Source organism: Bolinopsis microptera, chromosome 2 (genome assembly GCF_026151205.1).
Source record: "Bolinopsis microptera isolate Bmic1 chromosome 2, MBARI_Bmic_1.0, whole genome shotgun sequence".
Lineage (NCBI taxonomy): Eukaryota > Metazoa > Ctenophora > Tentaculata > Lobata > Bolinopsidae > Bolinopsis > Bolinopsis microptera.
In genome coordinates this window covers 2,614,296-2,677,194 of record NC_087073.1, presented here as the reverse complement: position 1 = coordinate 2,677,194, position 62,899 = coordinate 2,614,296, and the positions used below count along the sequence as shown (strand labels likewise).

The following is a 62,899-nucleotide window of genomic DNA, read 5'->3' as shown; positions in this document are numbered from 1 at the left end:
GTGATGATGTGATGTCATAAATTTTACTTTACTTTACTTTACTAGTTGGTTGGACAGGTAGGAGTGCAGGTTCTATCCTTACATCCTTACACTTTGCTTCTTGAAGGAAGAAAGCTGCAGTGTCTCTAATGGCATTGTGGCGCATGCAAACGTATCCACCTAATTTACAATCAAGGGAGTGGTAGACACTGTTTGCATGTCCGCAAGCACATTTAGAGGGCACTCCTTGGATCTTCCATCCATAGCGTAGGCGTATGCTGTCTTGGAACTCTTGCTTGTTTAGAACATAGTTGAGGTCCTTTAGAGGTAATGCTGAAAGCCATGTTGATGCTCCCTTCTCTCTTGCTTGGTTTAAGTGGTTCTTAAGAAGATGATCTGACCCATTATAAAGCAACTTGAACCTTTGTGATAGAAACTCATCTTTCTGTTTTCTCAGTTCTTCTTTCTTTTCTTTCATCTTGCCCATATCCAGCTTGGTAATATCCTGGTCTTGTTGGTTGATCAAACTCACAAGATCTTTAGTGAGTTCCACTGAGAATGCTATCCTGACAGGATTGATGATACCTAGGCCTCCACATCGAACAGGGAGTTCAAGGATATCTCTTTCATGCTGGTTGACAGGGCGACCGAGGAGGGCTGGAATGAGCACATGCATGATCTTGCTCTCTAGTGGGACAAAGTGCTCTCCAATGTCTGGTATAGTACGCATGTAGTATCTCCATCTGTGGCATATTCCTTTAGTAAAGGCCGAATAAGCCAGTTGTGGTTCTTCCGTCGCTACATCTGCTAGTTGATCAATATCAACTATCCATTTTTCAACTTTTTCTTTGATGTACTCTTCCCTGAATTCTTTTGAGCCTACAACAGCACCAAGATGGCGTTCTCCGGATGTCGTGATCTACAGCTCTCACATAATCATGTATTGATACACGATCTTTGTTGTAATAAACTAATTATTCATGATATAATAGTGACGCGGCCCCTTTTAATTTAGATATTCAATGGATAACGAAAAACACACATGGATAACGAAAACCACACAGATAACTACTTACCAAGCTAGTCTATTGGCGTGCCAGGTAACCCCTCCCCTCGGCTGATTACGTAATATGTGAACAACCTTATTGGTTGTGACAGGTAAAATAACATTGTTTGGTGCTCGGCGTGGCGCACTAGTGCATTATACTGCTACAATTGTGTAACAATTCACCCCCCGCTGCAATTGATAAATTTTTTTCAAATTTTGCATGAGGAAACCTGAATTAAAACTAAAATTTTATTACGGGATGCACTACATAACCCAGCCGCGCCGAACATAAAATTAAAATAACTGGGTTGCACTGCGTGCGCAAAAACATAAATGATAAACTTTATCATTTATGTAAATTTATGTGATCTATCCAGAGCCCTTGCGCTTGCAGTGGCGCTCGCTCGCCTCTCGCGCCACAGGAGGAGCAAAGTGCTAAGAAACTTCCACAAACTGCTACTAACTGCTACAAACTGGAACTAACTGCCACAAACTGGCACTAACTGCTACAAACGGGCACTGACTGCTACAAACGGGCACTGACTGCTAAAAACGGGCACTAACTTCTGCAATCGCGCCCACGCATTCGCGCGCAATTTGCAGCAGTCAGTGCCCGTTTGTAGCAGTCAGTGCCCGTTTGTAGCAGTCAGTGCCCGTTTGTAGCGGTCGCGCGCGGCGTGCGTTGCGCAGTTTAGACACGCGCGCAACTGCTACAAACTGCTACATACCATGGCACTTGTAGGTTTACAACCTACCAGGACGTGCGCCGAGTTGGACTCGTCGACGGTCCAATATATGGTCCAATATATGGAACAGATATTTTACGAGTATCACCGTACCCGTTAAACTGGCACTAACTGCTACAAACTGGCAATGACTGCTACAAACGGGCACTGACTGCTGCGAATGCGTGGGCGCGATTGCAGCAGTTAGTATTGTAGCGCGATGCACTACTGGGTCGCGCGCGCGCATTCAATAATAATTCTTGCAACCACAGATCGGCGAGATGCGAAGGATTGACATCGTGAATCAACAGTTAGTGCCCCTTTTGTAGCAGTCAGTGCCCGTTTGTAGCAGTTAGTGCCAGTTTGTGGCAGTTAGTGCCAGTTTGTAGCAGTTAGTGGCAGTTTCTTTGCTCTTTGCTCCTCCTGTGGCGCTTGTAAAATAAACGCGTCGCATATTGCGTGGCGCGAAAACACATGGTTCTAGATGAATAAATTTGTAGTAATAATGGGTATTATATACGGTGATACGATGATACTAAAAATTTGTGTTTATATATTTAGTTGACGGATGTTACTGGTCTAAATTTCTTCGAAGTAGCGCGCGCCGCTTTCTTCTCGAAATGTTGGCCCGATGGCAAGTGCTACGAAGTAGCGCGCGCCGGGCCAGACCATTATCAATGGTCAATATATTTAGACAATCGAAGAGTCTGCAATTCGGCGCGCGTTTTGGTATGCTTTATAGTATAGGTTACAATTTTTTGTAGGTTTTTTACAACCTACCAGGACGCGCGCCGAGTTGGACTCGTCGACGGTCCAACTTTGCATTTGATTCACGATGTCAATCCTTCGCAGCTCGGTGAGGCACAGTGGTGCATTTCGCCGATCTACCGAGGTTGCGAGAAGCATTATTTGATGCGCGCGCGACCCAGTAGTGCATCGCGCTACAACGCGGCGGGCTGTGTATTGAGTATATAGCTGAATTTAGATTTATATTTATTTATAAATGTATAATAATATTAAATATGTATTGATTGTTTTGTGGTAAATAAAAATTTTGTTTTACTAAAAAAATTTTTGTTTTACTACGATACAGAATTCTTATTATGTTTTGGGTGCTTGGTGCTACCTACACAGACTTGGCTCCCGATATTATAAGTAATTCGTTATATTGTTGTATAAATTTTAATGTTATGTTGAACATGATTGCAAAGAGATTGAATCATTTTACGAAATTAAATGGATGGTAGATTTTACCATGAGTCACATTGTATTACTTACCACAGATTTGATTAGGCGACATTTGTCCGACAGTCGAATTAGCGGTTTCGGACAAGAGCCGCTGTCAGATAGGAGTCGTTTTTGGCGACATCTGTCCAATCTCACGGGTAATCTTGTGACGTTGCTCCCACAGTTCTAATATAACGCTGATTTGGTCCATTGAGATCTGATCCATCGATACGTGATTGACTATTTGAGGACAGGATCAAGCTAGCCGTACACTAACAAGCTGTAACAAGCTGCCAGTCATATCACAGCCTACATCACATACATGGAGAGTATATATATGGAGATCAGTTATTTATATTTAAACATTTAAACTATTGTCCAATTTTTCGACATCAAATGAAAATAAACTATGGTAGAGTTCAGCTCAGGTCATATCTCAAATTGGAAATATTACGTATACAAAGTAGCTAGTAACAGTTCAGATCATGTCTCTAATTAGTATGCATGTTTGGTGGGATTAAGTTCCACAATCGAGGTCCAATTACTGCAAACGAATTGTCATAGAGCGTTTGGTTGCGCTGACTGCTACATTTATTCAAAGTTAAAATAACTGCCTTTTGGCCAATCATTTGGAAACCCCCGGCCCTCTGGCTCTACTCAGCTGATTACGTTATACGTGAACAACCCCTTTACTTAGGAGTAGGCGTCCGCCAAAATCGCAGATTTTCAGACCACCCCCTCCGATCATCCCCCCGTACTCCGGGTGTGTCCGCATTTTCAAAACCACCCCCTCCCCCGGACATCGGACATCCAGATTTCCAGCTACTTTTAAGAGTACAAATATAACCAACTCAGATTCATTGTTAATAAAATGTGTAGTTACTTAAAATAAACAATAATACATTTAGTGTCGAGCATGTTTATTTAGGCTTATATAGTACTTTTAGACGTACCGCGACAATTGACCCCCCGACAATTGACCCCCCGACAATTTACCCCCCGACAATTGACCCCTATGTAATTACACTGGGGTCAATTGTCGCGAAATCTAGGGTTTAGTACGACAATTGACCCCCCGAAAATTGACCCCCATGTAATTACACTGGGGTCAATTGATCGGGTTAGGGTCAGGATCCTGGGTCAGGGTTAAGGTTAGGGTCCTGGGTCAGGGTAAGGGTCAGGGTCAGGGTCAGGGTCAGGGTCAGGGTCAGGGTCAGGGTCAGGGTCAGGGTCAGGGTCAGGGTCAGGGTCAGGGTCAGGGTCAGGGTCAGGGTCAGGGTCAATTGTATTAAATTATATTGTCGGGGGGTCAATTGTCGGGGGGTCAATTGTCGGGGGGTCAATTGTCGCCCACCCCTTTTAGAAACCATTGATGATCAGTGATACCATAAGTTTATCATTTTACCGGAAACATAGATTTTTGTCACCATTCTCTATTCTGGTGCTTAGTAAAAAATACTATCTTTGTATTCATTATTTAATAATAAACAGACAAGACAAATGATATAAAATTTGATAAAACGAACTTACCTAACACTATTGCAACAACTTTGTACAATATAAATTAAACTAGACACAAATAAAAATTTAAGCCCGAACACTCTGTAAGAGGTCTACACAGCTCTGACTGCTTAAAATATTAGACTTTTCATTTTGCAACTAACTCTGTAAGTGAAATGATTTTCATATTAAAATCGACCACAAGTATAGTTGTGTCATAGAAGAAGAGAAAAAGGTTTTGCGTCTTTCAGTAATCTCGGTTAATTCATTAAACAGTACTTTTCCGACTTTACTTGGCGACTTAAATAGTAAGTGTGTGGTCTCTAAGAATGTATATTAGGAGGTAAGAATATTCTGGAAACGAGATAAGTTATTCTGCTCTATCGGGCTGAGAACAACGCTGTCTGGGCCACGCTTAATTTTAGAGCCCTGCTTGATAACTACCCCGGGAGAAGCTGTTACTGCGTCCACCTGTAAATATTGGTCATGTTTATTGTTCATTAGACCGGGAATAAATTAATATCAGATAAAATGGGGATCAAACGAAAATGGTGTTAATTAATAGGGTTAAGAAGCAAGGAGGTACGAGGTCATGGTCCCCTACTTACGAAGCTCGGGGGTACGGGAGTGTGATCCTGGGTTTCGTACAGAAAACTCGTACTCCCACCTCGTTTAATCTGAAGAGTGTTGTTTTTAGAAACACTTTTTAGAAATTTTTTTCCATCCATTGCTTTAAGAGTATAAAAATGGTTGAAAGAAAAAGAACGAAAAAGTATTAAAACTGTTTTAATACTTTCAACACTACTATATTATAAAAAATAATTTGAGATAATGAATACGATGTTGTAACATTGAAACGTTGAGTAAATTCCTTTCCTGATAAGAGCATTTTTCTTAATTCCTTGTCACATCAAACGGGATCAATACAAATTTACACAAGAATACATTGCAACTATGCGACTCATAAACAACACTCCAATCCGGATTTAACAAAAACGTGAAACATAACAAAACTGTGTGATGTCAAAATAGGGTTTGATAACGAAGAAATTAACGAAGAACTCCTGTTGATCAATATACATATTTGCAACCTCGCAGCGGATGAAACAAACGATAACTCTACTCAAATATATCATATTCTTACCGATGGTGCACCTTTCAAAGGCTTTAATTTGTTCTTCTTACTGGTCAACGTTGACGAGTCGAGTATCTCGTAAGTAGTTTTTACCCTGAGAAGAAAAATATTATTCGATTCAAATGAAATGCCATTTTGGTAGCAATTAAACAACTAGTTTGACCTTGAAATCAAAATACGCTTTTCTAGGGAAAATCTAGTGTACCTGTTTGTCGGTAATTTCTTAATCTTCAGAACAGAGACAACATTCCCCTTATCGTCATACTGCACTTCTTTCTTGCCAGGGGGTCTCCCTTGCTGTGCCTGATAGAAGTTCTTATAAAAACAAGTAAACTTAGTTTCAATTTTCTAAATCAGTGATAATAATAACAGTACAATCTGGCTGATATGGTGCTATAAGGCAAAAGCGAAGCATTTAATGCGCGCGCAACATAATATACACAGAGCGCGCGTTTTTAACGATGACAATATAAACTTTAAATGTAAATTAGCGTTTGTTACCATGACAACGGCGAACAAAACTAGCAATACCAGTAGACTCTATCGTTAGGTTTAAATGTGAAGTTATTAAATTTAAAATTAGGGTCGCACTGTTTATACTGAAACATATGATGGCAATGACAACATATCAATAATAGTGAACGATGGAGTTACACAAAGTAAAGATTATATTACTTTAACGATAGCCGCTGATTGGTGGGGCATCATGTTATTCATTGAGCCAGAGCCTAATTCGGAAATCTGACTCATCTCTTCTTCTTCCTGAAAGATAAGTATCGTTATACAATGAAAAAAGTATTCATACCCCAATAAAATTTCGGAGCGGCTCCATTATACATGAATCATCCAATGATGGAACTATAACACCAGTTATTTAAATGCTAAGTACAATATTTCTGAGACAACTATCAGTTAATGTAATCAACATAAGATATTGCAAACTTTATTTTAAGATAACGGATATTATAACAGCGAGAATGGTTGACTTTTTCATGTCCCACATTACCGGTTCATGTTCGATCACTTTAATCCTTCTTCTGACTTTCCTCTGTTTTGGTTTCTCGGGAGGTCGAACAATTATTGACCCACTGCCGTATATCTGCGATTATTTGATTTAAGCAACCACACAAGAAAGTCAACAGGATTTGTAAATCAGTAATCTGAGGACAATAATAATTAAAGCATCAACAGATACAGGTAGAAGATAAGAATAGAAATGGTTGTAATGACAAGACAACTGTTAATGTTAAAGTATTCACGCTTTAAAATTTGAAGCGTAGATACTATTGTAAATATCACTAGATTGTAAGAATTTTAATGGTTTTACCTGATCTTCACACCACTGGTAGAGAAAACTACACCCCACGTTGACACACTTCAATTCAGCGGTGGTATGAGTCATGAACTCTTTCTTAAACTTTGCAATAAACTTCTGACTAAGTTTCGTACAGTCGAATGAGTCCAAATGGTCCAGCAATTTGGATTGGTCTGCGAACCCCTTCTGTGCTTGTGTGTAGTCCTTTCTGAAACAAGTTCACAATTATCGATGAAATCCACATTTTCATGATGTTTTGGTAATCAACTACGCGAATGTGAGTTTATTGCAATCCGAATTCCGTGGAACCGTTTCTTCATAAAAAGGTTGAGCAATGAAATCTGCTATCTTTACTAGATAAAACTCACATGAACTTGCCATGAAGAAGTGTAATAACTGCACACATGACATCTTTCACATAAACAGGTGGCTTAGAAAGACTCTTTAGTTCTATTATACTGCTCTTAAGAATCCTGACAAGTGTAATTATTGTAATTAGCAATGTTAGAAATGGTGAGTACGAAATAATTTATCTGAATCGGAGATTAAAAGTATGAAAATTACAAAAATATCACTGTTGCAATTTGCCTAATTTACAATCTCAGATCGTCAAGCAATTCTTACAGAAAACTTGTGGGAATGCAGCAATAAAACTAACGTTAACGACAGATAATAAGAAAATGTAAATAATGTCCGGTAACCTGAAGTCAATACTAGTTTCCACGTTGAGAACGTTACAAAGAGTCTGATAAGTGTAGGCAGTGTGCAACCAAGTAGATAAACCACGAGTTGCTGGACTCGCTAACTGAGTCACGTGATCAGGGTGTAGGATTATGTTATCCATGTACCTGGGGGACATCTTTATAACAAACTGAGGGACATCTTTATAACAAGCTGGGGACATCTTTATAACAAACTGGGGGACATCTTTATAACAAACTGGGGGACATCTTTATAACAAACTGGGGGACATCTTTATAACAAGCTGGGGACATCTTAATAACAAGCTGGGGACATCTTTATAACAAGCTGGGGGACATTTTTACAACAATCTGGGGGACATCAATATAACAAGCTGGGACATCTTTATAACAAACTAGGGGACATCTTTATAACAAGCTGGGGGACATCTTTATAACAAACTGGGGGACATCTTTATAACAAGCTGGGGGACATCTTTATAACAAGCTGGGAAAAATCTCATAACAAACTGGGGACATCTTTATAACAAGCTGGGGGACATCAATATAACAAGCTGGGGGACATTTTTATAACAAACTGGGGAAAATCTGTATAACAAACTGGGGAAAATATTATAACAAAATAGGAGAGAATTATAGGGTTTTTGTAAGAAGTTCCAAGCTATGCTCAGAAAAGGACATTACCAACAGATACAACAAGGCTAACGTGGCATTCTATACCTACAAGAACCTCTGACTTGACAGCAGTGTTAAGATCAGTGAGTATAGAAAGCTCAGACTATACGAAGCCTTGGTAACATCCGTCCTATTATATAACTGTAGCTGTTGCGCGGCCCCTAAGAAAGATCTAGACTCCTTCAGAGAAAACATCTTAGACAGACCCTGAAGATCTTCTGGCCCAATGTCATCGGTAACGAGAACTTTTATAAACGGTGTAAAGTGAGACCGCTGACAGAGAGGATTGCGGAGGCTAGATGGAAAATGTTAGGGCACGTACTAAGGAGTGGGGAAAGCACCCCTGCCTACCTATCATTCAGATTTGCCTGTTTAACGTGTAAGGACTATAAAGGAAGAGTAGGAGCTCATCGTACCAATTTGTATGATCTGTTAATAAAGGACCTTTCAAAGAAAAATAGTAATAAAATTTTAAGATTGACTGATTTTGACAATCTGGTTCACATGGCACATAACAGAGTAGTATGGATTAGTATGAAGAATGCGTGACTACTAGACCACTTGATGTATTTCTCGTGTTTGCTGTATTTAGTTATTTAGTTTTATAATAATAATAATGATGATGAACTCACGGTTTAAGTAGAGCCATAGTAGATTCTGATAAGGGGCGTGGTCCGAACGTCTCGATGAACTTCTTGGTTTTTTCTAGATTAGCTACCGCCACACTGTACTCATAGTCTTTATCAGGCTGGTCCTGGATAACTCCCAGTACTTGATAAAGAAGATGAAGTGTATCTGAGGGCTTGTCTATCTTTTCCAGGGTTGCGATGTCATCTAGACTTATCTTGTAGTACTTCAACTGTTCACGTAGCTAAAAAAGAGAGTGACCATGTTAAAATAAGTAATAAACATGCACCAGTCCTCCCAAGTAAAAATGATTTCAGATCACGTACAAGCAAGTTCGTTCAATATATTGATATATATATACTGGAACTGTGACTAAAGTTTCACAGGATGCAGGCTTACTTGGTTGAGCTTGTGAAGATCGGGGTTCCTCTTGATACTCTCTAGGTCCTCACGGTCTGAAGTTTCCTCTCCACTACTCCTGCTTATGAAATAATTATTAGAAAATGTATCATGTTACTTTAAGGAGCTCACATAACAAAATAAAATAAACAGATAATCAAAATAAAGGTCCGTATTAAGAGTTGGTAACATACTCATGCTGCAGAGAGTCAGTGTCCATCTGTTTAACCAGTTCTACCGTTGAGGTGTTGTCTTGCTCTTCAATTATCTCCTCGATTATTCTACTCGGAACACAACCTCGACCCCACGAGTCTAGTGGTACACGTGCTGCTTCTGTTAATATTCTGCTTTTAAATTTAGAATAAAAACAAAAATACTAATAATTTTAATCAAGGAATTTATGTTTTGAGAAACTTGAAAGAATGCTGACTTAAGACGACAGAGGTAAGTACAGACTACAGAAGTAAGTACAGACTACAGAGGTAAGTAATGACTACAGAGGTAAGTACAGACTACAGAGGTAAGTACAGACTACAGAGGTATGTACAGACTACAGAGGTAAGTACAGACTACAGAGGTAAGTACAGACTACAGAGGTATGTACAGAACACAGAGGTAAGTACAGACTACAGAGGTAAGTACAGACTACAGAGGTATGTACAGACTACAGAGGTAAGTAAAGACTACAGAGGTAAGTACAGACTACAGAGGTAAGTACAGATTACAGAGGTAAGTACAGACTACAGAGGTAAGTACAGACTACAGAGGTAAGTACAGACTACAGAGGTAAGTACAGACTACAGAGGTAAGTACAGACTACAGAGGTAAGTACAGATTACAGAGGTAAGTACAGATTACAGAGGTAAGTACAGACTACAGAGGTAAGTACAGACTACAGAGGTAAGTACAGACTACAGAGGTAAGTACAGATTACAGAGGTAAGTACAGACTACAGAGGTAAGTACCTTGGTCCGGTAGCCAGTTATTAGCTTCACTCTTACTCTCCCCGGAGTCGTGTGTAAGGAACTGCCAGTCAATTAGTTTTTCCTGAACAAATGCAATGTTTCATAAGTACATAGTATTTTGGAGTGCATCATCTCTACTAAACTAAATTTTAAATAATTATTTGGGTAAATAGTTTTAGTCACTAAAAATGTGTAATATTTACCATGATATGTGTAAAATGTGTAATGTTTACCATGATATTTTCAGCCCAGTCTAGAGAGAAAGGAATGAGGTTTGTTTCCATGTGTTTCTCGTGAATGACATTCAGCACGCCGTTAACAACCGTCTCCATCAGGTCAAATACTAGTTCCTCTCCATCCTCCACATCCGTCAGGGTGTTCCTGTAATGAACAAGTTATAGCTTATAATACAAGGCATAAATACTGTTTGGTGGCAGTGTTCTCGAGCACAAGACTATTTTCTGTTGAATTTAGTTAACAATATCTAGAAATATTTAGTAAACAATATCTAGAAATATTTAGTTAACAATATCTAGAAATATTTAGTTAACAATATCTAGAAATCAGCTTTAGCTCACTGTTCTCTAAAATTAATTTCTCAGCCATTTAATTTCTTATCTTTACACAATACAATAAATACGATAGCGTTTTAAAATGAAGATGACAAGAAGGAATTACCACTCGTGCTCAGTGAAGCGTCCAGTAAGGATGTCATTAGAAATAGTGGGAGCTGGGGCAGGGGTGGAGGAGGTGGCGGTAGAGGAGCGTGTAGCTTTACCTTTACTCATCACATCTAACAAACATTACCTCAGCTTCAGATAATTAATATTTAACTTTAATCAACTTCTTGTAAATGTAATAATAAGTTATAGATAGGAATAGGGACGGACGCACAATATAAATCATTGCAACTTTCTATTAGAATACAATAAAACAATAATGAGTGTGATAAATATTTACAGTTTTTTTAACTTAGCAATGGAAATACTCATATCATGAAAAATAAGCTCATCCCTAAACTCATCAAAACAAAGAATTATCTCAACAGAAAGTAATTTGTTGCTAGCTTTGAAGACAAAACTACTGTCCGGGCTATAATCGAAGGGCATTTTATCTTTATACTGATCAGGCAGTGGTTCTAACTTGCATAATTGAGACAAGGAATACTTACTTACATCCCACAAATTATCAGGTGTAAAAGTCTTACTGTGTTTTAAAACTAACTCAACTATACAGCATCCAGGTATCTTGCCTTTAAAGTAATCACTCTTCCAGAGCAAACTGAAACCCTTCTCCAGGGATATATTCTGCAAAACAAGTTTGTCCCAGCCCCGGAGAACATTGTCATCCTCGTAGAACAAATTGTTGAAAACTTCGTGAACAAACACACGTTTAAAGTTCCGTAATGTTAATTGAGCAGTGATCCCGAAACTGTCCAGCCCTTCACTCTGACTAATTATCTTCTTAGGGAGTTTGAGATGGAAGCAATCCGCCAGTAATCTCAGTGATAGAGGTTGAGAGTGTACGATAAATGCTACGGTTCTAAAATCATTCCACACCGCTATAACTGTTGTTCCTATGTTGTAAATTGAGATGAGTTTGTCCACTATTACAGGAGCCGCCCTGTCCGACCATGGAATGTGGAATCGAGAACCACGTGACACACAAAACTGTCTGGGAGTGTCTCGTTTGTTTTTACCTTTCTCTTTCTGTTTCTCTTTCTGTTTTTGAGAGAAAAGAGGGGTAGTGAGACACCATCTGTACTCTGTCAGATCTTTTGGTTTCAAATTTATTGGGAACGAGTACCACCTCATTGACATACACAACGAAGGGTACAGATCGAAGTCACTTGCAAAAGTAAGCTTAGATGTATCTCCCGAGATAAGGGCTGAGTCAAATCTTATCTTTTGGAAGAGAGCTTTCGCGGAGAATTTCTTGTTAGTCTTAGAAAGTGTTTTCAGTAGAATAGACTTGTTGAGATTCTTGTGTTTTCTAATCATATCAGATAAAGACTGGTTAGTTCTCCTGAATATTTCATGAAGTGCAGAATCTCTCCAACTCAGACATACTCCGGAACATTCCATGAGATCAAGTAGAGACAGATGAGTAAGTAAATCACTTAACACGTCAGTTGGGATCATCTCTAGTGAAGTATAGTGCTTACATTTGTAATTTTTATATAAGTCTATATATTTGCAGGAGCACTATAATATATTCTTATATTGCTAGATGCCCAAATGTTTTGCATCCTGTTTTAACTTCACCCATTGCAAAACTAGATTACAGTCTATTAACACATGTTTAGAGTAAAACAAAACCATCATGTATGGAAAAATAAAATTTGTCTCAGTTACAGTTTGTCTTCCCCTAAGAATCCCAGTTAATCTGGTTGTAACCGCACCAAGTGAAGAGGATACATTAGAATAAGGTGGTTCATTCTCATTTATTATTTACAATCTTTATACAACAGTAACTAATAGATGTCGTATTGTTAAATGTTGAACTGTCCAAAATGAGAAGTTGCTCTGATCAGCATGTTGAAGTGACAAAGGAAGTGTGTTACTGGTAACACTGATTGCTGGCTAAATGGCTATACAGCTGCAGCTTCTGTTTGTTTGGCTTGTTCTGCTAAAGCTTTCTCGATTTCAGCCCTGAAATGATAGTTTTTTTTTAAATCAATTGGAGCTGTACAATATACATTAGAATGTGATTTAGTCACCTATAACATTGAATTTATTTATGTATCTGCCTATATCAACTTTAACGGCTAAATAAACATTTTTTATATAAGACTATTAGCACACATAATAATTTAAAATCAATATTGCAACATCTCACTTTTTGGCAGCATTCTCTGCAGCAATCCTTCTTTGTTCTTCTTCCAGCTCAGCTTTCTTCTTAGCCTCTTCATCTAACTTTTTTTTCTCGATAGATAATCTCTCTGCATTGGATGCTTCCTGTAGAGTTTAATAATTGTCAATTAACTCTAAATATATTCACAGATGATTTATTTGACAAAAGGGGTATAATAAATGATGAAATTCACCTGAAAATAGTTTTCATACACAATTACTACTTAGACCTACCGCGGCTTTTACAACTTCGTTTTCTTTATATTTAAGCAGCCAAAGTGCAATATACTCTATCGGGTCAGCAGGTCGTTTCAAAGCAACTTCTGTTAAAGCATCAGTAATTGGGGCACCAATCCACCTTTTTAAGTAGTCCGATTCGACAACTGACATGCTGAAAACCTAGATTCGCATAAAATTAAATTAAGCGATATTTTCAATATAATGGACCATTCAGAAGTTGGAACAATTTTTTTAAACTGAAAAACATCCAACCAGTTAAGGTGGATCCAGAAGTTCCCCTTGTCCTTAGTTCTGCAAGACTTATTGGTATATTGGAGATTTCAGGTATTTTTGTAGAGGTGGCAGGGGGTTCTCACTCCGCAATGCTAAGGAGAAAGATGGCAAAGTTTACAATAAATCAATTGCTTAATACAGTAAAAAATATGAAACAGAAGTGCATTTGTCTCTGTCAAATTTGAAAACAAGTCGCTGCCTTCATAGTTAACGATTGTTAAGCAGCTTGTAATTTTAAGCCCAAGCTTTTCATTGAATGAATGCGAATTGTCTCTACTCAACATTAAAATATAGTATCTAGCAAAGTATAGCACTATGTTAACGCCTGTCTGGACTCTTGGAGATCTGATACCTGTGGCCATCGTGGGCTCTATTCTCCATATGGGGGCGCACATTATGGCCACAGTAAAAGTCATATTTTATATCAACTGGATAATCGTTTAAATTAATAAGCATTAAAACACAAATCATCATGTGACGTTTAGCAGTAGGGTGCAGCTCACTGGGACCACTGAGATCACACAGGGCCAATCGGTGAAAAGGTGTTCGGAAAAGTCAATATTGGCACTAGAGTCCTTGATCTTGTCGATAGTGCACTGGGCCTTTTGAGCTGCCTTCCTTTAGCTTCTGTCAAATTAAATTATGATAAACCAAAGGCCCAGGTTACATCTCCGCCAAAAGCACATCCAGTTTGATACGTATGCTGGCGTTTTCGCAATATTTGCTGCATTTACTGCGTACAACTTTAACAAAAATTCGTTTCAGCTCATCTTCTTACTCAAGATAGGGAATGATGTAAACTTCCTGCTGACACAGTTCATGAATACAGTTAATTTACTTTACAGGGTGAGAATCCTTGTCAGGTTTTGCTGGTTCTTCCAGGGCTTATGTCTGTCCGCATTGCACCTCGCGAGGCAGCATTAGTGTCAATAAAAGAATCTTACTTCTATACTCTTTATGCGGTATATGGACAGCTCGTCTAGAGAACCTATACCTGCAACATGCCGCCGTGGGCTTTTCACGACTTCCAATATACCTATCTTAGGATAGAGGCCAGCTAATCGGCTTAGTAAATAGCCCTAAACCGGACCGCGACTTAACAAGATCAATCGGACATCTTAACCTGAACACGATAAGGCATCACTCGGCGTAGGGCGCCGAGAAAGTCTTGTATCCAAAGCTACACTCTTCTCACTAAAACCGGGAACACCTTTGGTAATTAACTAAGGAGCATGTCGATGGGGCGAGATCGGTCTCTTTTCATAGTCACACGGGATCTATGGTAGTCAATCTTCGGAGGGGTGCCCCCACTCAACTGCCATTGCTCTTGCAATGGTACCAGATGTATCTCTGCATTACCGGGATAGTGGCGCAAACATCTGGGCCTCAGTAGGACTCTTTGGTATTATTGAGTCGCTTGCTCTTTCGAGTCAAGTCAGTAGGTGCTGCACCAAAAAAAAAGAAAAAAAAGTTAATTTACTTTACATTGCATTTAGACACAAAGGGAAACACACAATTAAATGTCAGGCTTTGATTTATTTTTTTTTGAAAACTGGCCACGGGCCTAAATATTACATATCAATCAATTACAATTCATTAACATTACCAATATTAAAAACTGTCCAAAATATCTAAGAAAGTATTCTCTAACCAAACACAGGAGGTGCAAAGTGCAAAGAAACTGCCACAAACTGCTACAAACTGCTACTAACTGCTACAAACTGGCACTAACTGCCACAAACTGGCACTAACTGGTACAAACGGGCACTAACTGCTGCAATCGCGCCCACGCATTCGCGCGCCGTTTGCAGCAGTCAGTGCCCGTTTGTAGCAGTCAGTGCCCGTTTGTAGTTACTGGGCCGCGCTCAGCCGGCCTGTCATTCCGCCGAATCTCTATTGATAGCCTGAGGTCCCCAGGTAAGTTTGTAGCAGTTAGTGCCAGTTTGTGGCAGTTAGTGGCAGTTTGTAGCAGTTAGTAGCAGTTTGTGGCAGTTTCTTCGCACTTTGCTCCTCCTGTGCAAAGAGCTCAATATTTAAATCTAAATCTTCGATATTGTCTGGTTTATATCGCAACTTGGGCTCTCTGTCCCCCCTTATCGAAATAACTGTTGTCTTTAATGCCTCAAAGCGCAAGCGCTTTCTAAGATATGTAACTGAGTCTGAATATCGCTGACCAATTGGAGATTCCATCTTTTTTGTAGGTTTACAACCTACCAGGACGCGCGCCGAGTTGGACTCGTCGACGGTCCAATATATGGAACAGATATTTTACGAGTATCACCCGTTAACATCTTTTGTGCAAGCTTATTAATCAAGCGTTGTGCTTCAACTCCCATGCCTCCTGTTGTGGAGAAAATTAAAGGTGTAAACTGTAAAGGAAGCTTTTTCCACTTTGATTTATTTGCCAAAGTTTAAAACATGCATTTGCATAGCATGTGACTGAAAAGGCTTCATTTGTATTTATTTATCTAATTTCGAAATGTTTTGCATACCAACTAAATTATTGCGTCTCATGAATTTGTTAAGCCTGTCGGTCGCGCTAAATCACTCTACAGTCGATTCTTCCATTTCACCACTTTTAGTTTCGCATTGGATAAGCACATGTTATACGCGCGCGTTACGTGTCAATCATATTTGATCCCGATTTCTTACTTTGGGTTTCAAACTTGCTTGTCGAGTTTTCGTCAATAATCAATTATCATCCATGATTCATCATTGCCACTTGTGTAATACCTTGAAATCCTATAAGTTGAATGAATAGGTTTTAAAATTGTTGACATAGCATAGAAGGACTGTTGTCAGAATGTAGAATGATACAGAGCCGCCTTCAGAAGTTAAAATTGTTGAGCCTTATTTTCTAGTGTACTGTTTCGTATGACATATGAGTCGAGGTACAAATAGAATTTTTCGCTGGATCAAAATGCTGAGATTTTAATATAAAGCAAAGCCAAGTATCAATAAACTAGTTTAGATTACGCCTGATTGCTTGAGTCCTATTTAAAAATATTTTTGATATGTGATCCTAGAAGTAGAATCACAAATTTTGCATTCGTTTTAATTGTGTTTTTTTTATGCGAAGAGCATATATTGTTTTTCCTTAAGCCAGCTGATCCAGCTATTGTAAAAGTCTACGGTCTAAAATGCTGCTTACTTTAGAAACACTGCGCTTCTTATTTGAATCATTAAATCTAGGCTGCATAAAATGATAGGTTTTCGATTTTGACCTGAGCAGCCGAAACTGATATTATTATTATTGTTATCCATATAATATACTATTATCGATGTAGTTTAATAGACTATAAATTTATTATATAACCTGGTTTTATTTCCATAGAAGTGTTTTTACCAGTTACTTTAGTAAATTAACAAAATGTACGTCTCCACTCTGCAGTTCCGACTGCAATTCGAACTTTGCCGTCTAGAATCTAGTGTGAATATTATAGATATTTACAACAAATATTTTAATTATCAGGTTCATCAGCATGGGACAAGTTGCAGACCAACCGCCATATAGGTACGTACTACAAGTGTTCATTTATGACTCAGTAATACAATTAAACAACAAGTTAACTTAAGAGTTGCAATTTGATTGATATACAATATCATGCGATAGTTTATTAAAAACTTCGAAGGCTTTTAACTTGAATAACAATATCATTTTTAAAGCAAGGTTTGTAATTGAAGGCAAGCATATCGGTCTGTACTGATGTAAAGGATTTTTGTTCTCAGTTTCTATGAAATTGTACCATGTACATATTTTTACCTCGTTCACCCTTCCAGCTCATGCATCAAGGCTGATTCTTCATCCTCACACTTACACGCCTTCAATTAGTCACCACCTGGAACTTTATCATATATAATTATAATCACGTCATCGCCCCATCATCCCTTATAGTCGAAGACGATAACATATGCATATTGTATAATTCTGCAAAATAAAACATGTTTTATTACTTATATGTTTGAACCAACTACCTATCCCCTCCTAGATTATCAATTTTTCTCAATTTTTGCTACTTTTCAAAAGTTCAAAGAATCTTTTAATAAGCTTGAACCTCCCATAATATCTCTGGACAGTATAATGTATGTGTCCGGTGAACGAATCAATTCTCTCTCAAATTATATGTGTTCACTGTTCACTGTTCACAGTTTATTTGCGAAAAGTTTCTACTATCAGCTAATTTAATTTAATTACAACTTGTTTTATTTAACCTTCCCCAGTTTGGCTATGAAATAATTGATATCACCAAATAAAATTAGCCCACGTTAAGATTCACCGTTACTAAGTACAAAAAATGCATACTCACATTCCTACTCAGTGCACACTATGTATAATAACTGTTGCCAGATAAAACATTCAATGAGTTGCTTTAATTACAATTAATAAACGATGTGCAATGTATAATATTATATATAGATAATACTATATATAGATAGCTTATAACGTACATGTTTCCATGGTAAAATGGGTGCGCGACAATTAACCCTGACCCTGACCCTGACCCTGACCCTGACCCTGACCCTGACCCTGACCCTGACCCTGACCCTGACCCTGACCCTGACCCTGACCCTGACCCTGACCCTGACCCTGACCCTGACCCTGACCCTGACCCTGGCCCTGACCCTGACCCTGACCCTGACCCTGACCCTGACCCTGACCCTGACCCTGACCCTGACCCTGACCCTGACCCTGACCTTGACCCTGCCCTGACCCTGACCCTGACCCTGACTTTAAACTTTCCAGAGAGTTACATGGCTATAAGACGGATAATCTGAGCAAGTTTGGGCAAATTTCTATGTGCCAAACTTGAGATATGACTTCAAACACATTAAAATATTTCCAATTGGCGGTTTTTGGTACGATATTTGACGAAAGTCGATTATCTCAAGATCTAACTGATAGAATTTCTTTAAACTTTCCAGATAGGGGGGAGCCAAGTAGATTTTTGTAGATATTTGGATACGTTAATTCACCACTTTTTTCGTGAATTGTCCATTACAATAATCTACAAATATCTACATTTATCTACAAAAAATGTATATCTCAAATATATGCCCAGAAATTCTACTGAATTTTTGGAGATAAATGTATAAATTTGTAGAATGTCAACCACTTTTTTCGTGGATTATCCATTCTACATTAATCTACAAATATCTACAAATATCTACAAATATCTACTTGGCTCCCCCCCCCCCCTGATAGTTACATGGCTATAAGACGATTAATCTGAGCAAGTTTGGGCGAATTTATATGTGCCAAACTTGAGATATGACTTCAAACACATTAAAATATCTCAAATTGGCAGTTTTGGTACGATATTTGACGAAAGTCGATTATCTCAAGATCTAACTGATAGAAGTTCTTTAAACTTTCCAGATAGTTACATGGCTGTAAGACGGATAATTTGAGCAAGTTTGGGCGAATTTCTTTGTGCCAAACTTGAGATATGACTTCAAACACATGAAAATATCTCAAATTGGCGGTTTCGGTACGATATTTGACGAAAGTCGAGTATCTCAAGATCTAACTGATAGAATTTTTAAAAACTTTCCAAATAGTTACATGGCTGTAAGACGGATAATTTGAGCAAGTTTGGGCGAATTTCTTTGTGCCAAACTTGAGATATGACTTCAAACACAAGGAAATATTTCAAATTGGTACGGTACGCAGGCATATATTTTGAGCTCTGACTGATAGAATTTCTTTAAACTTTCCATATAGTTACATGGCTATAAGACAGATAATCTGAGCAAGTTTGGGCAAATTTCTATGTGCCAAACTTGAGATATGACTTCAAACACATTAAAATATCTCAAATTGGCAGTTTCGGTATTTGACGAAAGTCCATTATCTCAAGATCTTACTGATAGAATTTCTTAAAATTTTCCAAATAGTTACATGGCTATAAGGCGGATAATCTGAGCAAGTTTGGGCGAATTTCTATGTGCCAAACTTGAGATATGACTTCAAACACAAGGAAATATTACAAATTGGTACGGTACGCAGGCATATATTTTGAGATCTGACTGATAGAATTTCTTTAAACTTTCCAGATAGTTACATGGCTATAAGACAGATAATCTGAGCAAGTTTGGGCAAATTTCTATGTGCCAAACTTGAGATATGACTTCAAACACATTAAAATATCTCAAATTGGCGGTTTTGGTACGATATTTGACGAAAGTCGATTATCTCAAGATCTAACTGATAGAATTTCTTTAAACTTTCCAGATAGTCACATGTCTATAAGACGGATAATCTGAGCAAGTTTGCGCGAATTTCTATGTGCCAAACGTGAGATATGACTTCAAACACAAGGAAATATTTCAAATTCTATCAGTTAGATCTTGAGAAAATCGAAAATAACCGCCAGCTTATGTAATGTAATCACAACTTGTTTAAGTTGACTATGAAAACCTTCCCCAGTTTGGCTATGATATAATTGATATCTCTAAATAAAATTGGCCTACGTTAAGATTCACCATTGAGCGAGCTACAAAAAATACACAGTACACACTCACATTCCTACCCAATGCACACTATAACTGTTGCCAGATAAAACATTCAATGACTTGCTTTAATTACAATTAATAAATGATGTGCAATGTATAATATAGATAGCTTATGACCACATATGTTTCCATGTATATTCAGTAGTCAATGACTAGACAGCTGTTATTGAAAATTACAAAGAATAAAATGGCGTCTGGACTTGGGACCAGCTCATAGTCCATTTCATTAATGCCCTCTGAAAACCATTCTGCTAGCTAAAAAATGATATTGTTAGGTAAAACGTACTGAAAGTTAAAATTAAGATCAAAAATTGAAAACAAACTAACAAAAAGAATGACACGTCATGCTAAAATACATATTCCGAAGTAAGATTAATCCCAGAATAATTTTTAGCAACTTTCAGACACGTTTTTAAACATAATCCAACAGCTACAGACAACTGCTGCAAGGAACTATTTCTTCCAGATGTAATGAATCGAAATTTAATAGGGTCCTTGTGCATTTTTGTCGTACCATACAGATATGGAAGCTTTCTATTGTCAGACTTGATTTTAATTCCATGAGACTTGAGGAAGTCTGCATGTCTTAGAATGATTTCAGGATCTTGTTAAGGTTGATATCCTCAACATATTTATTAGTGTACTGAACTACCATGTAATTGTTACTTTTAGGTTGACTCTTCTTTGACCAAACGTATTTACATCGATACAATTAGTATAATGTAAACAAACAAAACCCCGATTTACCACGAACCCCGATTTACCGCGGATGTTTCCTTTCCCCCAAACTCCGCGGTAAATCGGGGTTTTACTGTATTTAAAAAGTTTCGATTCCGCAATAATTTCCGTTCACAAATTAGGTGGGATCATGATTCATACATATCAAATTCTGCATACATGTATATATTGATATTGTATAACTCAATCTATAGCATATAATAAGACGGGTGTACTCATCAATTAATTTGGTTTAAACACTACTTTATTTAGCTCCTTATTATATTTGAAATCCGAATTGAATATTATTTATGAGAGTCAAATTTCTGTTGATCCCACGTTTGATTACGATGTTGTCACATTGAAACGTTGAATAATTCCTTTCCTCCTTATTTTATTTTTCATAAATATCTTATCATAAATATCTTATCAGGAGCAAAGAAAAACAGTCCTGGCTGTCCAAGAACCCTAACAGGGCCGGAACACACAACCAGTGATAGCAGGAAATACAACAAGCAGTGGCGTAACAACAAAAAGAACTAGAGGGATAGAACAGGTTACCACTTCCTGCAAAGAAGAAGAATAAAAAACATTCCCCCCATCTCACGTGCAGGCAGATTAAAAATCTTACTGTTATCTATATTTTGAGACCTCATGTGGCGTGTTTTTCTGCTTTTTATACTTATAATACTAAAGATTCTGCAGTCTTAACTCTTATACTTTTCAAGTAAAAATAATTGACTTCGGTAAAATTGTAATATGCCGACTCGCTATAAAGGTTTAAAACATGAGTGATTGTTGGTTGTAAAGTGCTAAGTATTTTTCCTTCTTAAATGGCTATATAAAAAGGCTTGTTATATTAGCCGGAGTTTAGCAGCTCTGAAACAACCTTATGATAGAGCGCACAAATATAGAGCAGCTGTTATGAACAGTCAACTAATAGCCATTTAACGGCCGTGATCATGTCGTTACGATAATACATAATAGCCGTCTCAGCTTTTTTAGCCGGTTAATTAGTTTACCGGCTTACGCAGTGGGAGATTTATAATTCGCATCGTTTTGTCGTTTTAGAACCTAGAAATAGTGCTCAAAGCTGGCTTTGTGGTTAAGTTTTGTAGTTGAAAAGTGTTTTTAATGTAGAGTGGGAGCTCTTAGGATTTATAATTGGCATCATTTAGTCATTTCAGAACCCAGAAATAGTGCTCAAAGCTTGTTTTGTGGTTAAGTTTTGTAGTTGGAAAGTGTTTTTAATGTAGAGTACTGGGAGCTCTGAGGATTTATTATTCGCATCATTTAGTCGTTTCAGAACCTAGAAATAGTTCTCAGAGCTTGTTTTGTGGTTAAGTTTTGTAGTTGGAAAGTGTTTTTAATGTCGAGTACTGGGAGCTCTGAGGATTTATTATTCGCATCATTTAGCCGTCTCATAACCTAGAAATAGTTCTCAGAGCTGGTTTTGTGGTTAAGTTTTGTAGTTGCAATGGTGTTTTTAATGTAGAGTACTGGGAGCTCTGAGGATTTATTATTCGCATCATTTAGCCGTCTCATAACCTAGAAATAGTGCTCAGAGCTGGTTTTGTGGTTAAGTTTTGTAGTTGGAAAGTGTTTTTAATGTAGAGTACTGGGAGCTCTGAGGATTTATAATTGGCATCATTTAGCCGTCTCATAACCTAGAAATAGTGCTCAGAGCTGGTTTTGTGGTTAAGTTTTGTAGTTGGAAAGTGTTTTTAATGTAGAGTACTGGGAGCTCTGAGGATTTATAATTGGCATCATTTAGCCGTCTCATAACCTAGAAATAGTGCTCAGAGCTGGTTTTGTGGTTAAGTTTTGTAGTTGGAAAGTGTTTTTAATTTAGAGTACTGGGAGATCTGAGGATTTATTATTCGCATCATTTAGCCGTCTCATAACCTAGAAATAGTGCTCAGAGCTGGTTTTGTGGTTAAGTTTTGTAGTTGGAAAGTGTTTTTAATGTAGAGTACTGGGAGCTCTGAGGATTTATAATTGGCATCATTTAGCCGTCTCATAACCTAGAAATAGTGCTCAGAGCTGGTTTTGTGGTTAAGTTTTGTAGTTGGAAAGTGTTTTTAATGTAGAGTACTGGGAGATCTGAGGATTTATAATTGGCATCATTTAGCCGTCTCATAACCTAGAAATAGTGCTCAGAGCTGGTTTTGTGGTTAAGTTTTGTAGTTGGAAAGTGTTTTTAATGTAGAGTACTGGGAGCTCTGAGGATTTATAATTGGCATCATTTAGCCGTCTCATAACCTAGAAATAGTGCTCAGAGCTGGTTTTGTGGTTAAGTTTTGTAGTTGCAATGGTGTTTTTAATGTAGAGTACTGGGAGCTCTGAGGATTTATAATTGGCATCATTTAGCCGTCTCATAACCTAGAAATAGTGCTCAGAGCTGGTTTTGTGGTTAAGTTTTGTAGTTGGAAAGTGTTTTTAATGTAGAGTACTGGGAGATCTGAGGATTTATTATTCGCATCATTTAGCCGTCTCATAACCTAGAAATAGTGCTCAGAGCTGGTTTTGTGGTTAAGTTTTGTAGTTGGAAAGTGTTTTTAATGTAGAGTACTGGGAGCTCTGAGGATTTATAATTGGCATCATTTAGCCGTCTCATAACCTAGAAATAGTGCTCAGAGCTGGTTTTGTGGTTAAGTTTTGTAGTTGGAAAGTGTTTTTAATGTAGAGTACTGGGAGATCTGAGGATTTATAATTGGCATCATTTAGCCGTCTCATAACCTAGAAATAGTGCTCAGAGCTGGTTTTGTGGTTAAGTTTTGTAGTTGGAAAGTGTTTTTAATGTAGAGTACTGGGAGATCTGAGGATTTATTATTCGCATCATTTAGCCGTCTCATAACCTAGAAATAGTGCTCAGAGCTGGTTTTGTGGTTAAGTTTTGTAGTTGGAAAGTGTTTTTAATGTCGTGTTCGGTGTTTTATAACTCCCGACATGGCTGCACAACAGTCTCCCTTAAGAACACTTTCCACTGTTAATACAAATTATCATTTACGATCGTTGTTCTACCAATCTGCCTTAATAAATTCGTTCATGAATTCATACACTGTAAGTGTAGACTATATTATTAGTGCCGTACATTTGATTAGCAATTTACTGGGCATGCGACTTAATTGTGCCATGATGTTGATAGTTGCCAAATTTCGGTAACAAATTAGGACTTAATTTAAGTTTACTGCACGCGCGATGAATAATTTGTGTTTATAGAGATCTGCGGCGCGTTATCAGGTTAACCAATGAAATCACGGCGTTTTCGTCACGTGACAGTCGAGTGTAGAGTGATTAATTATCATCCTAAGCCTGTAGCAAAAAAGAAGGCTTTTTTAACTGCTGCTAACGGCGCGCGCAACAGCAGCAGTTGGAAGCAGTTAGCAGCAGTTAACAGCAGTTAACAGCAGTTAGCAGTGCAGTTAGTCCTCCTGTGAGATGTGTTATTTCACATAGATCCAAATCCAGTTCATTTACGAAATCAAAGACGGAGATTTCTCCTTTTCTACAAAAGATTTTACATTGTACATACTTTTGTAGCAACAAAACTTGACCATTGTTAATGATCTGGCCCGGCGCGCGCTACTTCGTAGCACTTGCCATTTCGAGCACTTGCCATTTCGAGTAGCACTTGCCATTTCGAGAAAAAGCGGCGCGCGCTACTTCGAAGAAATTTAGACGAGTAACATCCGTCAACAACAAAACCAGTTGAAGATTTACCTGGGGACCCCAGGCTATTATGTTCATTAACATAGATAGTAGAGGCTCTTACGGGCATTGTCTGCTCGATACGCTAGGGACCCCAGATACACCTTACTAGACGTATTTTTGACCGTAGAATCGATTAAAAGTAGTTTCAATATGATTGGACTGATTTTTCTCGGTTAAAATCGCAAAAAACCGATTTTTGGGCCAAAAATAGGCCAAAAAACCATGTTTTTTGATATTTTGAGCAAGTTAATTTTGTTGGCATGTCGGCAAAACTTGCATGGAGATAGCTACAAGACAGCCGCACAAGATGGTATAAAAATAAAACAAATCCCTCTATTTTTTCTGGGGTAAAAATCCAAAAAAGTGGTAAAAATTTTGACTTTTTTGCTTGAAGTTTGAATAATTTTTTGCAGTTGTATTAAATCAACTCAAAAATAGTCACATCGTGTTTGCCTAAATTTTTCCCTTCTGAGAAGTACCCACTTCATATACTTTATCGAAGTTTGAATATTGTCACTCCGCAAGCGTTTTTGCCAAATTTTTGACGCGCACTACGCGCAAAAGCATTTAGTTGTTATCAATTGGCACCCGCGCGTTCATCATAAATTTCAAACAGCTATAACTCAGCGAAATTATGTCCGTTCTAGCTCATATTTTCACACCAAATAGAAAATGATGTGATCTTATTAGTAGAGGCTCTTACGGGCAAATATCACGCTTCTTTGCTCGAGCCCTGGGACTTCTTTTAGGGTTCTTATATGATAGAATGGAGTGTACTGAACACTCTGACGGTATCGGGAACCTTCTAGAGCCTTCAGAAGCTGTGTTGTGAGCACTTTACTGCCAAAACTTCGGACATCTACAGACACCGGAATATCGACTAAAAATTTTTTCTGAGTTGTTCCCCTAATTTCTCTTAGGTTGCTTAAGCCCTAGAAAGTGTCAGATCGTCTAAATATTGCTCCATTCCGGTGTTAGAGACCTCGAAAATTTCGACCTCGTAGAACGTGTTGCGCGTCGTATGTAGTGTTTACAATGGAAAAAGTGCACTTAAATCTGATTCGGTTGCGGCGCGTGACGTATCTAGAACGATATTTGCTCAAAAGCGCGTCACTGCGCCAGAAACCTCGTGGTACCGTAACACTGTAGAAATAGATAATCACAAGAGACACAATAAACGTATCATCACTATGCAAGGTTAATGTTAAAATGATACAATAGCCCTGCTTTAACAGATTAATCCACATAAACACTATATTTCTACAGTCCGATCAGTAAATCGAACATGTTTTTGAAGATAAATCTTCTGATAGAATTCGTTTCTACATTGAAAGATTTCTTTTCTAATCTCCTTTGAGAGTGCTGTCTTTGTTAAAGTGTTATCATCTCTATCCGCATCTATTGTTGCGGCAAGATTAGATACGATCCTGCTGTCGAAACAAACTCGTCTTACCGACATTGTCTTTCTGAAAACTGATGTGATCAGATTAAACATTGCTGGAGTTTGCAGCGTTCTCAGATAAATTAGACGTCACATAGTCATTGTACTTAAGCTTCAGGTCAGACACGAGGTACAGTTCTGGTAAAACATTCTCCTGCTCCAGTTAAAAGGTCCGTATCAATACCTGCACTCATTAATGCAGCATTGGTGTTGTCGTGCGTGGACACGTGTCTTTCCATTTTAAAACCTGCCTTAGAGACAGGTTTTAAACTTACAGCTTCAGATAATTTACCCTTCAATTGTTTCACCCTCGAGTTGCTGTACCTCAAACGACATGTTTTGTGATATCTACCTAGCTTGCTATAGAGATATTTTCCGAGACTCTCAGGGTTAAGAACAGGGCACTTGTTCATGTGCGAATCAGGATTAACATCGATGTTGCACAGATCCTGACGATTTCTGTAGATGTCCACAGATAGTATGTTGCGAAATCGACGAAGAAACTATTATCTTTTCCTTGAATCAGACTGTCCTTTTTCGTTTCTAACGTCTAGGGAAATTCGTATTGTTAAAGAAGAATAACCTCTTAAAATTAAATCGAGATAATATGTATAATAATTATATTTGCGAGCAAAAGTTTCACACAAACCTGTTCAACCTGGCATATGAAACACAAGTCTCAGTCCATTTCAAACAAATCAACATCTGGTCCACTTGATTTGGAACTAAATGAAGAAAGTCTCCACATTTTCTTAGTTCTATTCGAGGAGGGTGACAAAGGCGGGACTTTTTCCACTTGGATGGCAATAGCTTCTTCAATCTTCATCACAAGAGGATTCGTCAATTTCAGAAACAGCACTGTACACCTGCAAATACTTTATTACTTGCCACATTTATATCAACAGTATCATATCACATAAGTTTGAGATCGTACAAGTGTTATATCATTTTAAAAGTTTGCAAATCCGATAGAAATGGATTAAAAATTACTACTCGCTGTCTATTTACCTTTGAATAATAATGTTTTTCAGGAGGTGACCGGGACATGATTTCAGGCCTGACCGGGACCGGGATACAAAATGTGACTTGACCGGGACCGGGACCGGGACCGGGATAGCTCAAAATTGAGATTATCAATTTACCGGGACCGGGACCGGGATAGCTCAAAATTGCCAATCCCGGTACCGGGATTCCCGGTACCGGGATTCCCGGTACCGGGAATTCCGGTCGATTACTGGTTAAATCATGATCATAATTTATTACTCAAACTTGTTAAGCAATTTTAAACATTGTTGTATTTGGCTCAGAGGATATTTAAAGTTGAAATTCACAATGAATGAAAGGAAAAACTTAAAATCACAGTGAATGAAATTATGTAAAAGATCCCGGTCAAAATCCCGGCAAATTTGAGTGATTGACCGGGACCAGGATCGGGACCGGGACCAAGAATCCCGAATTAACCGGGACCGGGACTGGGACCGGGATCATAAATAAATAAATCAGCATTTGACCGGGACCGGGACCGGGATAGCTCAAAATTGCCAATCCCGGTACCGGGAATCCCGGTCACCTCCTGATGTTTTTAAATGTTAGTAAAACAGGAGGAAACCACTCACCCTGTTATAGTTGTCTTTTACATAGTTAAGACACTGAATACACAAAAAAAGAGGTTTGCTTTGGTGAGCACAACCCAGGATTGATCTTCTGCAGCAGGGCGAGGAATTCTCTAGACTGTTTTGTAATTCGTTCACTTTCAGAGCGGAAGAAAACTGTGTCATTAAAATCCTTTATTTCTATTCGGGTACAGATACAGCACTCTGAAAATTGATGAATGGTCACATTTTTGTATACCCTACGGCAAAGTCTTATGTATGTGGTAAAAGAATGATATTCTTTAAATATATAATAACATCTATAAACAAAAGAGCACCTAAAGAGGCTCAGCAAAGTGCTGGCCTATTTACGCTTACGAAGACTCATTCGTTCAATATGTCTCAAAGTAAATAAACTCCTCCATCCTACTCTTGCTAAGTTCACTAAGTTGGTAAAATCATCTTCATTTTTCAAATAAATTTGTCTCTTAAATAGGTCCTTTTGCACAATAATATCATACAAATTAGTCCTGTGTCTACCCACTCGTCCCTTTAGTGTTTGACATCCTAGTGAAGCAAATAACAGAGACTGGTAGGCAGGCGTGTCGTTGTCAATGCGTAGAACATTACCTAGCATTGTCCACCGTGCCTTTTCCACTCTCTCGGAAAGGGGCCTGGTCTGGGTACGAGCGTAGAGGGCCTTGTTAAATATTGAGCTAGGCCAATAGATGGAATTAAACAAAATTGGGTCAAATGGCAGATGCCGTGTCTGACCAATATAGGAATAGAAGATTTAATATTCAAAACTACTCCAATGTAAAGAATAACCAAACAAGGTGGTAAAAGTAGATAGCCATGTAAAAGAATTAGCACAGATAGCACAGTTGTATGCAGAAAAAACTCAGCCAAGAGCACTCAACAATGACAAAGAAAGTATCATACAATGTCCACACACTTATCAAAATATACAAAAAAAGACATTCATTCAGTATTTTTCTTCGGGAACCTCCGTTCATCGACCTTATTTAAAAAACGTCCAATGTCTCTAATTGATGTTGAGTCGTCGAAGATGTGTAGGATGCGCTTGAGGTGCTTCCTCTGAACAACATCAACAGACTCTAGAACATGCTGAGGTACGGCCCAGCAGCAGCAGTTGTACAGGAGCACTGATACTACTAGTGAGTCGTAGATTTGATCTTTCTCTTCTCAGTTATCTGACTCCTCTCTGATCCCTGGCACCACAGCTTGTCAAATGACCAGAAGGCACTACAGCTCCAGCTAGATTGAGGGTAAACAATTTACCAGCTGTGCTGTCTCCTTGGGAGGCTCCTATGTTGAAAGAGAACATCTCTGAGTCAGTAGAACACACTCTGACTACTAGAGTGGTGTTAGCCATGAGGTATTGTACAAGCCTCAGGTCGTCTCTGGAGCATCCTGCAGCTTCTAGTAGTCTGATTGTTGTACCTCTGCGGATGGTATTGAAGGCAGCTGACATGTCAATACTCACTTTGTTCCATTCAAACTCCTTCTTCATTACTACAGATATGAGCATGCTCTGTGCCCAAACTAGGTCGGCACAGCTCCTGCCAGCTTTGTAGGCAGCTTGGAACGGTCCGGTGAAGTTTTTTATTAAAGCCTAAACTTAACTTCTACCAATTCAAAATTGTTTACGTCGGTCTCCCCTCCTTGAGCCACTTTTCACATAGCTATTGAGTATAAATCACTCTAGCACAAGCGATTTCAAACCCCCTCCCCTAGGCTGGATTAGGTTATTATATGTGAACTGTGCTCTAGTGCATGACTGACTTTACATAATGCAGAGCATGCAGAGTTTTGATGTTTCATAAACTTATGAATAAAGTTTTAAAATCGTGACATAAAAAGCAGTGGTCGCCCGGTGCCCCCTGGCCAAAATCACAACCCCCAGCCAAAGATTGGCAATTCTCCGGGGGTAAACCCTGGCCCCGGCCAATTCTCAGTGGTCAGCCCCGGCCCCGGCTATATTGGGGCTCCCCGGCCCCGGTCAGAATCCTGCCCCCGGTCGACCACTGATAAAAAGTTAACTCACTGGATTTGTCCAAAAGCGAGAGAAAGTACTGAGAAAGCACTTATACGTCACCACCAGAGGGCCTAGAGAGGTTATCTTTGTCTGTTTAATTGAATATTGAGTATATAATATGAGATTTAAGATGAACATGGTAGATATAACGTCAAAATTCTAAAGTTCCACCAAAATTGATATGAGTCACATTAAACTTGGTTACGTAACTTGGTTACGTAACACAACAATTTTAGTTCTTCATTATGGTAGGTGATTTGACATAATGAAGTGTAGACTAAATTATTATTTATAATAATTACCTGTCGGAGGGATTTAAGTGTTCCTTTGAACAGTCCTTTTCTGGAAGGTTGAGAGCTTTCCATACATCCAGAGAGCCAAATTGGATTTGTCCTTCTTTCGGGCATATGCAATCTTTGATATGATGCCTTGTACATTTTGAAATCCTGCAGTTATCATTATTCAATACTTATAGAGCCTTAGATAAGGCCTTAGATAAGTACAGTAACCTTACTATAATTGCAATATAGTAAGGTTACTGTACATTTCCAACCCTTTGTCATGTATATCACAACAGATGATGTTAAAAGCAGAATAATATTATGATACAGTTTTACAGTTTTTTTACGTGTTGATAATCTAGCTCATATCTCTATTTTATCGCTACATTACAACTGCCATTTTGCTGGTACTGTGTTTTAACTTTATACAAGTACAAGTAATCGATGGAGGAAATGGATACTCTTCAAAGATTGTCCGTTTATTCTACCTAGCTACATTACTGAAGAGTATGAGGTCTATAACGGTTGGATCACTGAACTCGCGGAAGCTACGAGTTTTCAGTTGAAACGTTCAAAAAGCCAGTGAAGTCAGTTTCAGTAAAAAATTAAAAATTTGTATTCTGCGTATCAGACTACCGATAATCATGTAAGTACGTTTCTGGATAACAAGAAAGATATGGAGGAGTTGAAGAGCGATCTTATCCGATCGCAAAGTACTGTTATCAAGCTGCAGGCTGAACTTCTGGAAACTAAATCGAAGCAGTTGGAATCCATGCACTCCACCGTCAAGACCGCCGTTCAAGACACTGTCCAAGCTGAGATGAAGTCATACAGTCAAGCTGTGACTAAAAATGCACCTGTGCTTGCAGAAGAGAATTTAAAAAAGGTTGTACAGAATGGTGTATCGGAAGAGGATCGCAGTAGGAATGTGCTCATCTTTGGTTTGAAGGAGACTGATGAAGAGGAACTGTGCAATAAAGTTACCGTGATTTTTCAGCAGATTGAAGAAAAACCACGTTTTGAAGCTATCTGGGTTGGGAGAAAATCAGCCAACAAGACTAGACCAGTCAAAGTTTCGCTAGATAATTCTAACTTACTGTTCATCAGATATTAGTAAATGCCAAAAAGCTGAGACTGTGTGAAGATCATAAGACTGTTTTCATCTCTCCAGATCGATCACCTGAAGATCGAGTTATCCATCAGCGGTTGGTCTTGGAAATGAAACAGATAGCCAAAGCAGGCATGGCTCCACCGTGTAGGTTCGGGTGGGTGCGCACCCACCCAAAGGGTGTTGCACCCACCCAAACGATTTGAAAATGTTCACACAAAAATTGTCAAATTTTGTATAAACTAAGGGTCAATTGACTTCTGTAATCAATTGAGACTGTTTTGGAGATATCAAAATATGTTTAGGAGAGTAAAATTCCAAAATTTTCCAGGGCCTTCACCCCCCCCCCCCACCGTGCGCCAAGCTGCACCCACCCAAAGATTTTGAGCTGGAGCCATGCCTGAGCCAAAGAAGACACAAAAATCATTATTATATCAGAAGTGGTAATATTTCTAGTGAGGACAAGATGTTAGAGAGTGATACATAATAATGAGTGATATACGTCCATAAGTTTTTAATTTTGATTGTTGATATAAGCGTGATAAAAATAATTTATTTCATTTGTATTGGACGGGACATACACAAAGATGCTACGTATGGTGCTGGGTATCTCATGGAAGGACAAGGTCAGCAATATAACTTTGTATGGTAGTCTACCAAGGCTGTCAAACAAGTTACGAAGCAGGAGACTAAAAATGGCAGGACACTGCATCAGACATCCTGAGCTACTTGCCAGTGATTTAGTCTTATGGAAACCTATGCATTGTAGAGCACAGCAAGGCCGACCAAGACAAAGCTACTTGTCTATGTTACTGAAGGAAATTGGGACAAACTCAAAAGAGGAACTGTGAACTCTGATGCGGGACAGGGATATATGGAGGGGGTTATCTGGCGTAGATCGGACTTAGTTCCGACAAAGTAGTAGTATTTTATTTCATTTCATTAATAACCTGCATAGTTGAAAAGTTGATTGATGTAGTTTCGATAAACAGGCGTCGTTCAACTCCACTCATTTCGTTTCAAGCTGGAATGTAGTATTGTTTAGTGTAGGTTTGTTCATGTACCTCTCATCATCAAAAGGTTTAAACTTATACAGCATCGATAACATCATCTAACAAAGCTTTTTGAACAGCTTAAGATTCAGTTAAAATTACATTATTCAGATACATTTTGTGAAATGAAACATTGTCAGCCTGTATTTAATTAATTATAATAATTATGGTAATTTAGCTAAAAATCAAACCATTTGAGTTTTCATTGTTATCAAAATAATGTCGATCTAAATTCGTCTTAATCTGCATGGCTGTGATCGGATCGAAGTCTTTTAACAAACCACACAAGCTTCTTTCATCAAGAAGATTCTTGAAGTGATTCGCATGTACACAGAGTCTTAGCTGTCTTAGCTAGATCTGGGTCCATAAACATGTCACCTTCTTTCTAATGGTGATTGTCAAGTTTGTTCAGCAACATAATTCAGAATTGCAGAAATTATTTGAATCTACTAGAGATGAAATGCCTCTAGTTGAACAATAAAACCCGTATTTGTCGTATGTACAAAACCTGTAAAACAAAATACTTTATTACATAATAGAATAACTTTACCACCAAATTAAACCAATTCCAAATAAATACCTAATAACTAAACATTATAAATACTTACCGATTGGACGGTAGTGTGCTGCCAATGTTCCACTCCTCCCCAGTCCAATCGGTTATCCTTCTTTGCTTGTCATTGCTAGAAAAGGTAAACACGGTTAGAAGTATTCTGTCACGAAAGAGAGAGAAAAGTGTGAACAGTAATAACATTCCCCGGTTTTCCTTTTCCAGCAATGCTAGCCCCAATTTCTCTCAAGATTGCACTGTTAAATTACACAAAAATACGCTCGAAGATCCCGTCTGAGCTACAGCTGTCGTCAGATTATCACCCGCAGTGACCTATCTGGACGAATCCATTAAGTAATTAAAATACAGTCAACAACCCCGTTTGAGTTATAGCTGTCTTCAGATTATCACCCGCAGTGACCTATCTGGACGGATCCATTAAATAATTAAAATACAGTCAACAACCCCGTTTGAGTTATAGCTGTCTTCAGATTATCACCCGCAGTGACCTATCTGGACGAATCCATTATATAATTAAAATACAGTCAACAACCCCGTTTGGGTTATAGCTGTCTTCAGATTATCACCCGCAGTGACCTATCTGGACGAATCCATCAAATAATTAAATACGCTCAACAACCCTGTTGGAGCTACAGCTGTCTTCAGATTATCACCCGCAGTGACCTATCTGGACGAATCTATCAAACAATAAACTTGTACCCACAAATACGCTCAACAACCCTGTTGGAGCTACAGCTGTCTTCAGATTATCACCCGCAGTGACCTATCTGGACGAATCTATCAAACAATAAACTTGTACCCACAAATACGCTCAACAAACCCCGTTGGAGCTACAGCTGTCTTTAGATTATCACCCGCAGTGACCTATCAAGACGAAACTGCCGAATATTAAAATCGTCCCTGTATTTACGCTCAACAACCCCGTTGGAGCAACAGTTGTCTTTAGATTATCACCCGCAGTGACCTATCAAGACGAAACTGTCAAATATTTTAATAATAGACATAAATCATAAATACGCTCAACAAACACGTTGGAGCATCAGCTGTCTCAGATTATCACCTTGAGTGACCTATCGAGACGAAACTGTTCGGAACTTATTACAGAGAAAACATAATACGTCATATTAAAATCTCTTTAAAACCCCGCTAAAATATAAATGCCACGCGCGCGCGTCCAGCGCGCATTTCCAAATGCTAACACTATAAGTACTTTCTATACCTACGAGCTCAAAATTACTAGCAATACACAGAAATTCCTTTGTTCTCAAAAAACTCACCGAGATGTTATAATATCTAGCTCAAAAACTAAAAGCGTCCCCATAAAACGAGTAAATATTCGAGATAAATACTAAAAAAAACAACTCAGCAAAGTAGATTAGCTCCCTAAATTAGCTACAAACATATTATATACGCAGATATATTATTATGTTTACCTGCGACCACACTCTTTTGCAAATTAAAATGAAATATACAGACTTAAAATAAAACTGACGAGACGAAATAATATATACTCCTGACATTGCTCAGCAATTAATTCATAGGAGGAGACTTAAAACATGATTCTACGAATCACAAAACTGGATATACGTACTGAAAATTACTCTTATTTCTTATTACAGACATAAAATTGATCTTATAATAAGTATTCGACTCACTTCTAAATTTATTATCAAAGAAACCGACAATAAATTGCGATAAAAACTTAAAACGACACTATTTACCTATTTACAAAACATAAAACTAAATAAACTCACAATTCCTAAAATAGAAACATTGACTCTTTACTCAACGCTCTTTACTCATACATTTAACGACACAAAACATTCATTTGATTGCCTTCTTGTTTCTCAAACATGATACTTTTCCAAATCTAATCTGAACAAAGGTTTTTTATGTATTGCCAGCTCTCTCGATCAATCCGTATTTCCAAGGTCAGCATCCTCAGATCCGGGAAACTCATCCTCTTGTCTTTGATCTCGTGAGAATGTGTTGAATGAACACTGAGCAACCATATGACCTGGTTGGTGGCATATAAAACAACATACCTTAGTTGTCTATATCTTCTCCATCTCCTCTCCTGTATCCCTCAAAATCATCTATTGCCTTAAATAAAGACTGGGTACTGTCCTACAGTTTGTCCAGTTTGGCAATGAGTTTAACAACTCCATCTTCTGCCCCTAGCACCTCTAATGTCATGTTTATAGAGACCTCCTGTGGTCTACCTTTCATGTTCATAATCAGCTTACTTATAGTTTGCTGTTTCGTTGATGCTGCGGTGCCAAGCTGCCATATTAGCACTTTCTTCTTCCATGTGCTGTAGTCAGCGCTGTCGTCTAAAACTGGTATCTCACGAAGACTCATAGTTATAGTTCGACTCAAAAAACTCTAAAATTGTCTCTCAATTAGTCTCTAAATTAGTCTCTAAATTTGTAGTCTAAATAACACACAAACAAAGTGCCACTGTCAGGTCGTTGCGTAGAACGTTTTCCGACTTCCTGCTATCACTGTTAGATGGCCTCTAGTTGAACAATAAAACCCGTATTTGTCGTATGTACAAAACCTGTAAAACAAAATACTTTATTACATAATAGAATAACTTTACCACCAAATTAAACCAATTCCAAATAAATACCTAATAACTAAACATTATAAATACTTACCGATTGGACGGTAGTGTGCTGCCAATGTCCCACTCCTCCCCAGTCCAATCGGTTATCCTTCTTTGCTTGTCATTGCTAGAAAAGGTAAACACGGTTAGAAGTATTCTGTCACGAAAGAGAGAGAAAAGTGTGAACAGTAATAACATGAAATGGCTTAAATAACAAGCAATAGATGTTTTTGATTGAAATGAATTTTCGTGCACATACAGAATGAATGGTTAATAATTTAATATATATGTAGACCAAGGTCTGTGCACGGGATGCTTCCTGGAAGAATCCAGTTCTTTTAGCGGGGCACCCTACCTAAAGATGTAACTAAACAATACATATTGTAGTTTGACTACTTCTTTGAAACAATCAAAGAATGGGGGAGCTAAGGGAATGATTGCTCAAAACGAATGATATCTTCATGAATTCAATGCAGCATCTATACATTTATTCGAAATTAGTGATGGATGAGGGGGTTTAAGTCAGGCATTCCTGACATTTACTCTACTACTATTTATAAATTCAAAATCATGTTAAGAAGATAGCAGCAACTAATCTATATTATTTACAGTGCTCTATTTTATGTGTACTGAAGAGTGCCTTTACAATATTCCACTTTGTGGTGTAGATTTCCTCCATATCCAACAGGCAACACTGAATGAGTGATGGATGAGGGGGTTTAAAGTCAGGTGTTCCAGACATGTATTCAAAATTGCATTGAGAAGATAGCAGTAACTAATCTATATTATTTACAGTGCTCTATTTATGTACTGAAGGGTACCTTTACAATATTTCAGTTTGTGGTAGGGTTCCTCCACATCCAACAGGTAACACGGAATGAGTGATGGATGAGGGGGTTTAAGTAAGGCATTCCTGTCAAAAGATCTATAAATAATCTTGTAAGGGTACCATACAGTAGACATTTTATTGTTGATTGTGAACCAAAAGTTAATTCATACCCACAATCGATAAATTATAAATCCAAATAGTCATATAAGCAATGCAATACTAAATTGGTGAAATTGTATTAACAAAAGGTAATCAGCCAAGTAAAGGTATCTCAACAATATAACATTGAAGTATTAGAAATGGCACTCTAATATTATAAAACACTTTACTGTGCTGTTTTAAACAATATTATATGAAATTAAGCCAGAGAAGGCACGAACTTCAGAAAAGGACAAAACACTACCGGTACAAAAAATTAAATGAGTTTCAGGGAAGGGTTACTAAAATTTTACGGTAGCGCTCGATTTTATTCAAAAAATTTCAAAGTGCTCAGCACCACGAAAAATATAATTTTATCTTCCGCTTTCAAAACTTGTTTTTACGCTGAAAAACTATCAAATAGTATTATTGAACAGTATTAAAACACTTTGTGGGCAAAAATATTTCATTGTGGGTGTGTAAAGAGCCGAAAAAATTTAGCGCGCAAAAAAACATTTTTTTTGGGGGGTTTTTTTTAATTTTGACCAGGTAAACTCTTGTGTATGCCTATTATATTGGTATTAACTAGTGCGGCAAATAAAAATGTACAAGAACCCAAAATATTTAAGCTTTTTGATTGAATTAACCTGTCGAAATTTCTAAAAAACCTCAAAAAATGGCCATTTTTGGGGCCAAAAATCGGTTTTTTCAAAATAAAACCAGGTAACCCCCATTTTAAACACTTCTAACCACTTTTAATCGATTCTACGGTCAAAAATACGTCTTTTAAGATGGGTCTGGTGATTTTAGTGTATATAGCAGACAAAGCCCGTAAGAGCCTCTACTATATTGCTGACAAAATATGAATATAATTACTCTATTTGCCTCAGAGTAATAGACTGTCAAAGTTTAAAACGCGCATTGGTATAGCACGTGACTAATAAGGCCAAATCTATACTTCTTAACATATTATCGATCCTTAGACATCATACTATTGTGTCCAATTAGCGGTTAGATCTCTAAACTCGTAGCAGAAAACACGCCTTTTTGCCCGTAAGAGCCTCTACTAAGAGATTAGGCGGAATGACAGGCTGAGCGCGGCCCAGTAAGTTGAAGATCTGCTTAATTTCCTATAATTCTGTTTATGATATAATTCCACAGTTTTTTATAAGTTCTCAAAGGTTTCTAAAAGTCTACTTTTATAATCAATAAAAAATTGTTTCGGCAGGACACTCAACCAAAAAAAGAATTTAATTTCAATTTCGTGACATTAATTTTAGGCCAATCATTTGTTATTTTTTGTCATACGTTTTAACATTTTTTTGAACATTTAAAATATAATTTCAAATTTGGAACATTACAGTAACGTTATTCAAATCTCAAACAGAAAAAAGTATATTTCAAAGCTTTGTGTTTTGATCATATGATTATGGGTGTATAGTGATTTTGATTGTATAAATTTGATTGGGCAGTGATGGTGAGTGAGAAGATGATGGGAGTACCAGCCAGTAACTCTGTCAAATGAACAGCCCACTGAGGAGTGGGTGAGCGCAAGCGCGAGAACGGCAGAGAGGGTGGCATAAAACGGAATACACGGCCACAGAAAAGACACATAAACTAAACCGTGCGCGGTAAGTTAGCCAGTGTCTGAGAGCTGGTGTTGCCCGGTAGGAGGCATCCAAAAGAGGTGCCGTGGTGAACTGTGGAGGCAAAGTTCGAATGCAAGGCGAAGCAACTGAAACTGATGATGAAGAGGTAGACTGAACGAGAAGTAAAGAAAAAGGAAAAGGAAGGATCCAGCTGAGGTCTGGCTCATGTCAGGAAGTGATGAAAAGCTCACAGACAAAATCATCCGTGGCTGTCTACCCCGTACGTAGGCAGTGTCCGAGATTTCAGGCATCAGGATACACTGAAACAGTGCAGAGCTGATTACGACCAGGGTCCTCACGGATACCCCGCCTCGGAGGTCGAGCCAATGCCCTGCTTTCGATACTTATGTCTACTGGTGGAACCTTCATATTTTCTCTACTAGCAGTCACTGTAACCCTATCACTCGGAAGGCCCCACAGCTCCTACATGGACGCACGGCCGGGAGCCCATGTAGGGATAAAAGTGAACGCAAGCCTTCCATCACATCCATCACAGATTCAAAGCTGGGAGGAAAAAAGGGAGGAGAGGAAAAAAAAAAGAAAGAATACAAAATAGAAAACTGAGAAAGGAAACTAATTATCTGCTTTCAGACTGTCTTTGAAGTTGAGGGTTAGTCTGTAGATCTTGTTAATGGTGCTGGTTGAGAGTTTGATCAAACTTACGTCCTCATCACTGGGAGTATTCTTGCAATCAGACTGCGACATGAACGTGGAGGCAAGATTGAAGCTACCATTACCAACATTGTTGAGTAGGTTTCCACTGAGATTTTGAAATTTGTCCCTAGGACCTTTCCCTAGGGGGCAGAAATGGAGCATATGATTCTCGTCCTCGATGAATAGCTGGTTGGTGTTAAGCTCGCAATAGTTGCAGGTCCTTTCATCAATTGGAGTTTTGTCATATCTCCCCCTTTCAATTCTAAGGTGATGAGAACTGGACCGAATCTGTGTGGTTGCCGCCACGCACGAGTGCGCGGCTCCCCCTGTATCGTAGAAACTCTACAGGGGTAGTGAAACCACCGTGGGGGTCACGACGTGATACAATAATTTTTTAATTCGAAACTGAATTACTCTCAACATGACAGATTTTTGTCAATATATTACAGTAAAAGCTGTTACGGGGATTTTATTCTCGATACCCAGAGCACAACTTAATTTAATATGTGTCCATTGTTAATATATTTACCCGGCGCGGCGCGCGCTACTTCGTAGCCTCGAGATTAAAGCAGCGCGTGCTACTTAAAACAAATGTATATCAGTAACATCCGTCAGCATGAACATCTTTAAAAAACGTATTTTTGACCACTGATACGATTCATAATGGTTGGAAGTATTTTAAATGAATCCATTCTAATTCGAAAAAACCGTTTTTGATGTTTTTGGAAATTTCAATGAATAAATTGCAAGAAAAGGTTTATATTCTGGTTGCTAATAGTTAATATTTTTTGATACGCTGTACATGCTGGTATCAATCAAATAACCAAATTGACAATGCAATGTTACTTCGTCAAATTTAGAAAAAACTTTAAAAAAGTTTTTTTGCGCGTAAAAATTAATTTGGCTCCTACACACTACATCTCCTTTGAAAAAATTACCCAAAAAACTTTTATATTTGATTGCTGTTAGGTAATGTTATTTTATATTTTAACATTACTAAAACAAGTTTTTGAAGCGATTCTAAAATAAATTTTTCGCGCCGCCGCGTATTCAAAAAATCGGCGAGAAAAATCGAGCGCTACCATGAAATTATTCTTAACAGAATCGAGTTCTTCATCATAGTCAATGAATAGTTCTTATTATATATACAATACTTATGTAGATCTAAAGACTGTGCAGTGCTACAGTCTTTAGGTCTACATAACTTTAGGTCTACATAACAGTGTATTAATCTGTATTAAAGGTACCTGAAGGGTACCCCTACAAGATTCCAGATCTTTTGGCAGCCGGCAGTGTCGGGTCCTTTGTCATGTGAAATGAATTTATCCTCCGATCAAACATTTATCATTCAATGAGGAGAAAATCTGCTAAGTGATCTGGAATTTAGTAAGGGTACCCTTCAGCACAGACAAGCTTATTATTGTTGCTTTTCACATGATCAAGTATCCGTCCTGATTCTACTTGTGCTACCTTTGTTCTTACTATCATCGATGCTAAGAGATCATTTTTGTACAGTAATTATTTTGTTAGCTCCCTCATTTTTATTCAGTTGTTAGAAGTTCAAAGTTATACTAATTTTGAGGAAACTAGTATTAAATATATAAGTAGGTGAAAGTGACCTTTCATAATTTGTCTGGTACATGTTTCTGATTATAGTTTACGTCTTATAGTTCAGTTACTTGCTTGCTTGATCTCAGCTATCGAATCTGTAGTATGAAATTTGTTAAGGTCTGATTGTGTAGTTGACAAATTATGCTAAAATAAATTGGTATGTATACATTATACAATCATGCTTATTCAAGCTTTTCATTTTAATGCTTGTATTTAAGCCAGTGAGTAATACTGTGATGTTGAATCTTACAGTTTCTTAACTGCTTATATCGTAGCATTTCTTCAAATTCGTGTATCAGAAATTTTTTGTGCCACTGAAATATGCATTTATCTCTGCTCATAGACATAGTAGACATATAATCTTTTTGTAAAAGTTGTACAATCGCAAACTTGTAGTTTTCCCACAGTTTGATGAAAATATTGAGTATATCCACCAAATGAGAGCTTGTTGAAGTTTCAATATCATGAATGTGGTATTGTGAAGAATAATCAATTTCTTTATTATGAAAGTTAGAATCTCTCCATTGATGACGTTAGATAAACATTTTGAGTTCATGATTTTATATTTCACACTCCATCAGACAGTCATCGTTTTTATTTGGCTTCACTATATTATCTCAGATCTTACCAAAATCTCCACATTTGACAAGGGTTTTCAAAAGTTCTGCTAGATCTGCAATAAAAGCATCAAGTATAATTTTATGAGAATTTAGTTGAGTAAATCTTATCATTCATGAAAAGATCATATATTCTACACGTGAACATTATTGCGCATGGCTTTACGAGTTTGTTCAACATACAACGTTATGCCGCTGGCTGTAACCTGTATAAAACAATGAACTTTATCCAGATCTTGTGCCATTCTCAGTGAACTCATTAAATGGTCATTGAAGAAAAATTGAGTATTAAAACAGTGAAATTTGGGTCTTGGAAAGCTGAAGTTTGAAAATGTCCTACCGGTAGGAAATTTTCATAATTTTCCTTCCATCAAAGTTTTCTCCGGATATTCGGCTTCCAGCACCTCGATGGTGACTTGTGTCACTCACACTGACCTCACTGATTGGTCACTGGTAAATCTAATACCACAATTTCTTGCACCATCGACTGTTTTTTAAATTTTTTAATCAGATAACTTTACTTGGTATCGTTGTGTGAGATAAGATCGACAATCGACATACTCGTAACTATGAATCACACGTTGTTCATGATGTTATGTATCAAAAACATCGGAAAGTAGTATTTTTTTTTAATTAGAAAAAAATATTTACAGAAAGTTCATTATTATTATTATTATCAGATAGCAAATTGATAATGCATTGACTTTCAATACTATAAGTTATCGATATTTGATTATTTTTAACAAAAGAGGGTGAATCTTGGCAAATGAATGATTGGCAAGCTGGATTTCAATCCCTCTACGGATTGAAATTGAGTAACTTTAGTTTATACACATGTGACCTTATACACATTACACACAATGTCTTGTAATATCATAGTGTAAAGTTATAATATTGAATAATATGCCTCAATATTAAATTACAAGCTCAACTAGCCCCAGTTCAGCAAAACCTTCTATGAGGGTAATTCTATAGATTTATATACATCTTGAATTGTCAGGAATATCAGAAAAGGACAGGCACCCTCCTTATATAGTAGGGTATACAGGTGTAGTAAGGTATGTAGTAAGGTATGTAGTAAGGTATGTAGTAAGGTATGTAGTAAGGTATGTAGTAAGGTATGTAGTAAGGTATGTAGTAAGGTATACATGTACTGTGTAGTAAGGTATGTAGTAAGGTATGAAGTAAGGTATATAGTAAAGTATACATGTGTAGTAAGGTATGTAGTAAGGTATGTAGTAAGGTATGTAGTAAGGTATGTAGTAAGGTATGTAGTAAGGTATGTAGTAAGGTATGTAGTAAGGTATGTAGTAAGGTATGTAGTAAGGTATGTAGTAAGGTATGATTCTACCAGAGAGAACCTAAAAGCTACAAATTTGGTGAATTGTTCACCTTAATTGCTGTGTTTTCTGTAATAAGCATTAGTGTTTAGGCGCGCGGATTTTTACCGTCTTTAAAAATCCTGTTTGGTTTAATGCCAATAAATTGCTGTAGCAAGGAAGTACAGCTGAGTTACACAATGACAGAAGACATCAGCACTAATACGATATTATAGCTCAATGCTCCTCCCCATAGTGCTCTGGGGCTCACGACCACCCTCCCACACCGTCTCTTGTCTCTTTCTCTCACGTGATGACAAAGTCCTCATTTCGGGATCCACCGAGGGGCAGGTTGATTACACAATCATTTATTTTTAAACAGTCTATATGTCTACTTATGAATAATTATTATTGTTGATGATTAACAAAGGGGTGGGAGGTGAAGTAAGTCTTGAAATGAAATACTTATTGTGAGCTCTCTTTTCAGTTGCTGGTGTGTGACGTGTTCCCGGAAGCCCTGATTCCCCGGAACTTCCTAGTTGGACATTCTACAGAGGTGGTTGGCATGGACCAGCTGGTATCTGGACTCAACAACTTTCATATCATATCTGCTGCTTCTAACGGGTTAGTTTCCTTGTATCGTTAGAAGTGCAGTTAATGTGCAGCTTCGTGTAGCTTATTTAACAACAATGCAATAATTACTCATTATAACATATAACATTTTTATTATGATATTCAGGGTGTTTTCATTTTGTTAGTACTTCTTTATATCAATGTTTGTGTTTCATGACATAACCGGGAATGATATTCGTTGCAGGGAGGTATTTAAATGGAATGTGACGGATGGTTCTTATATGTTGAGCACTGTAGTTCAAGGACCCCTCATCAAACTGCAGGTATTTCATTCAGTGCTTTAGCTTTTTCTCTTCATTGTTTAAAGATCACTTAGAGATAGATTGTGAATAATATGTTAAGGTTAAAAGATATGTTATTTGAAGAAGTAAGTTGTTGTAATTCCAACTTGTTTCAGACGCTGCCCTCATCCCAGAACGTGCTAGTCTGTGGGCAGTACGGCGCTATAACAGTTCTGGATTACAATACCCTAGATATAAAACATCACCTGGTACCCAGCGACCCTACTCACTGGGTCCTGTGCTACACTGTATTCCAGCCTCCTAAAACTAAGGACGAGGAGGTGGTCTGTATTACGGTTAACGGGCAGATCAAAACCTGGAACCTGCAGTTTGAAGGAAGGGAGAAGATGATATTAGAGTCAGAGACCAAGATACTGAACTGTCCCCGACCAGTGTGTGTCACTTACAACCCTCGTAGTCTCTACAACTGCCTCATTGTGTGTCAGAGTATTTGGAGGATTTACAGGGCCGGTCAGTAATTCATTTGTTTTGTTAATCTTTCATTTTTCAAATTTAGCGCCATAGGAAGAACAGCGACCAGTTCCTTGACGACCTTTACAAGGACAAAAAAGGTTTAAAACAACTATAACAAGAATTGCACCCGTTGTTTCTTTTTGGCGGACACTAGATTTCCATTCACTATAACTATAAATATAAGCTCTAATCAGCTCACTTCATAATAATTATATTGATACACATCAGTACAATACGCGTGCCACGTACAAATTGGGCTGATTACCTAATACTATACATTACATACATTAATACATTAAAATAAACTCGCGCGCTGCACTGCGTGTGGCTAGTTGTCATGGTAACGGACGTAAGGAACACGACATATTTTAACCCACCTACCTAGTTCTCCAAAATCCACGTTTTTCTGCAAAAACGTCCATTCGTAACCTTTCACCATTACTTTGATTGGGAATCGAGCGGTTTACTCGATTAATGTTTACTCAAAATTATAATACAAACAGTAATAGATAGAAAATAGTAACGTTAAAGAATTCTTTTAAAAAAACCCTCTTGAAAGGGCACTGCACACGGTTTATCAAAAAGTACACTGTGATCATGAAGTACTATGAACTACAGATTAAAAAAACACAACGCTTCACGCTACACATGATATTACACATCCATAACCTATAGGTTAAGAAGTTTAGAATTGCACTGAACAGCTTGGACTATTGTACGAGATTTTTTTTATTTTTACGAGAAAAAGTGTGAAAGGAAAAAATACACACAAGACACTCTAATAGTCGGTGATTACATTTGAAGAATTAACTCGGAATATAATATAATATATGGCACTAAAAAGATAGTCAGGACCTGGTTTCTGTTTGTCTTGTAAGAGCATCCGATTTTTCACTCTTTGAGTCTTTGTTGCCATCAAACCCATCTTAAAATAAGACAACGTATAACATTTATCAGGTGTAGCCAGTCCACAGTCCACACCCTGACTATAATATGAATGCATTGTTTTAATTCTTAATGAAAAGCGCAAAGTTATATATAGAAAGTAATATAGTATATATATGTAATAATAATATATAAGATACATCTTAGTGTTTAATTAAGGGTAATAAAGTAATAATACCTTCTCAGGTGACTTTGTGTTGTTATGTTCTGGAGCCAGTAACCAGGAGGTACCGTGGAGTGGTGGTAAGTTTTACACAGTGGACAAGATAATGCTGTGGAGAGAGAACGGAGTGTTGTACGTGTACCAGTTGCCTGCGCGCGCTATTCGCCCCGTAGATCACAGTGACGCTTCCTGGAGCGCAGAGCCCCCTACTCTTCTGTACAGTGTACCTACTGGGCCTCTCATGGTACAACTGCTATATGTTATTTGCTATTCAGTAACCATAAGTTCCATCCTTAATCCTTAGTATACTTCTCTTCTCATATTTTTGTTGCAACTCTTTAGTTTATTTTCTAACTACCAATTATTAGTATCGTATTGACCACATAGTGTAAGTATGTTAATTAATCTATGTTATTTAATATTGTGTTAATTGCAGGAATGTTTATTAGTGCACAAGAAATCTATGAGAACCCCACACGATGTACTGATTAGAGGAGATAGGGACGGCAGATTGTCACTATGGAAACAAGATAGAGAGAAAGATATAGCTAGTGAGGGTTTAGTGGAATGTATACATACCAGTCTATCAAAGACTTGGAACAAAGACAATGTTGCTTTAGTCAATGAGAAGGTAAATATTTGAACTTTCTTACCATAATGTGACCCCCTGGCCCTCTTAAGGGGGCATGCACCAAAAATGTCCAGCTAGATAGTTACTGAACTTCCTATGAGGTAATTTGGGTTGGACAGTTTTAGCGTATGCCCCCTTAAACTGCCTTATCAGTTCCTTACATTTAAAACTACTGCTGTTACGATAGTTAATTATTCTAATGTATAAACAGACTCAATGTACAGTGTAACAGATGCGGTGATGCGGTTGATATAACAGCGAGTGTCTATCTGGAGAGTCTATCTTACATCGCTTGTGGGCTATCCTCTGGTGATATAATTGTAGGACTAGTTCATCACTTCCTTACTCACTCCCTGTTCAAGTGTACTGGTAAGATATTGTCATATTCCTTCTTCATTACCAACCTTTTTCAATGTTCATGTGCTGATAAAGTCGTGTACTGATATTGAGTCTTTTTTTCGTGCGGCTAGACAGAGGCAGAGGCGGCTCGTGGGAGCTGGCTGGCAGTTTTGTTGGGGGTCCAATCGATGGACTGGGGGGGGGGGGGGAGGGGGGCTTGGGAGCCGGCTCAAGCTGATCCCTCCAAACTACCGATTACATTACACACAGGGCCTTGTTATATGTAATGTGTAACACTTTACAGGCGACAGCAAACAAAAACAAAAACTTATAACATGGTTGAAACAGGACACCACACGTGTACGATCTTAGCCGCGCAGTATCATAGCAGTCAATAGTTCAAACTGCAAAGGGTCCTGGACCCTCAAATCGAGGCAAATCATAATAGATTACCTGTAGTGGGATGCGCACGATGTGCTTTGTAACGTTTACAATTAACTATGTGTTAAAACTGCGCGGCTGAGTAGTCCAATGGTAGGGTTGGACTCCCTACAACACAAAATTTCACGAAGATCATGCGTGCGCTTACATTAAAACGTATGATAGTGAATAAAGAGCTTTATATTGCGATTTGTTATTTCCTAATTCCTAACACTATTACTAATTGCTATTTCTATTTTAAGCACCAGCCACCAGATAATAATTTTAGGGCGTCCACGGACGCCTGGACGCCCTCAATAGCCGCCTCTGGACAGAGGGTGTTAGCGGTGAATTCTAGACATTAACTAATAGTTTAGTAGTTTAGACTAGACATTAACATTGAAAATGCACCAAATTTAAGATTATTGCCAGTTCACTCTATAAATAATAGACTTCATACTTGTAATTAATCCTTAACAAGATGATTATTCATGATTGAAAATAATTGTTCGAGTTAGATCCGATCCTCTGGCAAAAAGTTGGGAAACACCGTTATGAAGGTTTTATAAATATTTCAGAAGATTCAGAGGAGATAGATTCGAGAGTGAGGTTAAAGGGGCACAAAGGGAATGTTAGTGTACTGCTATATCCTCATGCCAGCCAACCTTCTTCTTATCTTCCTAGCATTCTCTACAGTGGAGGTAACATTTTTGGGCATTTCTTTAAGATATATGCGACAGATTCGTATTCATGTTCGTAACTAGAATGATGTTAACAGTAACTATTTGTCTAGTGATGAGGCGTGTTACCCAGTACAGTTATAAGAGTACAGTATCTGATACAATTCTATACCGCTATCGTTTCCTGGAGTCATAAAGTTGTACTTCTTTACTATCTTTATATTAATGTTATTAGATTTACAGCCTCTTATATATGCTCCGATTCAAGAATTGCCAATATATATTTTATAACGATTCTATTATAACTGAAGCTTTTTAGCCAAATTTTGAAAACAAAGTCCGCGTGTGGAATAGTGTGGCAATATTAGAGACGGAAATTTGTTCGCTTTTTTGTAACGCGCGAAGCTTAAAAAGTGCGCTTTTGTGCGCGTTTGTAAGTCACGTGACGCGCGCGCGCGAGCGTAATAAGCAAGCTAAATTTAATCATACTAGCCGAGCCCGACCGAGATATTAGTCGGATCCCAACCGTTCTAAAAGGCTATCTCGTTAGCTTTTCGTGTTAAAAGCGATTTCTCAACGGTTATCACCTCTCTAGATGATTCTTAAAACATTTGGACTTCATGGCAAGGTTGAAATACATGCAATGAGGGCGTTTTCGGCCACACCCTTTTTCAGGGTTTCGCGGTCACTCGAATTATTGTATTTCAGCCCAGGAAGGTCTTAAAGACTATTCCGATACACCAAAATGTGCCTAATAGCCACATTTATATACAACTTATGAAGCAACATATACCTTAAAATGCTTTGTTTCGGAAATATGGCCGAAAAACGGTTTTTGGCTTGACGCAGTTCATAATTTCCGTGATTTTTGGCATTTCCGCCTAGGAAGGTCGTAGAGACTATTCTGATACACCAAAATGTGCCTAATAGCCACATTTATATACAACTTATGAAGCAACATATACCCTAAAAGGCTTATTTTCGGAAATGTGGCTGAAAAACGGATTTTTGTCGAGCAAACAATGACAATATTCACAAATGGGCTATTGGACTGTTAACTAGAAAGGTCTTAAAGACTCATGAGCAACACAGCATTTGTCACAAGATGTAAGATGACTCACTTTGTGTCCAGAAACACCTACAAAAATTGGAGAATGATCTACTTTATTGGGCATCTCTTTTAATGGGCCAGGCCAGCAGCATATTTGTGTCTTACGAAATGGCAATTTTTCAAAATTACGGTTTCTTTAGTAAAGGTCAATGGGTCAGTTACAAACAGCAAATTGTTCGCAATTGCCGACTCATGCACATCATATACTCAAAAACGCTCACTTTAGGAGTCATTAGTAAATAACTAATACATGATTTGTGAAAACTCCAACAATTTTTCCTTGGTACAAATTTAAATAAAATGTGTGACGTGCCAGACCAAAATTCAACTTCAAACTTTTTATTTATTCATGCCATGAAACCATAATGAGTTATGTGCCCATCCTTGGAGAACCCGGCGAATGTCCTTGCTGTACGGCAGTGTTAAACAAGGAATTGAAACCGAGGGGTTCCGTTCAGGCCCTTCACACTTTGTTTCTGTCTAGTTCTAATGTACCGTCACAATAGTGACTTTAATATATGTACCAAGAATACCAGACCTAAAATAAATCGGCACTGGATCCGGATCAGATTGTTGCTTGACCGCTGACCAGTACCCCACTTTTTAATTATGATTGATTTCGCTGCTTCGACCAATGTTGGTCTGTAATCCCTGGATTGAGATTTGTTGGCCGCAGTTTAATTTAGCTAATTTCTTATAATACCGCAGTGGTCTGGTTCCCACTTCAGAATGACCCCATATTCTTTTTTTCAGTCGCATAGATTTTCCCATCGTTTGATAATGTGTGTCAACTGTCATTCCCTCGTTTTTTAATCAAGTGGTGACTGGCTATTTCTTCTGTTATTACAGCTGTGAGCTGCCTCGAGATCTTATCTGGGGCATGGGCACAAATACTAGAACATTAGAAGATTAGAACTGTAATTCTAGAACTTCAGATTAAGGTTACTTGGCAGAATAGCATTAGCAGGGTTCGAGATTTGACTGAGGGCATTCAGGTAACATACCAGGTTCACATCACCAGTTGAAGTGAATCTTAATTTCGGCATGCAATGCCTTTATGCCTTATAAGTTATAATCTTATAGTAGGATCACGGGGTTTTTATAATAGAAGGTCTCGAGATGCTGATTTAGCTATTTAGGTTTCACATGTGACATTTTTCCAGCTTTGGGTAAAGTGGATTTTAGAGCGGGGAGGGGGTCTAAATGACCAAAATCTGAACGATCTCTTACTTACGGGACACTACGGGACAAGGGACGGATCTCGGGCCTAATAGCTGTTTTTTAATGAGAGGCTGGAGTTTGGACCTAGATGGTCAACGTGAGGATAGCATGAGGATTTAGGATGCTCTGCCTGCCTTTCGTGGGGTCTTGTAACCCCTAAAGCTGGTATATCTTATCTAAATTAACCTTGGTTACATCTCGTGCTGTTTCGAATATATAATTAGATTTATAGGTCCAATATCAAGCAAAAAAGTCTGATGTCATGTACTGATGTTACACTTACATGATCTCCGACGCGAGGATCTCCGAAGTCCGATCTTAAAGTTGGATCTCAGAGCCAAAAAGAGGAACGTAAGCCTTGGTTCCTTTCTTTGAGAGTCAAACAGGAAATTCGGGGTTATCAACTCAAACTCGGATTCGTAGCACAATTAAAAAACCAAAGAATAAAAATCTTAATGAATTTCCCGACATTCTAAAATTAATATCAGTTCGTATTCATATATATATATATAGCCTGACTGACAATTTTCTCGACTGACTGACAATGTTTCTTCTTTTCCCCATTTAGAATACAAAGATTAGTACATTTTAGCTTATGATTAATATTATATTTTTACCTATAGTTTACCTAGATCAATTCAGTGGCCCAAACTCCAGTAGGTTACAAGACTTAAGTTCAATTCGAGGAACACTTTGATTAAGCATGATCCTTGTCTAGTTGGAGTTTTCGCATATCATGCAGTAGTTATCTACTAATCACTCCTAAACTGAGCGTTTTAGAGTCGAATCTCGAACCCTGCCATTCGGCCAAGTAATCTTAATCTGAAGTTCTAGAATTACAGTTCTAATGTTCTAGTACTAATGTATTAGTGCCCTAGATAAGATCTCGAGGCAGCTGTAATAAAAAAGAGCTAGCCAGTAACCACTTGATTAAAAAACGAGGGAATGACACACATTATCATACGATGGGAAAATCTATGCGAACCAAACCACTGCGGTATTACTATTATGGTAAATGAGCTAAATTAAACTGCAGCCAACAGATCTCAATCCAGGGATTACAGACCAATATTGGTCGAGGCAGTGAAGTCAATTATGATTATAAAGTGGGGTACTTATACTGGTCAGTGGTCAAGCGTCAATCTGGCCCGGATCCAGTGCCGATTTATTTTAGGTCCGGTATTCATGGAACATATATCATGGTTTCATGGCATGAATAAATAAAAAGTTTGAAGTTGAATTTTGGTCTGGCACGTCACACATTTTATTTAAATTTGTACCAAGGAAAAATTGTTGGAGTTTTCACAAATCATGTATTAGTTATTTACTAATGACTCCTAAAGTGAGCGTTTTTGAGTATATGATGTGCATGAGTCGGCAATTGCGAACAATTTGCTGTTTGCAACTGACCCATTGACCTTTACTAAAGAAACCGTAATTTTGAAAAATTGCCATTTCGTAAGACACAAATATGCTGCTGGCCTGGCCCATTAAAAGAGATGCCCAATAAAGTAGATCATTCTCCAATTTTTGTAGGTGTTTCTGGACACAAAGTGAGTCATCTTACATCTTGTGACAAATGCTGTGTTGCTCATGAGTCTTTAAGACCTTTCTAGTTAACAGTCCAATAGCCCATTTGTGAATATTGTCATTGTTTGCTCGACAAAAATCCGTTTTTCAGCCACATTTCCGAAAATAAGCCTTTTAGGGTATATGTTGCTTCATAAGTTGTATATAAATGTGGCTATTAGGCACATTTTGGTGTATCAGAATAGTCTCTACGACCTTCCTAGGCGGAAATGCCAAAAATCACGGAAATTATGAACTGCGTCAAGCCAAAAACCGTTTTTCGGCCATATTTCCGAAACAAAGCATTTTAAGGTATATGTTGCTTCATAAGTTGTATATAAATGTGGCTATTAGGCACATTTTGGTGTATCGGAATAGTCTTTAAGACCTTCCTGGGCTGAAATACAATAATTCGAGTGACCGCGAAACCCTGAAAAAGGGTGTGGCCGAAAACGCCCTCATTGCATGTATTTCAACCTTGCCATGAAGTCCAAATGTTTTAAGAATCATCTAGAGAGGTGATAACCGTTGAGAAATCGCTTTTAACACGAAAAGCTAACGAGATTCCGTTTCGTCTCGGACTATATAGATTGTAAAACAGCAACCTTGATCGCTTGTATCACTCACTGATGTCAGTCATCAAACTAATCTCATGTCCGTATTATTTGAAAAAAAAGCACTCTGTTGGTCCCAGACACGTGTAAATCTGTAAAATTTGTTCAGGAGCTGATTTCAGTGTGAAGATCTGGGATTGGAAGAAAGTGGTGCTACTTCAGAGTTTTACCACTCACACTGGACCATTAACCAGACTGTTCTTACCTCCAACACAAGCCACTGTTAGTATTTAGTGGACACTCTCAATTAGTCCTCTGATTTAGTGAATGAATAAAATTAACTTGGTTTAAAGATTGGCAGGGTTGGTCAACTTTACACTGCCAAACTATTAATGCCGCATTTGTTGATGTTCACAAACATCAACTCCACAGGGAAAGTTGCGAGGAAGTGTAGTTTCAGTATGTCAAGATAACAGTATCACAATAACAACTCACGCGCAGTTCACTCCCTTGTTTGTGGGATCCTGTCATCACACTGGAGTACTGGAGATCAGATGGCGGCTAACTGAGGACATCTTACTCGTTCACTGTTTAGGTTAGGACATTCTACTCGTTCACTTTCTAAGTTAGGACATCCTACTCGTTCACTGTTTAGGTTAGGACATCCTACTCGTTCAATTTCTAAGTTAGGACATCCTACTCGTTCACTGTTTAGGTTAGGACATCCTATTCATTCACTGTCTAGGTTAAGACATCTAACACGTTCACTTTTTAGGTTAGGACATACTACTCGTTCACTTTCTAAGTAAGGATTAGTCAGCGATTGTTTGATTATAGATTGAAAAAGGTATTTGCTTAATAACAATTTTATGCCTGGCAGATGACACAGTGTACGTTTGGGGACTGAGTACAGGACACCTGGACAGAATAGAAACAGGAGCAGTGGCTCTGAGTTTGGTATCCGCCTGTCAAACATTCAGTGAAGGCGAGCACTGTAAACTAGAGATAAAAGCCTCCAGTAGCGTAACCAGACACAGCACCGGTCTCAGTGTGGTTCCCTTCAGCTTCTCATCTGGTGACAACATGTCTCACCTACTACTCTTTGATACGGAGCTACTCTTACACTTACTATCTCAACTTCAGGGAGACATCATGACTCATGGTCAGTGGTACTAAACTAAGACACATCCTGTGTGTAGTTATTTTTCGTTTTCTTTCTCAAATGAATTATAGCATTCAAAACTTATCTCTTCTATAACTCTAAATCCCATTTTAACGCAGAGTTTGAGAGGAGCAAGTCCCAGCCTAATGTAACGGAAAGGCGGCGCGCATCAGCACGTGCGGATCAGCGACTATCAGACAGACGGACCTCAATAATCAAACAGACAGAGACGGCCAAGTTACTGGAAGAGAGAAGTGTGATATCAGAGATACCGGTGGAAAACACTGCGGAGATAAAGAGCAGTTCGGAGGACATAGAGGACAAAGAGGACGACAAGGAGACACTGGACATCATCAAACTAACATGTTCCCTGCTGTTGTCATGTCTCCACGCCTGGGGTGTGGACCTGAACATAGACCGGACCTGTGTCAAGCACCTGGGGCTCCTAGTTCCGGGCAAGGAGTTATCTTACGGTACTGTGGGGAGCAGCTCTACTTTCATGTTACTGTTACCCGGCTGGGAACACAGCATACAACAACAGGTACTTTATCTGGCACACATACTGATACTTACAATTAACTTTCATTTATCAAATTAAATTTCATAGGGCCTATCCTTAAAAGTGTATTATATAATACTTATATATTTTCAATTCCACCTAATTTCAGAGTCCCAATACAGTTCAGGCTCCATTTGGGAGGTGGTGTATCTCCTCAACTCTAACTACACAACACCTGTTATCAGTTTCAGCACTTGCTAACAAACAAATGTCAACTGATCTCACTCTCTCTTTCAACAGACGCGCTAAAAACAACACTGCTAAAAGAGGTATTAAAGTTGATATAGTAACTAAGGTATTACAGTTGCTATGGTAACTGAGGTATTACAGTAGCTATGGTATCCATATGTAATAGTAACCTGTCAGTATTTATCACATTCCAAGCAGAGTAAAACGAGAGTTTATTTCAGAAGATAAGACGTGGGAGAGAGAAGAGAGATTAAGACAGAGTATAAACGAGAGTGAGAAGAAGGCGGGCTGGAGTCACGTGACTGCCCTGCATTGTATTGTTCTACCTGAGCACGTGCCGCCGGGTTACTGTTCTCCTCTTCTAACTCACCTCGCCCTCAAGTGGCAGGACAGGTAATACTACTGGTTAATTACCCTTCTTTCCCCGGATTTTTCACTATTTAAGAGGGATAATCCATTTGCCCCCTTCTCCCTCCCTCGCATGTCTTGAATAGCGAAACTGAAAGAGTTATTATTTTCAGGTGTATGGAAGTAAGGGAAGCCTCGCAGGCTCTGTTTCTACGGGAGTTACGCAGGATAGGCTTCACTGGAAGACAACAGCTAGTGAACCAGTGGTATCCTTACATTGTGAGGAAACGAGACATCAACCCGCCTGAACCACTGGAGAAAGTGTACACTATGGACCTGCCTCTCATCCCTGAATATTTCGCAAAGTTTATAAACCGGCCCGAAAAGAGTAGGAGTAGTGTGTCGGTAGAGGACGAGGATCTACCAGCAGACTCTTACCCAGTCTCAGTTATTATTCTGGGGGTTATTGTGTCAGAGTTCCCCGACGAGGTGGAGGTCACCAGTGTCAGGAATCACGTGACTTCACAAGAACGCAGAGATGTTATCAGATCTAGTCAGTAGATTTAACTTAACTTTTTGTCAGATCAGTAGATTTATCTTGATATCTTGTTGACTTTGTTATATAATAGTTATTGTCGGGTAGAAACTTACTTAACAATTCATATTCATGTTTAGTAAGTAATAATAATGATACCCCAGGTTTCCTGCTGACGCACGACATGTTGCGAGGAGTTGCAGCTCACCTCTTCTCACAGCTCATTAAACCCCCCTCCCAGCTTCCCCTCCACTCCCCCATTAGGAGGGCTTCTGTAGATCTCATAGGTTTGTAAAATATTTACACGTAATATTAATAACTCATTAAGTGTAACTATAGGTTTGTTAAAATAGTTACACTTAATATTAAGTGTATAAAATAGTGTGTTATATCTATTTATTAGTTTGTGTGAAAGTTACTGTACCCTGTATTGCAGGTAGAGGGTTCGGTGTGTGGTGCGAGTTTGTGAACTTAACAGCAGTTGTAATGACACTGCTGGAGTTGCAGACTGATCCTCTGGTTCCTATTGAGGTTAAGAAAGCAATCGCTCAGAGTGGCAACATACCTGGCACAGGTAATACTGAAATATTAGAAATATTTTTGTGCATTTTGAGATTTTTGTAATATGATTAAATATAAGAGTGGTATACATATTTGCTTAACTTTATGTAACGACTTTATTACTTGATTCCAGGAAACAAGGAGTGTCTAGCAGCGGCGGCCACTGTGAGGGCAGCTTACCAGGCCAGCATTCTCATAGCTAACAATAGACCTCAGCAGACTGTCACCGCCCTTTCCAAAGAAATAATGACTTTGTGAGTTGTATTGATTATTACGCCGAAATACTGGCGGAGGGTCTGAAACGTTCAAAATCTGTGGAATATTTTAACAGTCTTATTCAGTTATTCAGTGCCCTTAATCAAAATTACATCGGGTATTCTCAAAAATGTAACCACGTGTAATCATCGGTTTCGATAAAACTTAAAAATGAAACACTTTGTAATTTAATAGTTTATGAAATGTAACACTTTTTATTTTACTACGATTTTAAATATATCCTTTTGTTTCAGTAAGTGCGACGTTGAGGCTGGTTTGTCTATACAGTCCTTGTCTGTGTTCCCTTCATCTTATCACACTGTGTTAGACAAAGGGAGATATCCTATATATTTACTGGTCAGTGGTTTAACTTTATCATATTGTTTTGGGGAGGGGGACTATATTTTGTTGGCAGGGGAGGACTGGAGGAGCTAATTGATTTAAAGGCTGTATTTTTGCAATGAGATATAACTAAATTAACGCACAGGTTCAGAATATAATAGAGAAGACGAAGGTACGTGACCTGGCTGCGATAATAGTGAAGATAGTGGAGATAATGCTGTTCTGCATCGACACCGATCAGTTCAAGACCAGAACCTTATCTGAACTCGTACCGTCTCTAACTAAGAACGTTCTGATAGATTACTGTGCGGCTACACAACAAGTAGTAGTCGGTTCTGCGGAGGGTCTTGTGCACGTGTTCGATGTTAAGAACACCAAGTGTACGCCGCTTCACGCTCACAACGCACCCACCAGCGCCGTATCCCTGGCAACCAACGGGCGTACCTTGGTGACATTCAGTGAGAACGAGGGACGTGTCTCTATTTGGCAGAGTAGTTCGGGGCTACTGTCCCTCATGTCTCCAGGTCCTCTAAAACTAGTGCGAGTAGTGGACGCTCTACCTCCCCTCTCCAGCAACCATTCCTCTAAATCTCCCCTCTTTAAATGGGAAGCTACTAAACTTGTCTCTTTATACCTCAGTGACGGTACTAAGAAATCTTTCGCTGTGTAATATTTTTGATCACCAGGTTTCCTGATTTTAATCTCTTTGAAAGATTCAAAGCCTCTTGTCTATGTTGGGGTATCTTCTTTTCACTTTTATGTAAATTTTTAGATAAATATGACGCCATTGATTGGCCGCCAGTCAGTGTTTCTATGGTTACGATTTATTTGGAACTTATGGTTTTAAGTATTTTGTATTACGCAGCTCTACCCTATTTTAATTGCTAGAAGCAATACAGTAAAACTCCCAATAAACCGTTTATTGCACGTAATTACCGTAAAATATACGTTCTGAAGTGCGTTCAAGGGTTTCTAGGATAGAGCAACGTTCTGCAAAACGAATTTAAGTTTCGTAAGATTGATTTAAATGTTACCGCATAATTTATTTGGTCTACAGGATTCTAATGATTGAATTGGTTAATGATATAACTTCTGGTTTCTTGTATGAGTTTGTTTATAATTGACGTTATTTTCGATTGTGATTTTGTAAAAAACCGCTTTTTCATTTTCCATTTAATTACGATAATTACAACTAATCCGCAAAGTTGGGTACAAAAACTTTTTCATACGTTGTAAACCTGCCGCGCACGTGTGCGCGGCTGCATCGTGGCGAAACAACAAAAACTGGAATGAATGAACTTGATCACGAAATTCCACAATTAATATTTTGATCGCGCGCGGCCAGCGTCAAGCGTGCACGAGAGTACAACTACAACTGATTACTAGCTACAACATACAAGTATGCCTATTTTACCTTTAGTTTTACCTCGAAAATTAGAAATTTTCAGAAAATGTGTTATTGGTCTGGTTTGGGGAGCGGCCTAGGGCGCTTTAATTATTTTTGCCCATCATCAGCCGCTTCCCCGGTCCCCGAGAGTTCATCTTTACTTTCGTCTGGTTTTCCACTCTCTGTTCAATCACCAAGTTACTAGCTAGGTAACATGATAATCGAGCTGAGTTACAGTTTTCAACGTAACAACGATTTCGAGGATGGTTCAGACAAATCCTCGCGCTCACCCATCTTACAAACAAACCTTGCAACGCCAACTATGCTACCTCATCACACCGTTGGCATTGTTGTATAGCCTAGAAAAAGTTAACTTTATACTTAACATTGTTTACAAAAATATTTACTTCAGCACGTACGGCTACCTGCAACTCTCCTTCATCAGCCAGCTCCACCTGTTGATTATACCGATATGGCGCGTAATTGGCCTATGCATATTATCCACTGCTATGCCCGCCACTAAGCGCCTCAATCCCTACCTTCGTGACCCGCACGTGACCGATTACACACCGATCTCTGTGTGTGACGGAAACTAGGAAAAAGCTAGTTGAGCATCATATAGTCCATCAAAACTCCTCTCATTCAGCAGCTGAGAGTTTTTAATATCTACCTCCACTCGCTTCACTTACAGCTCACAGCTGCTTAACGTTTTCCGACCTCGAACCGGATTCTGCAAGGAACACCTCTTCAGTTGTTAATGTTAGTCGTCTGACAGTAACGGCTTGGCGTCCTTTTCGAAAAAAGAACGGTTCGAAATGCAGAAAATCAACAAATTTCTCAACATCACGCAAACCAGCTCGGTAGCTAAACATCGATAAATTCAACTATTTAATAACCTATTACATTGTACAATTTCATCGTCAAAGAATTTGAACTGTGAGTAGTAAATATCTGTTCTTAAGCTGTCATAACAATCCAAGCGAACATTCTAGAGACACAGTACTAGCTGTTTCAATTTGGCGGGAAATCATCTATATCAGCTCTGGTTATTTTATTAACACAAGTGCCAGTCGGAGCCGCGCACCACGTGCACACTCGTACATTGAGCTACCTTATACTTTACACCCTTCTTTACAACCCCTCGAATCACTTCTCTGTCAGCCTGTTTCGTCTGCTCGATCGCTCTTGGTGACGAGCCCACTGTGTCATGTAAATATATCATGAGCAATTCTTGTTAAGTGTACATCGCTGCTATTCATATTTCTGTAACTCATACATGATTTGCATGTAACTGCTATCATCTTCATCATCGCTTCTCACGAGTTAAACCTCAGACTTGCTGCAGAGGACAATAAGACAGTAAGTTTATAACATCTCAAAGTTTATATACGTTGTTTGATGGAGGGCCGGAGGCATAGTTTTTGGACTGTAATCAAATAATAGTGATAGGCTGTGCGGGTACTTTGTGTTCGGTGTTTTGTAGGACTAGCTGAGATCACACTGTTTGCTACTAACTTAAAATCCGCATTACATACTGTACTCTGTCAATATGTCCTTTTAACCGTAATCCTATTTTAATTTACCCAGGAAACAGAGGGTGTATGTTTCTGGTAACGGGGTGGAACAGTGCGGAGCCTGTGTTTGTAATGATGGTTGAGTGATGAACTTTTGTAACTTGCCGCTAATTAGTAATTATATTAATTAAATATACCAATAATAATTACTGATTGTATGAATTATCGTGCTAAACGAGGGGTTTTCGCTTCTTCATGTCGAGTGGATTGGAACTGTCAAATCTGAACCTCGTGAACAACGTGAGTTTCCTCGTGGTTTATATTAATTTTGCAAAAATTAGCTGGAAATATTAATCGTCAAAATTTAAAACTTAATAGAACATCCAGCTGTGATTTAAAAAGGACTGCTTAATTCCTTAGCAAAATTAAACGAAACTACAATAATTAGAAATAAATAAATATACCATGCTTGTTGAACTATGTGAACTATTCAAGCTTGACTTCCAGACTTTTTCCGACAAATCTCGAGCATTCGCCAATATGACTCCACATGAGTTTCCGACCTGCGCTTTCAATCGAAGTTTCTAAGCCTGACGATATCACTGCTCAGTTCGACTCTATCTCCTACTCTAAGTACAAAGTGGACAAGGTCAAAAATGAATTATTTAAATAGATTTTTTTCCTATTTCTCCAGAAATATAATCCCAGACATAAGTCTTAAATTTCTTTTGTCACCCCCACCACCGAGTTTTGAATAAAACTGCACTATCAACACAGCTCGGCGTTGCTAGTGCAGGCAAGGAGTTATCTTACGGTTACTGGGGGAGGCAGCTCTTACTTTCATGTTACTGTGACCTGGCTGGGAACAGAGCATACAACAACAGGTACTTTATCTGGTACACAAACGTAACTTAGAATAACTTTTCATTTAACAAATTAAATTTCATAGGGCCTATCCTTAAAAGTTATTATATACTTATTATTTCAATTCCCACCTAAATTTCAGAGTCCCAATCCAGTTCAGGCTCCATTTGGGAGTGGTGATCTCCTCAACTCTAACTACACAACACAACACCTGTTATCAGTTTCAGCACTTGCTAACAAACAAATGTCAACTGATCTCACTCTCTCTTTCAACAGACGCGCTAAAAACAACACTGCTAAAAGAGGTATTAAAGTTGATATAGTAACTTAGGTATTACAGTTGCTATGGTAACTGAGGTATTATAGTAGCTATGATATCCATATGTAATAGTAACCTGTCAGTATTTATCACATTCCAAGCAGAGTAAAACGAGAGTATATTTCAGAAGATAAGACGTGGGAGAGAGAAGAGAGATTAAGACAGAGTATAAACGAGAGTGAGAAGAAGGCGGGCTGGAGTCACGTGACTGCCATGCATTGTATAGTTCTACCTGAGCACGTGCCGCCGGGTTACTGTTCTCCTCTTCTAACTCACCTCGCCCTCAAGTGGCAGGACAGGTAATACTACTGGTTAATTACCCTAATTACCCTCCCTTTCCCCGGATTTTTCACTATTTAAGAGTGATAATCCATTTGCCCCCTTCTCCCTCCCTCGCATGTCTTGAATAGCGAAACTGAAAGAGTTATTATTTTCAGGTGTATGGAAGTAAGGGAAGCCTCGCAGGCTCTGTTTCTACGGGAGTTACGCAGGATAGGCTTCACTGGAAGACAACAGCTAGTGAACCAGTGGTATCCTTATATTGTGAGGAAACGAGACATCAACCCGCCTGAACCACTGGAGAAAGTGTACACTATGGACCTGCCTCTGATCCCTGAATATTTCGCAAAGTTTATAAACCGGCCCGAAAAGAGTAGGAGTAGTGTGTCGGTAGAAGACGAGGATCTACCAGCAGACTCTTACCCAGTCTCAGTTATTATTCTGGGGGTTATTGTGTCAGAGTTCCCCGACGAGGTGGAGGTCACCAGTGTCAGGAATCACGTTACTTCACAAGAACGCAGAGATGTTATCAGATCTAGTCAGTAGATTTAACTTAACTTTTTGTCAGATCAGTAGATTTATCTTGATATCTTGTTGACTTTGTTATATAATAGTTATTGTCGGGTAGAAACTTACTTAACAATTCATATTCATGTTTAGTAAGTAATAATAATGATACCCCAGGTTTCCTGCTGACGCACGACATGTTGCGAGGAGTTGCAGCTCACCTCTTCTCACAGCTCATTAAACCCCCCTCCCAGCTTCCCCTCCACTCCCCCATTAGGAGGGCTTCTGTAGATCTCATAGGTTTGTAAAATATTTACACGTAATATTAATAACTCATTAAGTGTAACTATAGGTTTGTTAAAATAGTTACACCTAATATTAAGTGTATAAAATAGTGTGTTCTATCTATTTATTAGTTTGTGTGAAAGTAACTGTACCCTGTATTGCAGGTAGAGGGTTCGGCGTGTGGTGCGAGTTTGTGAACTTAACAGCAGTTGTAATGACATTGCTGGAGTTGCAGACTGATCCTCTGGTTCCTATTGAGGTTAAGAAAGCAATCGCTCAGAGTGGCAACATACCTGGCACAGGTAATTAATTAATTAATTAATAATTACAGGTAATACTGAAATATTAGAAATATTTTTGTGCATTTTGAGATTTTTGTAATATGATTAAATATAAGAGTGGTATACATATTTGCTTAACTTTATGTAACGACTTTATTACTTGATTCCAGGAAACAAGGAGTGTCTAGCAGCGGCGGCCACCGTGAGGGCAGCTTACCAGGCCAGCATTCTCATAGCTAACAATAGACCTCAGCAGACTGTCACCGCCCTTTCCAAAGAAATAATGACTTTGTGAGTTGTATTGATTATTACGCCGAAATACTGGCGGAGGGTCTGAAACGTTCAAAATCTGTGGAATATTTTAACAGTCTTATTCAGTTATTCAGTGCCCTTAATCAAAATTACATCGGGTATTCTCAAAAATGTAACCACGTGTAATCATTGGTTTCGATGAAACTTTAAAATGAAACACTTTGTAATTTAATAGTTTATGAAATGTAACACTTTTTATTTTACTACGATTTTGAATATATCCTTTTGTTTCAGTAAGTGCGACGTTGAGGCTGGTTTGTCTATACAGTCCTTGTCTGTGTTCCCTTCATCTTATCACACTGTGTTAGACAAAGGGAGATATCCTATATATTTACTGGTCAGTGGTTTAACTTTATCAGATTGTTTTGGGGAGGGGGACTATATTTTGTTGGCAGGGGAGGACTGGAGGAGCTAATTGATTTAAAGGCTGTATTTTTGCAATGAGATATAACTAAATTAACGCATAGGTTCAGAATATAATAGAGAAGACGAAGGTACGCGACCTGGCTGCGATAATAGTGAAGATAGTGGAGATAATGCTGTTCTGCATCGACACCGATCAGTTTAAGACCAGAACCTTATCTGAACTCGTACCGTCCCTTACTAAGAACGTTCTGATAGATTACTGTGCGGCTACACAACAAGTAGTAGTCGGTTCTGCGGAGGGGCTTGTGCACGTGTTCGATGTTAAGAACACCAAGTGTACGCCGCTCCACGCTCACAACGCACCCACCAGCGCCGTATCCCTGGCAACCAACGGGCGTACCTTGGTGACATTCAGTGAGAACGAGGGACGTGTCTCTATTTGGCAGAGTAGTTCGGGGCTACTGTCCCTCATGTCTCCAGGTCCTCTAAAACTAGTGCGAGTAGTGGACGCTCTACCTCCCCTCTCCAGCAACCATTCCTCTAAATCTCCCCTCTTTAAATGGGAAGCTACTAAACTTGTCTCTTTATACCTCAGTGACGGTACTAAGAAATCTTTCGCTGTGTAATATTTTTGATCACCAGGTTTCCTGATTTTAATCTCTTTGAAAGATTCAAAGCCTCTTGTCTATGTTGGGGTATCTTCTTTTCACTTTTATGTAAATTTTTAGATAAATATGACGCCATTGATTGGCCGCCAGTCAGTGTTTCTATGGTTACGATTTATTTGGAACTTATGGTTTTAAGTATTTTGTAGTACGCAGCTCTACCCTATTTTAATTGCAAGAAGCAATACAGTAAAACTCCCAATAAACCGTTTATTGCACGTAATTACCGTAAAATATACGTTCTGAAGTGCGTTGGGTTTCTAGGATAGAGCAACGTTCTGCAAAACGAATTTAAGTTTCGTAAGATTGATTTAAATGTTACCGCATAATTTATTTGGTCTACAGGATTCTAATGATTGAATTGGTTAATGATATCACTTATGGTTTCTTGTATGAGTTTGTTTATAATTGACGTTATTTTCGATTGTGATTTTGTAAAAAACCGCTTTTTCATTTTCCATTTAATTACGATAATCACAACTAATCCGCAAAGTTTGGGTACAAAAACTTTGTCACACGTTGCAGACCTGCCGCGCACGTGTGCGCAGCTTTATCGTGGCGCGAAACAACAAAAACTGGAATGAATGAACTTGATCACGAAATTCCATAATTAATGTTATTGTTGTTAGGGCAGGAACCGAAATTGCCCAAATGTCAATTTTACGATAAGATGTGACAATATGTGCCAATTTGCTCTAACCAGAGCCCTCTCGCTTGCAGTAGCGCGCGAAACAAGCGCGTCACGCAGTACGTGTATACACATGGCTATGTGAATGTGCCAATATATGACAATATACGACAATATTTGACATTATATATGACAATATATCATGACAAGATGTGGCACAGTAACGCATCGCGCTACATTAACTACAAGATTCGACAATAAACGACAACATTTGACAATATACGAAATTTAATATGACAATATATGACAATATACGACAATATATGACAGTATACGACAAGATTGACAAAATGTGACAAATCGTGGGAAAATGGGCACTTTCGGTT

General features: G+C 38.4%; 4 protein-coding genes and 2 long non-coding RNA genes across 9 annotated transcripts; 3 read left to right on the top strand and 3 right to left on the bottom strand.

Annotated features, from left to right (window-relative positions):
* Positions 1 to 4,480: 4,480 nt before the first annotated feature.
* LOC134811590 (uncharacterized) lies at positions 4,481 to 11,122 on the bottom strand. 2 transcript variants are annotated; one of them, XM_063818563.1, is made up of 15 exons: positions 10,975 to 11,122; positions 10,530 to 10,677; positions 10,297 to 10,378; positions 9,526 to 9,664; positions 9,332 to 9,413; positions 8,938 to 9,176; positions 7,631 to 7,777; positions 7,298 to 7,402; positions 6,942 to 7,137; positions 6,621 to 6,713; positions 6,290 to 6,376; positions 5,820 to 5,917; positions 5,624 to 5,708; positions 5,088 to 5,156; positions 4,481 to 4,950 (listed from the first exon to the last, which is right to left on the bottom strand). In XM_063818563.1, the coding sequence occupies exons 1-15, from the start codon at positions 11,082 to 11,084 to the stop codon at positions 4,816 to 4,818; spliced, it is 1,815 nt and encodes a 604-aa protein (XP_063674633.1). In that variant the 5' UTR covers positions 11,085 to 11,122; the 3' UTR covers positions 4,481 to 4,815. The 2 variants fall into 2 exon arrangements, with proteins under 2 accessions (XP_063674633.1, XP_063674634.1); XM_063818564.1 differs by having other exon boundaries at positions 9,332 to 9,410.
* A 1,494-nt stretch (positions 11,123 to 12,616) lies between these two features.
* Positions 12,617 to 13,543, bottom strand: LOC134811595 (DPY30 domain-containing protein 1-like). The gene is made up of 3 exons (XM_063818569.1): positions 13,383 to 13,543; positions 13,135 to 13,253; positions 12,617 to 12,947 (listed from the first exon to the last, which is right to left on the bottom strand). Exons 1-3 carry the CDS (start codon positions 13,536 to 13,538, stop codon positions 12,887 to 12,889), a joined length of 336 nt encoding a protein of 111 aa, XP_063674639.1. The 5' UTR covers positions 13,539 to 13,543; the 3' UTR covers positions 12,617 to 12,886.
* A 3,588-nt stretch (positions 13,544 to 17,131) lies between these two features.
* On the top strand, positions 17,132 to 21,602 carry LOC134811598 (uncharacterized). Its single transcript, XR_010159834.1, has 2 exons — positions 17,132 to 17,175; positions 21,325 to 21,602. It is a non-coding gene; the product is annotated as an uncharacterized LOC134811598 (long non-coding RNA).
* Positions 21,603 to 25,971: 4,369 nt separating this feature from the next.
* Positions 25,972 to 32,519, bottom strand: LOC134811597 (uncharacterized). Of its 2 annotated transcripts, none has more exons than XR_010159833.1 (7): positions 32,330 to 32,519; positions 32,037 to 32,110; positions 30,000 to 30,143; positions 29,707 to 29,787; positions 27,663 to 27,863; positions 26,696 to 26,912; positions 25,972 to 26,596 (listed from the first exon to the last, which is right to left on the bottom strand). It is a non-coding gene; the product is annotated as an uncharacterized LOC134811597 (long non-coding RNA). The 2 variants fall into 2 exon arrangements; XR_010159832.1 differs by having other exon boundaries at positions 29,707 to 29,768.
* Positions 32,520 to 42,293: 9,774 nt separating this feature from the next.
* LOC134811586 (WD repeat-containing protein 7-like) lies at positions 42,294 to 56,447 on the top strand. 2 transcript variants are annotated; one of them, XM_063818558.1, is made up of 20 exons: positions 42,294 to 42,485; positions 42,622 to 42,758; positions 42,952 to 43,030; positions 43,165 to 43,519; positions 44,654 to 44,874; positions 45,067 to 45,261; positions 45,486 to 45,630; positions 46,602 to 46,721; positions 51,325 to 51,437; positions 51,588 to 51,750; positions 52,036 to 52,317; positions 52,437 to 52,858; positions 52,986 to 53,145; positions 53,287 to 53,458; positions 53,587 to 53,966; positions 54,113 to 54,235; positions 54,385 to 54,522; positions 54,643 to 54,763; positions 55,019 to 55,121; positions 55,252 to 56,447. In XM_063818558.1, the coding sequence occupies exons 1-20, from the start codon at positions 42,375 to 42,377 to the stop codon at positions 55,774 to 55,776; spliced, it is 4,065 nt and encodes a 1,354-aa protein (XP_063674628.1). In that variant the 5' UTR covers positions 42,294 to 42,374; the 3' UTR covers positions 55,777 to 56,447. The 2 variants fall into 2 exon arrangements, with proteins under 2 accessions (XP_063674628.1, XP_063674627.1); XM_063818557.1 differs by having other exon boundaries at positions 46,599 to 46,721.
* Positions 56,448 to 58,557: 2,110 nt separating this feature from the next.
* On the top strand, positions 58,558 to 62,440 carry LOC134826325 (WD repeat-containing protein 7-like). Its single transcript, XM_063838658.1, has 9 exons — positions 58,558 to 58,656; positions 59,014 to 59,176; positions 59,318 to 59,489; positions 59,628 to 60,007; positions 60,154 to 60,276; positions 60,426 to 60,563; positions 60,713 to 60,833; positions 61,089 to 61,191; positions 61,322 to 62,440. The coding sequence occupies exons 1-9, from the start codon at positions 58,558 to 58,560 to the stop codon at positions 61,844 to 61,846; spliced, it is 1,824 nt and encodes a 607-aa protein (XP_063694728.1). The 3' UTR covers positions 61,847 to 62,440.
* Positions 62,441 to 62,899: the final 459 nt, after the last annotated feature.

Coding starts and splice junctions, on each gene's coding strand:
- LOC134811586 (XM_063818557.1), top strand. CDS start 42,375: ATGCTCCTCCCCATAGTGCTCTGGGGCTCACGACCACCCTCCCACACC. Junction 43,031..43,164: donor GACCCCTCATCAAACTGCAG/GTATTTCATTCA, acceptor AACTTGTTTCAG/ACGCTGCCCTCATCCCAGAA. Junction 52,318..52,436: donor GGGAGACATCATGACTCATG/GTCAGTGGTACT, acceptor ATTTTAACGCAG/AGTTTGAGAGGAGCAAGTCC.
- LOC134826325 (XM_063838658.1), top strand. CDS start 58,558: ATGAGTTTCCGACCTGCGCTTTCAATCGAAGTTTCTAAGCCTGACGAT. Junction 59,490..59,627: donor GCCCTCAAGTGGCAGGACAG/GTAATACTACTG, acceptor TATTATTTTCAG/GTGTATGGAAGTAAGGGAAG. Junction 60,564..60,712: donor TGGCAACATACCTGGCACAG/GTAATTAATTAA, acceptor ACTTGATTCCAG/GAAACAAGGAGTGTCTAGCA.
- LOC134811595 (XM_063818569.1), bottom strand. CDS start 13,538: ATGTCAGTTGTCGAATCGGACTACTTAAAAAGGTGGATTGGTGCCCCA. Junction 13,254..13,382: donor ACGAAGTTGTAAAAGCCGCG/GTAGGTCTAAGT, acceptor TAAACTCTACAG/GAAGCATCCAATGCAGAGAG. Junction 12,948..13,134: donor GCAGAGAATGCTGCCAAAAA/GTGAGATGTTGC, acceptor CTATCATTTCAG/GGCTGAAATCGAGAAAGCTT.
- LOC134811590 (XM_063818563.1), bottom strand. CDS start 11,084: ATGAGTAAAGGTAAAGCTACACGCTCCTCTACCGCCACCTCCTCCACC. Junction 6,714..6,941: donor ACCAGTGGTGTGAAGATCAG/GTAAAACCATTA, acceptor AAATAATCGCAG/ATATACGGCAGTGGGTCAAT. Junction 4,951..5,087: donor CTCCCGTACCCCCGAGCTTC/GTAAGTAGGGGA, acceptor CAATATTTACAG/GTGGACGCAGTAACAGCTTC.